General features: G+C 35.0%; 3 protein-coding genes and 1 long non-coding RNA gene across 4 annotated transcripts; 3 read left to right on the forward strand and 1 right to left on the reverse strand.

The window, feature by feature from the left end:
- Window positions 1–3,263: 3,263 nt before the first annotated feature.
- On the forward strand, window positions 3,264–4,232 carry LOC125495069 (uncharacterized). The gene is made up of 2 exons (XR_007271747.2): window positions 3,264–3,419; window positions 3,917–4,232. It is a non-coding gene; the product is annotated as an uncharacterized LOC125495069 (long non-coding RNA).
- Window positions 4,233–11,469: 7,237 nt separating this feature from the next.
- LOC104887541 (putative disease resistance protein At3g14460) lies at window positions 11,470–16,383 on the forward strand. Its single transcript, XM_019248026.3, has 2 exons — window positions 11,470–11,904; window positions 12,831–16,383. The coding sequence occupies exon 2, from the start codon at window positions 12,882–12,884 to the stop codon at window positions 16,179–16,181; it is 3,300 nt and encodes a 1,099-aa protein (XP_019103571.2). The 5' UTR covers window positions 11,470–11,904; window positions 12,831–12,881; the 3' UTR covers window positions 16,182–16,383.
- Window positions 16,384–19,850: 3,467 nt separating this feature from the next.
- On the forward strand, window positions 19,851–22,118 carry LOC104887540 (hypothetical protein). Its single transcript, XM_010672194.4, has 2 exons — window positions 19,851–21,534; window positions 21,897–22,118. The coding sequence occupies exon 1, from the start codon at window positions 19,995–19,997 to the stop codon at window positions 21,480–21,482; it is 1,488 nt and encodes a 495-aa protein (XP_010670496.2). The 5' UTR covers window positions 19,851–19,994; the 3' UTR covers window positions 21,483–21,534; window positions 21,897–22,118.
- A 330-nt stretch (window positions 22,119–22,448) lies between these two features.
- Window positions 22,449–29,922, reverse strand: LOC104887539 (aspartyl protease AED3). Its single transcript, XM_010672193.4, has 3 exons — window positions 29,362–29,922; window positions 26,993–27,467; window positions 22,449–23,068 (listed from the first exon to the last, which is right to left on the reverse strand). Exons 1-3 carry the CDS (start codon window positions 29,833–29,835, stop codon window positions 22,713–22,715), a joined length of 1,305 nt encoding a protein of 434 aa, XP_010670495.2. The 5' UTR covers window positions 29,836–29,922; the 3' UTR covers window positions 22,449–22,712.
- Between the last annotated feature and the right edge of the window lie 28,184 nt (window positions 29,923–58,106).

Raw genomic sequence — 58,106 nt, forward strand, 5'->3', positions numbered from 1 at the left:
TCGTAACAAGGTTGGTCATTGGAAAAGTAGTTGCCCCAAGTATCTGAAGGATCAAAAGAAAGGAGTTTCTAGTTCAGATATGTATGTTATAGAAGTTAACTTAGCAACTTCTGCTTCTTGGGTATTTTATACCGCATGTGGTTCGCACATTCTTTCTAATATGCACGGCCTCAAAAGAAGTAGAACATTGGGAAAGGGGAGAACTAGATCAGATCTTCGCGTTGGCAATGGAGCAAGAGTTACTACATTGGCAGTGAGAGTACATATTATATCTTATCCTTTAAGATTAGTTTTAGAGCTTAATAATTGTTATTATGTTTCTACTATCACGAAGAACATTATTTCAATTCGATTCCTGTTTTGGATCCCGAAGGTTATTCATTTATAAAAGAGAATAATTGTTGTTCTGTATAATTGAATGATATGTACTATTTCTTCGCTAAGTTATCAAATGGTTTATATGTGCTTGATTTAAAAACCCATATCTATAACATAGACAATAAGAAATATAAAGCAAATAAATGATTCAAACCCTACATACCTATGGCACCGTCGATTAGGCCACATAAGCTCAAAGCATATTGAGAAGCTTCATAAAGATGGAATTCTCAAATCATATGATTTCGAATCATTTGGTACTTGTGAGTTTTGCTTGATGGGGAAAATGACAAAGTCTCCTTTCACAGGTTCAAGTGAAAGAGTCAATGACCTTTTAGCCCTCATACATACGGATGTGTGTGGACCTATGAGTAATTTGGCTAGGGGAGGATACTTTTACTTCATTACTTTTACTGATGATGTAAGCAGATTTGGATTTGTGTACCTCATGCGACATAAGTTAGAATCCTTTGAAAATTTAAGGAATTCCAGAATGAAGTACAAAACTAACTTGGGAAGAAAATTGAGGCACTGCGATCCGATCGTGGTGGTGAATATTTATCTCTAGAATTTGGTGATCATTTGAAGGATTGTATAGTCATATGAGATTTGATTGGTCTCCATGTGTAGTTTATTAATACCTCATTTGCATAATTTCTATAAATACATAACCAAAGCTATTAATGCACAAAATTATGCCTCGACAAGTGTGAAAATGCAAATTAATGTTGCGATTTGGAGAAAGTATACCCCCTAAAAAATGTTGCGACAAGTGTAGGATTTGATTGGTTTCCATGTGTAGGGGCAAGATCACATGAGAATGCTCCTTACATGAGAAATGAGAATGAATCTCAACCACACGATTGGATTAGAGTTACAACACTTGTTCATTAGAGTTATACCCCCTAAAAAATTTCAAGCCCAAAAAAAGAAACTTTTTTGAATTTATTTTTTCTAATATTCTTTTATTTTGGAGTTATAGTACTTCTTCATTAGAGTTACATCACTTATTCGTTAGAGTTATAACGCGTAAAATTCATTCTCATTTCTCATGTAAGTATGCGTTTTCATATGAACTCACTTCCATATACATACATATATATATATATATATATATATATATATATATGTATTTTTTTTATTCGTAAGGAGAAGTATAAGGAGAAGTGTCCTACTGGACCGCAACCTCGCACAGGTTAATCCGATCCAACTACGCAGGCATGTAGAATCAATCTTTTCAAAATGATTACATTTTCACAAAAAATGATTATAATCGAATAACTTACTAAAAAATTACTACATTATTCTCCCTATATTCATTGCAAACCGTATACAAATACTGGTTTAGGAAATAGATAGAGTAAGACATGTGCTTTCTCTTCTTCGCGTAAAAATTGATTCGGTTGGAGGTAGTGGTTATTTTTAGACACATCCTCCATTCGGAATTAATTGCATCATTTAATATATTAATTTTCATGTTTGCCAATTCATGATTTCAAACATTAGAATTTTAAAATTATCAATAAGTAAAAATTATAAAAAAAAAGATAATAAAAGAATATATATTAAAATGAATCTAACATGATCTCATATGACTATATTTTTCCTAAAATATAAATCACCAAAGACAATCAATTTTAAGAAATAACTTTTTTTTTGTTTTTTTTTTGATTGGGAAATTAAGTCAGCCCAAGGGCTAACCCCTACCCAGGCTACTAGCCTTGTAGGAACTACCAGCACATTGGCTGGTAAAGCATGCAAAGCATGCTAAGGAAATACCCCAACATAATGCTGGGGGTAAGGATCGAACCCCTGACCTCACAGATCAGAGGGGAGTGTTCTACCACATGAGCTAGCTCCTCATCCTTAATTTCAAGAAATAAATAGTAAACACTATAAGTATTTCTAAACAAATTAAAATATAAACTAATTGCATCTTGGACTAAAGATAGGACTAATTTTGTTTATGCTATCATCTCAAAAGTCATTATCATATAGACCAACTAGCTTTCATATGCACGCGATACGTGCGTTAATTTCAAAATTTGTTATTCTATTAGATACTCCATTCGTACTTTATTTATGATTAAACTTAAATGTGAAAAATTCAACAATTAGATGAATTTAGATATATTAATTCGCTAATGTAAAAAAATAAAAAGGTTGTGAGTGATTGTTAACATTAATTTTTTTGAATGAATATTGAACAGAATGAAACAAAAATAATGAGTCGGTTTAACTGAATTAAATAGTATCAAAGATAGTGAATGTTCAGACTTTTCATGTGCACGTTATGTATGCCATCTTTTTTTTATAAGGTATATAAATATTTTGTCCATTTAATTTTGATTGAAGTATTTGATGCATATACCATTTTAAAACTTATTTTAAATGCAAGTTGGAATGAGAATTTTTAAATGATTTGCTTTTGTAATTTTTTTCATTCCATTAATTAGATCATTAAGGGTATATTAGTCACTTCAAAAGAGGACACCACACCTCCTCCCTTGGTTTATATAATAGAGATTAGCACTCTACTAGCTAGATTGAAATATGAGCCTAGTCATCGCATACTCGCCAAGAAAAGCCAAATATCAGCAATTATTTCTATAGACTACAAATACAATAACTAGGGCTGGCAAAAGTCGACCCAACCTGATAACACGACCCGAACCCGACCCGAAATAAACGGGTTTGGGAAAAAAAATTCGACCCATTTAAGTAATTGGGTCGACCTGAACCCGACCTGAAATTAATTGGGTTAGGTTCGGGTTGAAAATCTCAACCCGAAAATAACCCACATAACCCGTTTAAAATTTGAGTTAATATACCGAATTTGGGCCAAGCCCAATGTAAAAACATAAAAGATAAAACCCTGTCATTTATGAGTTATGACTGCAGTATAAAAACAAAGGTTAAAAAGTAAAACCCTAACATTTCACAAAACCTAAACGGCACAAAGCCAAAAACCCTAACATTTCAATTTTCAACTCTCTCTTTCTCACTCTTTCATTCTTGCGTCGCCCTTAGTCCAAATTTTGGTGAGTTCATTTTGTTTCTTTCCACTTTATCTTTAATCCTTCAAATTTGTTTAGTTCTTCAAATATTATTTTTTGTTTAATCATCTTTTGTTCAGTGAGTTTGCTACATAAGTTTCATTTTGTTTAGTTCAAATCTTGGTGAGTTCACTTTGTTTTTGTCACTTTATCTTTAATCCTTCGAATTTGTTTCAGTTTGTTTAGTTTTTCGAATTTCATTTTCTCTTTAATCATTTTGTTTAGTTCTTCAGTTTGTTTAATCTTGTTTTCGCCTATGTTTTGTAATTTCTTTTCCCCTCTGTTTTGTATCGTCATTTTGTTATGTTCAGTTGTTAGTCTTACTGATGGAAATGTTTAGTTTGCTGTTTTTTTGAACTCGATATTTGCTGTTTTTTTCCCTCTTTTATAGTCGTTTTGTATCTTCATTTTTTTCTCTTGTTTTGTACTATAACAGTTTAGTTAAGTTGTTCTTATTTTTTGCTTCATATCTGTTAATGCAGATGGCTGACCTCCCTTCTAATCATGTTGATTTGGAGGCTTCATCAGAGGAAGAAGAGAACTCCCATGTCTAGCCAAGCTTGATGCTGATTTTATAATGATGTTTGATTGATTTTGTATTGTAGTTGGCAAACTTTTATATTTTAGTTGCAAATTAACTTCTAGCGTATTTAGTATATTTTGATGGAGTGTTGGTTTCTTTGTTTGAAATTTGAATGTTGGTACTTGACTATTTGTGTAGTTGGATACTTGGATTTAACTTTTAATTTTCTAACTTGAATGTTGGATGCAATTGGATGCCGATTTCTTTGTTATAAATTTGAATGTTGGATAGTTGGAAATTTGGAATAGATCGATGTGTGTTAGAAAAAAGTCTGTAAAAAATTAGGATTTTTTTGGGCAAAGTTGAAGTTATTCAGCAATCGGGTTAAACAGGTCGGGTTCGGGTCAACCCGATTAACTTTGGGTCGGGTTCAGGTTTAATTTTCTGACCTGTTTACCTAAATAGGTCGGGTTCGGGTTCATAGGTTCTGACCTGTTTACCTAAATAGGTCGACCTGAACCTGACCCGACCCGACCTGATTGCCAGCCCTAACAATAACCCAAAACTATATGTGTTTCCTAGAATTTTCCTGGAAATAAACTTGGTTATTGAGGGATTGTGAGTGGGTAGATAAAATACATTAAAAGGTTGACTATTGACTAACTCAAACCATGGGTTTTTGACATTTCTACTCAAATAATTCCAGTATATTTTCTTCAAGAAGAAAACTCTGGAATTCATTGAATTAATCTACTACAATTGAAAATAAAAGTGAGTCAATATTCAGTAATATGGGAATAATAGGAGAAACAATTCTATCAGCATTTCTACAAGTGCTGTTTGAGAAGTTATTTTCCCGAGGAGTAAATTTGTTTATGAGGTTAGTGAAAGGAGGAATCCAACAAAAAACCATCAAACAATGGGAGAAACAACTAAGAATTATAGAGGCAGTTTTAAGTGATGCTGAGCAAAAGCAAGTCCAAAGCAATGCTGTGAAGTCATGGATGCAGGACCTCCAAGATTTGGCGTATGACTTAGAAGATGTGTTGGATGCATTTGCAACTCAAGCTCAAATTTACGAATTGTCGATCATGAATGATAGTCATAGCTCCGAATATAAGGATAATGACACCAAGTTTATGGTATGTTACACTCTTCTATAAGTACTTCGTATAATGTTCTTTTAACTTCCTTGGATATAGTACAACTACAAGGCAAAATTTGGTTGACTTAGTGGGTAAATTACCACTACTAATAAAATTTAATATGAGCTAATCCAACTTAACATCAACAATTATATTTTAATGTTCTATTACAATTTAGAAGTGGTTAATCTACCCATTGGGTAGATGTAGTTATATCTGAGTCCAACTCAACATCATTAATTATATATTTGGTAGTTTATCTCTAGAGGATAGTCTTAGGCCCGGTATTGAGCAAGTCCAAACTGGAACTCAGCAAAGGGCCTCACAATTATTAGAGGTCAGTCCCAATTTTTAAAAAATAATCTTTAACGGGTGAGCTCAAAATATTTGGCACCACAGTACAATACGAAACAGACAACTTAACTTTTCTCCTCAAAATTAGAGGGCTCAGATTTCTCTCTCTCCTTACTTTTCTCCTTAACACTGGACTTTCTCCTAATTCTATATTTCAACTCGAATCACAACCAAGTAGTACGTTTTCAAAATTTGGAATTTTTTTTTTATTTTTTTTTTACCCGATTCTAGTTTCTAGTATGAAGCTACAAAATTCACATCACTGACATCTTCTCCAACGAGCTTGAAAATTGAATTCCTATAATAGCTATAAATTTACATGTGTCATCCTCTCTAAATTCACATCTACAAATTCAGAAATTCAAGTAATTGTATTTTGCTTAGTTTAATTTTTATTTTACTAGTTTGAGATTCTGACTTTTGCTTATTGATGTTGGTGTATATTAATTTCTGATTTTTGAGTATCACTATATTTTTGTATTAAATGGGGAAAAATATTGGTTACTAATTTTAACTTTTGTATTTGAAAAGAGAAGTAGCAAAGTAGCAATATAAAGTGAGAGAAGTTAATTGAGTCCAGATTCTACAAAAAAGAGTCGAAGGATTGTTTAGTTATTTTAATTATGCCTTCTCGATTTAGAAAATATGGTTCCGAACATGAAAAACGTTAAAAGAAAAAGAGAGTTGAAAAACAATTTGCTTTAAAATTTTTATAAATGTGAGCATATTTTTCAATGTCACATCCTCCATATCGTTCGGATAATCATAGTTTATCCACCGAGTAGATGGTATCAATCTCCTTTTAATTTTATTGATTCACGATTGTTCATTGATAAGTATATATGATAACTCAAACTCTAAAAGTTAAAATTTCTCTTATCAAACATACTATATCTATTTAATACTTCGAAGATTTGTAAAACTCTAGTGTTTTTAATATGGTTTTCTTGTCATAAAGTACAACATTTTACTATGGCCCTGTTTGACAATTAATGGATAGCTTTTGACTGTTAGCTAATTATATTAGCTGATATAAGCTGTTTGTATTCCCTTTGTTTCCTAAAGATCTTCCTTGTTACTGTTCCTACATATACCAAGGAGGATCCACTTGTGTGGGGTGTGGGGTGGGTAAAGTAGGAGAGAGAAAGGGGTTAAGATAAATAAACAAATAAAAATGGGTTAAAGTAGGAGAGAGAAAGGGAGAAAAATTGAATTAGTAATGTAATGGTGGACCATATGATAGGGACATGAGAGGGTAAAAAAGGGAAAACAAATTTCAAATAAGGAATAAAGTAAAAGAGGGAAGATCTTTTAGAAACGCACTTAAATGGAAAGAGGGAAGATATTTAGGAAACGGAGGGAGTATAAAGGTTTTTGATAAGTAGTTGATAGCTGATTAATACTTGATTGTGTAAAATGATCAATAAGGTCGTTGACATCATTTTCACTCTTATACTTGTTGTTGTTTATAAAATAAATATGTTTGGAGAATATCTATTATTGGGGATAAGACATACTAATAAATAATAATTTTAACCACATCCATCAAATTCAATATTAATCAATTATTTAAAAAAATTTAAATATCCAAATTTATGAATTGATAATGTGCAAATATTTTAATAAGAACATGAGCATAATCCATTTTGGTACCTTTTATAGATTATAAAAGAAATATGTTTGGTGAATACATATTTGGAATAAGACATACAAGAAAAAGAAGATCAGAGCACTAGTGGAAAAATGAAGAAGGGCTGCGCTGAAAAAGGCCTGTAGGGCTGCGCTTTTTGACAGCAGCCCTTTCAATAGCAGCCCTTCACATTTTTAGTAGGGCTGCGCTAGAAAAGCGCAACCCTTCACTGTGAAGGGTTGCGCTTTTTAGGTAAAAGCGCAGCCCTTCATAGCTAGAAGGGCTGCACTTTTTAGGTAAAAGCGCAGCCCTTCATGGCTAGAAGGGCTGCGCTTTTACCTAAAAAGCGCAACCCTTCCTACAAAAAAAAAAGGGTAATGTTATATGTAGCCCTTAGGGCTACATATAAGCATTAAATACATTTCTTTAAATGGAAACAATTTAAGAATTCAAGACACATTTTCACATCAATTGAGGTAATAAATGCTTGATTCAATATTTTATTTCCATTTTAAGCACTTTATACATAGCCCTAAGGGCTACATATATCATTTTCCAAAAAAAAATTCTTTTTTTTTGACATTTTTTACTCATAATCTCACATTTTCTGAAATTATACAGAAGAGAAGAGAAACGAAACGAAGATAAACCCAAAACAAAAAAAAAGAAAGAAACGAAAATGAAAAAAAGGAACAAAAACTAATATACAGAAGAGAAGAAATTATAGATCTGAAAATACAAGAACATTAATCAAAACGAATATGAAAATACAAGAACATTAATCAAAACAAAGAGAAGTATACAAGAACATTAAATCAAAACAAAAAAAGTATACAAGAACATTAATCAAAACAAAGAGAAGTATACAAGAACATTAATCAAAACAAAGAGAAGTATACAAGAACATTATAGATCTGAAAATACAAGAACTACCTCCAAACATTAACCTAATAATGTTTAAATACATAAAACAAAACCCTAATACATAATTAAGGAAAAAAAAATTTCGGAAATACTTAAAATGCCTATTTGGAGGCTTAAACGAACTTGGATGGCTTAAAAAGCCTAAACGTCACGGCATAGCGGTGAGTTTGACTCGTTGGCCCGTTCCACTTCCGAAAAGGTATCACGATAGGCAATCGGACTCCGTCGGCATGATTCGTGCAAATCATTTCAGGATTTTTGTCGCAATTTTTATGGGAGTTTTTGAGAGAGAAGAGAGGATGAGAGAGAAGGAGGAAAGGGAGGAGGGACGTGAGAGAAGGAGAAAAAGGGATGAGGGATGTGAGAGAGGAGAGAGAATGAGGGATAATATATTTGACGAATCCCGCTTAATATTTGAAGCCCGCGAACTTTTTTATTTCAATTTTTTTTAAAAAGGGACAAAAGCGCAGCCCTACATAGCAGAAGGGCTGCGCTTTTTTAAAAACTGCAGCCCTTCACTTAGTAGGGCTGCGCATTTGGGAAAAGCGCAACCCTTCTTACATACAGAAGGGCTGCACTTTTTCCAAAAGCGCAGCCCTACTAAGTGAAGGACTGCGCTTTTGAAAAAGCGCAGCCCTTCACTTAGTAGGGCTGCGCTTTTGGAAAAAGTGCAGCCCTTCCTGCGCAGCCCTTCCTGCGCAGCCCTTCCTTTTTTTTTCCCCTAGTGGAGATTGAACACTAAGACCAATGCAAGATTAACAAAAAAATTACAAGAATAAGAAAAATTAGAGAAATAAAAAAAACATAATCTCATGACATGTTTAGAGATACCTTACTTAGTAAGGGTAGCAATTCACTCATTCTCAAACCTCTAATATCAAAAAGCTCATCCCAGTAGCTTTTTATAAAAGAGCTTTTTGAGTTGAAAAAACTATTTCAAATCTTTATTTACCAAACACCCATATTAGAGGATTGACTACTTAAATCCTCTAATATGAGCTCAAACCTCTAATTTTACTCGAAACTGGTGCGCCTTTTCCTCTAGATCTTCCATCTCAGCGGTGACTGAATCCGTTGTTGACTTCTTTGCCAACTGTGTCCACAACCCCTGTTGCTTCAGTAAAGCCTGCATCTTAATGCGACAGACTGAAACTATTCCTCCCAGTGAATTTATCGATCTTCATATTCATCCCAGACATCTTCCCCACACAGATTGAACACAAAGCTCTGATACCAATTTGTTATGACAGACGTGAGAGAGAAACAAATAATGAATGCAAAACAATGAAAATCATATAGTAGATTTACGTGGTTCACCAATTTGGCTACGTCCATGGGCAAAAACCACCGAAAACCACCCCCAACATTCTGTCACCCCCGAAAACCACTCTCTCCACCCCTTCATCCCAGAAAACCACCAAACTCAGTCATCCCACCCCCCGAAAACCACCAATCCTAGCAACCGTAGCCTTGAAACCCACCACCCCTCACTATCTCACCCCCGAAATACAACAACCCCAACCACCCCACCCTCGAACTACACCAAACCCAGCCACCTCGCCCTCGAAGTACACCAAACCCAACCAACATGTTTGTATCAAAAGGAAAATGTTGGTTTTGTTTTTTGTTTTTCAAATTGAAATAAAAAATTAAAGAATCAACCAATAAGATAAATGACACGTGTCATAGTGACCTGCTACAACAAGTTACAACTGGTATTGACCTATCAGGAGAACTTTCGGCAAAAGTTTGTATTATTCTAGTTCAAAAATCCAATTTTTTATGGTAGTATTCTGTTTTAACATTTTCCTTATATGCATAATTGTAAATCAGGAAATAAATGATAAACTTTGAATATGTTTCTTTATGCTCCAAACTAGGAGCATATAAGTCTTTTCATAGGGATGGACAACATATATAAATCCTCTTGGCTTATATAATAAATATACAAGACTTTAGTCATATATCAAATTGATTTACAAAAACCCTAGCCGCTATCTACTCCTCTCCTCTTTTCACATAAAACCTCCTAGAGGGTTGCCATTGATGTTTTTGTCCATGGTAAGCCTTCTTTCTCTAGTTTATTTTTCTTAGTTTTCAACAAGTCCCATACGTGTGATAGGTTTAGTCTCCTTTATGAGTTTTGTACACCCCTCTCACGGTGGGGTATTTGTTCAAAACCTCTATGATCATGATTTGCCATATTAGAATTAAGTTTATTTCAATTGGATATTTTTCTTTTAGTTTATGACTTCCACTATAGATGAGGTTTGACTTCATATCAATTGAAGAATTTTAACTCCAAAAACAATATAAGGTTTTATCACCATATACCCCTAAGAAATTTTTTGGGACTGTATATCCTCGCAAGTTTCCAAATTCACCATATACCTTCCACTTTTCAAAAAAATATATCAATTTGCCCTTATGACTAATGGTGTTAGACTTTCGCTAGTCATTATGTCCTAATCCCCCTAACCCTAATAAACTAACATAAACATAAGCCAAATACTAACCTTAATTTAACCCCTTATCTAATACCATAACCCTAACCCTAACCGTAACCACCACCCCTACCTATCACTTACCCCTAGCCACCCACTGTCTCACCACGCATCCCCCCACACCCCTCCACTGCAGCCCCCTTCCCCTCCCTTTCCCCGCCAGTCACGCCGCCCCCTCCACTCTTCTTCCCCTGCAGTCGTGTATCCCCCCTCCCCTTCCCTCGCAGCCGTTGCGCAACAGTTGGGGAGGGGGTTCGTGACAGGCCGATAACAAGGGAGGGGAAGAGGGTCAACGGGGGAAGGGGGTCAGCGGGAGAAGAGGAGGGGGTGGTGGTGAGGTGATGGTGGTGAGGAGGTAGTGGTGGTGAGGGGGTGGTGGTGAGGGGGTGATGGGGTAGTGGGGGATAAGGGGTGGAGGAGGGGTGGTTAGGGTTAGGGTCCAAGTTAGTGTATTAGATTAGAGTTAGGGTTTGATTTAGGTTAGTTAACTAGGATTGTGGTAGGATTAGGGCCTAATGACTAACAAAAGTCTAACACCGTCAGTCAAAAAGGTAAGTGGATTTATTTTTTGAAATATAGAAGGTATATGGTGAATTTGGAAAATTGAAAGGGTATGTGTTGCAAAAAAAATTTGTCAAAGGTTTATGGTGAAAAAACTGAAAAATATATATTTTTTCTGTTATGTTTTAAATGAAACCTTTGATTTTTCACGCAAGCCAACGCACTTATTTAATAATTAGTATATTTAGTTGTGCACACGTAAAAAATATAAAAAAGTTATAATTTGATAGTATGCATCGAGACAAATCTCAACATCCCACTTGACTATATTTTTCTTAATAACGACAAATTGGAGTCAAAATTGATCAATGAATAGTGTTATTTCACCCCGTGTTTCATTTCAGCAGTGTTTCATTTGAAACAGAATGGAGTAAGTATTTGTATATCATTGGCGGAGCATAAACTGGCCACAATATACTACCTCTGTATCTATTACGTTATAACAATTTCTACTTTTAGGTGTTTTTATTAGTTGCAACATTTTCCTTTTTATGAAAGTTTTTAGGATAATTTGACTATATTACCCTTACTTCACCTACTTTTTTGAACCTGATCAGTACTAATAGCAGGGATAAGTGGGTCAATTATACTCTTTTTTCTCATCCCTTAAAGTTTGTGCAAAGAGGTGAATGTTGTAACTAAATAAAAACAGAGGTAGTATTTCTTACTTCAAAACCTCAAATTCCAGAAGAACGAAACAGAGAATCAATTCTTCCACTGTGTTTTCTCGTTAACTTGGTCTGCAAATGGATTACTTATATACTTGCGCGGGAAGCTTGAAATCTGCCCCTGCTCCTTGCTTTTGTGGGATTGTTTCTCATGATTCAAGGTTGTATTTTTTGGTTTTTTATTTCTTATAATTGATCTTCCATCTTATAGTGTTTTGATCTTGCATTTCACCTGTTCGATAAAATGTCGCAGATTGATAAACAGGGGAGCATTCCCGTGCACAATAGTACTATCTATAATATATTTGCAATTCAATGAGAAAGTTGGTTCAACCTTAATCATAGCTGTTATAAGGTTCAGGCATATTTTCGTGATTTCTTGTTAAATCATGGGTGTGTTTGGTTACACCGAAACATTTCCAAAGTAAAGTGGTTTTCCATGAAAACCATTTTCTAGAGGAAAACTCAATTCTAAATTGATTTTTCTTTGTTTGGTTGCAAGGTAAGTAACTTTTCTTTGAACCCATTTTCCTTTGTTTATGTTCAATTAGTAGATGTTGGTATGAGGTGTACGATGAGCATCCTACATCAGCTCCAAAACGCAAGGCGTTTATGTTGTGGTATTGTTTTTATAGAGTGGGCTAAAGTGCGGCTTCCTTGCCTCTCTAGGGAAAGTTATTTTCGATCCTTGAAAAATGAAGTTCAACCCATATTTTCCCTTGCTTGATCCGGTGCAAACCAAACAGAGGAAAGTGAGGAAAATAGTCTTCGTGCAAAACACTTTCCTCCCAACTAAAGACACCCTAGGATGCAACTTATTGGAACTTAGTGAGGCTTATAGATTACAAAGTGGTTAGAATTTTTTGGAACTTGTTAATATTGTGATAATTGTATTGAAGGATTGATTTTATTAGAGTACAGAATTGAGATTTACTTCTTGAACAATGAGCTTATTATTATTGACTATACAATTTGATGTGAACTTTCAAATAAATTGTGATGCTTTTACTTATTTATCTATCGAATTTCCATGGCGCCTTCCTACTATATAACCCTGGAGTAACACGTAGGAATCGTCTTCTAACAGGCGGAAAGCATTATTGTTGGTGGTTCAAAAGCTATAGAGCATTTATCTTTTATGTTTAACTCTGGCCAAGATTTTTCGGTGAGGATAGAAGAGATTAGTCAACAATTGGAAGAAATTTTAAGCCAAACTGAGGGCTTAGGGCTATCAGTTCATGTGATGCATCAGCAAATAGTACCCACAACAACAGCACCACGTTGGCAAAGCTGGCGAGAATCAACTTCTTTATTATGTGAGCCATTTGTATATGGACGGGAAGGTGACAAGAAGGAAATCATGCATCGGTTACTACATGACGAGAACTCAAGCTCTGGGAACTATATTGTGATTCCTATTGTTGGAAAAGGAGGCATTGGTAAGACGACTCTTGCTCAACTTATCTACAATGATGAAGAAGTGGACGTGTTTTCTTTGAAAGCATGGGTTTATGTATCTCAAATGTTTGATGCTAAAAGGATAACAACATCAATTCTGAATTCAATCACTGGTGAAGCCAATTCATTTTGTGATTTAAATCAAGCTCAAGTACGATTGCAGCAAGTGCTTAGAAACAAACGATTCTTGATTATACTTGATGACATGTGGAGTGTGATGTACAGTGATTGGGATGACCTACGCACTCCACTAAGAGCAGGGGCAAAAGGAAGCAGGGTTATAGTTACCACCAGAATTCAGAAAGTTGCGAGAATTATGAATCCACAAATGAATAATATGATTTTATTGGAGTGTCTTGCAGATGATGACTGTTGGCATCTAATTTTGCAACATGCCTTTGATGATGCCAATATTGCCGTAAGTCCAAATATTAGTCTAACGAGAGCTGAAATGGTAAGGGTGTGCAAAGGGCTACCCCTGGTAGCAAAAACTCTTGGAGGCCTTTTAAGGACCAAAGTGGAGGAGGAGAGCGAGTGGCAAGAGAGTCTCAACACTGATATTTTGAGCATGAGTAAGAGTAGAGTTTTACAGGTATTGGAGTTGAGTTATTATGACCTTCCATCACATTTGAAACGTTGTTTCTCTTACTGCGCTATATTTCCCAATGATCATGCTTTTACAGAGGAGGATGTCATTTTGTTATGGATGGCTGAAGGCTTCCTACCTGAAAATGTAGGGAACAAGCGAATTGAAGACATAGGCCATGAGTATTTCCATGAGCTAGTATCAAGATCATTTTTTGAACCCAGCACAAAAGGATCAAAATGGTTCAAAATGCACAACTTACAAAGTGATTTGGCCCGACAAGTTGTTGGTGATTTATGGTTGGTGATGAAGGAATGTTCAGTAAGGAAAGGTTATAGAGCTCGACATTTATCTTTCTCCAAACTAGATGAATGTGAAGATCTATTTCAGTTTAAGAACATAAGCCACTTTCGTACTTTTGCTCAATTTGACAAGCATCCCAGTTCCTCAAGCCGAGTACTTGAGCTTATAGGACATTTTCAGTACATAAGGGTGCTATTGCTACCGAGCCTGGGAATTACAAGTTTTCCAGAATCTATAGGTGACTTAAAGCTCTTACGGTATCTCAATCTCTCATACAATGATTTTGATGAATTGCCGAATTCAGTAAGCAACCTTGTTAATCTCCAAACTTTGTTGCTGAAGGGTTGCGTTAAACTTCAGAAATTATCGACGAATATGAGGTGTCTAATCAACCTTCGCCATCTTGATATTGATGGTACCTCTCTGAATCAGATGCCATTGGGGTTAGGGAATCTGACAAACCTGCAAACGTTACACAGATTTGTCTTAGGAGCTAATGCACCCATAATAAAAGAGTTGAAGAACTTGAAGCAGCTTCGAGGAAAGTTAACCATAGCTGGCTTAGAGAATTTGGTGAACTCCAACGATGCAGGAGAAGCAAGGTTGAATGAGAAATCGTGTCTTCATGAGTTGGAGATGGTATGGGAATGGGGAACCTTCACTAATGGGATTGATGACAACACTAAGATAGATGTGTTAGATCAGCTACACCCTCACAGATCCACAAAAGTGTTAACTCTAAGAAACTACAAGGGATTGACATTCCCAAGTTGGTTGAGTGACCCTTCTTTCACTAAGATGGTTGTCATAAGGCTAATAGGTTGTGAGAGATGTGAATCATTACCATCACTAGGGAAGCTTCCTTCACTGAAGGAACTTGTGGTTCAAGAAATGCGCGGTCTTAAATCAGTAGATGATGACTTTTACGGTGTTGGTTGTTCAAACCCTTTTCCGGCATTGAAAACTCTGAAATTCAAGTCTATGTTTTCTTGGGAAAGTTGGTTAATTTCATCAGCTGATACTAAGGGTTTTTCTAACCTTCAAGAGCTTTCAATCAAGGATTCTCCCCTCCTACAACATTTATCTTTACCTTCATGTCTCCCTTTGTTAGAGACACTTGAGATACAACATTGTAAGAAGCTAGATGCCTCACTTCCAACCCTCCCTCATCTCCAGAAGTTGGTATTAGAAGATTGTTCATCCCTTTTCATGGTTGATCAGCTATCTACGACTCTTCGACAACTGGCTATTTCCAATTGCCGGAAACTACAGTTGGTGGAATTCAGCAGACGATGCTTCTCTCTTGATGAAAATATATCTCTAGAGGTTGTAGAAGTTGTCAATTGCCAATCTCTGTTAAATTTTTTCAGTAGAGATGGTATTGAAGCTTATAATTCTTCTCCAACTTTAGGATTGATAGATAGAGGAGAGCTTTCATTGTTTAGAGAAGGTTTAAGTACATCCAAACTTGGTTATCTCACCAAATTAACAATAAGTGGGTGTCCTTATCTCGTCTCATTCCCAAAAGATGTTCTTCTTCCTGGCCTACGAAATCTTTTGATTTCAGTTTGTGAAAACCTGGAGAATCTCCCAAATCAAATGCATAGCTTCACCTCTCTCCAAGACTTTATTCTCACAAATTGCCCAAAAGTCCGCTGCTTCCCAGAAGGCGGTCTACCCATAAACTTGATATCAGTCTACTTCTATGGACTTAACATTCAGCAACCATTTAAAGAGTGGAAGTTGCACAACCTTAATTCTCTTCAAAAGCTATCTGTTTCTGATGTAGGATACTCTTCAAATTCAATCCACTCCTTCCCAGATGATGATGATCATTGTCTTCCATCGTCGTTGAATGGGTTAGCCATCAGCGGTTTCCTGAACTTGAAATCAATATCTTTCCTGGGTATTCCGAATCTCACTTCTCTTTCTATCAGGAGATGTCCGAAGCTTAAATATTTCGTCGATGAATGTCTACCTTCTGGACTTAGAGATTTAGTGGTTGTTCAGTGTCCTTTGCTGAAGCATCAAATGGAAAAGGATCCTCTTCGTCGCAAATTATCATGTATTACTCATCTCCATATATGCTAGTGTTGCAGTTGATGTAATGCTAAGTGTTAGATCATCATAAATCCCAACTATGTACTGAATTTTCTTTTATGGTGTTATACAGTGTTGTTCTTTATTATTTTCCCACTTGTTGAAGTCTTTTGTTTATCTTCATTATGTAAAATGTATGTAAATACAGGAGTTCAGCAATGCACATTGAGTCTGGTTTTTCTTTTCCTACATACTTGTATAGCTAATTCGAGTAATTATGTTTTAATTTTGAAACTGATGGAATAAGTTCTGGTAAAGATGCGTATAATTTATTTGATGCTTAAATTATTTCCCAATAAAGCATATGAGGAGGGAAAGACTAGAGCTCTTTGTAAAGAAACCAGATTCAGCAGCAGGGGAATATGTTTCTTCCATTCTTTGTCAACTTAAACTAGTGGATGACAGTTATTATGCTTGTAAAATTGATAAATGTATATACACAAGACAAAGACTTGAAAAGGAGATGCTAGAAACTTAGCAAAAGCATTGATTTATTGGCTACTGCATCGAGGATATGTAAGGAGATATGGACATAGGTGCTTTACCATGAAAAGGGAAAAACAACTAACAAGTTAGATGAGTATTGATAAAACAATCTCTGAAATTGGTGAAGCTTGCCCGATCTTACTTAAGATACATGAAGTGTAAGGGTGCATTCCCTTCATCCGAGTTCTCCAAAATTAACTTAACTGAATTTATTGTAATTTAATAAAGTTATTTTTTATAAGATGTTAGAACTCATCTGAACTTAACATAACTTATCTAGGCTCATTTAATTAAACTTATTTATACTTACTGAACTTGAAACTTAACTTTTTAAAGGTGAAGACTGAAGAGACATACTCTGAAACTGTTAACTTTCTCGTGCCCTTAACATAGGGCATGTCTCATGGATCTTGAGATTAACTTACTCTCTACAAACAAGATATAAGATTGTGTAATTTACCTTTTATCCATACTAATAGATGATAGAAATGGAAAAGAAAGCCCATTATTTGATTTTCATATAGTGTTAAGTAAAGGCAAAGCTAGAATTCAAAAGTTAATGAACCAAGAATATTTAAAGCAAATTCATAAAAACACTTATTTTTGATTATCCCATTTTACTACTCAAGTAAGAACAAGCATGCAATATTTTAGCTAGTTTAATAAAATATATCTTAAAAATCTACAAGGGCCACTTTAAAATTATATATGGACCGCAAGGATGGAGCCGCAGGGGCCAACCCCCTTGTAGCTTCACCGTGGGTGTTAGACATTTACTTAAGTATAAAATCCAACTTGGTGCCCATCTCTAATAGATGGGTAGCATTAACCAATGTATATTGTTGAACTATGGCTTAAATTAATTATTTGGCACTAGCATTAACCAAGCCCTGGTGGGGGCGTGGGGGCAATGCCCCGAAAACTTTCGGTATAGGTTATCGATTATATTGAGTTTGTTTTAGTTCGGGTTTAGGCACATCTGTTTAGGTTAATTAGTACGGTACTATATAAGTCCTATAATTAACTTATGCCATCATATTTTGTATTATGTATTATGTACTCTCTCCTAAACCTAATAAAATCACATCTCGTTGCTGTGTGAACATAGCTAACATATTGTTAGTGAACTACGTTAAATCATTGTGTAAATTATTCATTAATTAATTGTTTGTTCCTTTAATTGCATATTTCACAACATACATCCCCAAAAATATTAATTGTTTGTTCCCTGCTAGACCATCTGCTATAGGCCCTAAAGCTCTTGTTTCATATCTTCTCTTGATGATCCATTTTGTGACTGTATATTACTCTGTTTCAAGTTGTTTAAGTTGTGTTATTTGCTAGTTTTTGGGTTGTATGATGTATTTTGGGCCTTCAAGTCGTTACTAATATAATTTTCCTCCTTTGCGTTAAAAAAAGAGTTTAGCTTGCTAATCTTCAAAAACGATCTTTCTCATGTTTGGGTGATCGTTTTATGATGCGTTTGTATAAGCATTGTTTTAGACGAGATTTAATGTTAAATCTTAAACATTATTCTTACAAGACTTTATCAACGAATTAAATTGGTTGATACCCGCAAAATTTTGTCGAAGATGCTCGGAGAGCAATTTAAGTATAGTGGAATTTAAACTTTTTGGTTATAGTTTTAGCCAAAAAAAAATTAAAAATACGGAATCCACCCAAGCAACACTCGCCACCACACCACAAAAGCAAAATTCTTAAAAATCATGATACCTATAAAATGTTGATATGGTACGTACTACGATCATATAACACTAATTAAAGAAGTATGATTCTGATATCACTAGTTATGGAATAGTAAATCCCATTCCCACTAGTCGTTCAAATGACTGGAAATAGTCCATAATGGAATAACATTTTTATGGGCATAAAATAGTGCTTACTTGCCTGGTGAGAGCTCATCCGAAGTAAGTGCTTCTATAAGTCTATCGTCTACGATTCATATTCCTTTTATCTTCTACGACTCATATTCCTTTCACTCTAGGAATACTAGCTACTAAAATATATATAAATTTTTATTCTTGCTGGATATGATCCTATAAATTTATTTTTTGGATATGAGAGGTGATCTAATATGTATTACTAATCTTATGAAATTATTGCATTTAATTTGAAATGGCCCAAAATGAAAATTGTTGCATTTAAAACAAAACAGAGGAACTACCATTTTCTTTTGGCCTGAAAATAAATGGATTTGAACACAGATAAGAAGGCGATATGGACACAAGGAAATGCTATCTTAAATAAACGAAGCACACATGACCCAATAAATATAACTTTTTATTGTTATAATACTAGAAGGTAAACTAAATATTGACACTTATATTTCTCTTATCTTCAAAATTTTTATTGTGTCCCTAAATCTGTTTGAAAATTAAATAATGTTTGTTGAGAAAAGTGGGTGTTCTAGATAAGTTATTGGTTTAATAAAATGAGTAGTACCTTGATTTTAATAGTATTAATTATATATATACCATATCTGTTATCGAAAAGTAGTTTATAGTCCTAAGTGATGGCTCGGATTATTAACATTTTCATATTAAAAAACATCTATACAAATATATTAAAAGACGTGCGAAAACAAGAAACTGTGCCACGTGGCGCTCTCTCTAGGGAGTTTTAGTTCATGTAATCCATGTACAATAAAAAAATTAAGAAATTGTAGACTATAAGGTTTGATCCTGAGACCTCAAGTATATATACTAAAGTTTTAACCACTAGGCTAAATTGTATTTAGTATTATTATCATAAAGTATTATATTAATCAATGAAATTTTTTCTTACCCGAGGCATAGCCCGGGCCTAATAACTAGTTAAAATATGGATCATGTTCCTTTTTTTTTAATATGCATAATGATAACATGGTATGAAGCAACTACATAGAGAGTGCCACATGACATGTAAACTTGCTTAAGAATCCTTTTTAATATATTAGTATAGTTGTACGTAGTTAATAAAATAAAGCAAATGTGTTTCTGATTCCTTCCGTTGATAGATTATATATTCCAAACTATAAAAGCTAAAGGCATGGAATATATGCCTATGCAATTGCACGTTGTAAAATTAGAATTATATAATCTTTTCAGTACCATAAAGATTTTGATAATGAAAATAATACAAGTGGAGCAAGAATACATTCTAATTTCCATTTCATCTTTGTGCCAATATATTAAAATTATTTCTTCTTGCACCCTATATAACCATATTTAAACGTTCAATGCTATACCAATCCATTCCAACCCAAATTTCAAACCAACCAAAAATTGAACTATATATCATCACATTAAAAATTAGCTAATGTCATCCATGAAATTATACAAGCCCACTTATTCTTATGGTGCCCATCAGAAAAGCTTCTCTGAGTATGAGCACCAAGAGAGTAAGAACCAATCCAACTATGCCAACTACAATTGGGAGAACAGTTCTAACCAATCGAGGTACGACAGCTCGTCCCGAGAACTTTTATTGGGCCAATCTGTCGATGACTTTGATGCATATGAGTCCAGTAATGCTAGGGCCAATAAGTCCACCAATCACTATGCCCATGCCCAACGGGCCCTTCCAAGCCCATCAATTCATGTTCAACAGGGCCATCATTCCATGCAAAAAATGAAAAGGCAGGAGAGTAGTATGGGCCAAGATTGGACCAACAATTCCCCTAAGTGCTCCAGCCCAACCTCAGGTGAGCACTCAAGCCATACAATGCATAACAAGAATAATCATATGATGGGAGAAATGGAGAATGGTTGGGCCAATAAGCCCAATAAGTACTCTAGCTCAGGCCAAGCATACAATATGGGTCAATCCAAGTACAACGAACGAGGGCAAAAGGCTTACAATTACGACGAAGCCGGTCTCGAAGGTGGTTACGCTAGTAAGCCCACCTTGCTAACTAGTCCAAAGTACATCAGCCCAGTTAAAACTCATCAACCAGGCCTCATTACACAAAATGAGGATCACGGTTGGGCTAACTCAAACTCTAAATTTTCAAGCCCAGCCCAAGTTCAAACTCAACACTCGGGCCTTGCAATGCACGAAGAAGATCATATGATGGGAAAACCAAATATTGGTTGGGCTAATTCGCCCACTAAATTCTCTGGCCCAACTCAAACTCGTCAATCGAGCCTTGCAAAAGGCCCTATGATGGAGAAACATTATCAAGCAGACATGTCAATGCATAACGAGGGCCAGATGATGGGGAAAACGGATCAAGGTTGGGCCAGTGCACGAAGCAAGTTCTTGAGTCCAGCCCAAACTCATCACGGGATGCATAGAGAGGACCACATGGTGGCAAACAAGAGTAGTGGTTGGGCTAATTCACCCGCCAAATACTCCGGCCCAAATCGAGAACACGGGCAACATGGATGGGCAACAAAGTCCAACAACGGATTTGGGCCAAACCAGCTTGGTCACTCAGCCCATAAATCATATGATGACGATTATGATCAGTGTGTGGATGAGGATGTCTATGAGATTATGGATGAAATATTGACCAAGTACCCAGCCCATAATGTTAGTGGTGGACATGGAAGTAATTGGGCCGCAAACAATACATATGCAAGCCAGAACCAGGTTGCAGGCTATGGTAAACAACAAGGATATAGTGGCTCGGCCCATTATGGAAGTGCAGCCCAATCCATGGCGAGTTCTAATTCTAAGTTTGCCGTCAAAAAAGAGATGAACGCATCACACTCTTCCAGTTTCAAGAAAGAAGAATATTCAGCTAGTTCAAGTGCTAACAAGTTTGAGGCTAATAGCATGATGAATAGAGGAGGCTATTGTTGATGATATCTAAGGTGATAAAGCAGTGATCCGATTACTAATGATATTATAAGAGGTAAAAATGCTAGATCAATATCTTGAAACACTTTTTTTTTTTAATCTTTGTGTTGATTTAGTAATTGGTCTATGTCGCACGTGTGTATGAATGTATGATGCACGTATTATTACATACACTTGGGTGTACCTGTGTGTAAGAGGGATATGTTGTTTTTACATGTTTTATGAGAACCTTTAAAACGAATGATAACATAATTCGGTAGTTATTTTATTTACTTTGTTTGCTTGCTTGTGAACTTTGCAACTATAGAAGTCGCCAACATAGAGCTTTTGACATTACAAAATTCGCTAGTTATTTTTTTGATTATGCATAGAAAAAAACCATGTTCAATATTTAATTTTGTCCGAAACATGTTGCAGGTTTACCATGTGAGAGATCAGCTTGATTTGGACACAAGTATAATGTAGGGATAAGTGAAAATAAAGTCGTAAGCAGGCTTTGTCATTTGCCTAGCTATGAAACTTCATGTATTCTTTAAAGCTTTACCAGTTACCATATAAGTATATGTATTATGTATAGTAATCTATCATACGTACACCTTTCAAGCAGTTAAATTTATGAAATAAACTGATGGTTTCTTATATCCTAGCTATATTGTAAGAAATTAGTACAATATTAGATTCACTTTAAAAATAGAGAGAGTATTATACCAAAATTTGAATTTAAAATCCTGAATCCACCCCTACTAAACAAGCATATATTAAAATGACGAAAAACTAAGGGCATGTTCTTTTCGGCATAAAACGGCTGAGCTGAACTGAATTGAACTGAACTGAAATAAACAGAAATGAATAGTGATATGTGAAAATACTAAAAATATTGTCAAGAATTGAGCTGAACTGAACTGAATTGAATTGAGCTGAGCTAATTAAAGACACCACTGTAGTTGGCACAATGCCTAGACAAATTAATGAAAACTTTGCTAAAAGATCAGAATTAAGTAGTCATTAAAACAAATCCCCAATTCTTTTTTTTTTTTTTGGCATTTTTCAGCTTAGTTTGTCACAGATTCATAATATTAATAGCCCTATTTTTCGAACTAGACCTTTTCTTCTTTGGCCAAACCCACGATAATAATTAAGGAAACTACAAAATAATCTCCTTAGTGAATTCATAAGGTCTAGTAAACAACAACACTACAATAGCAACCCTCATGATCAAGCACAAAAATACACTTAAGTACATGTCTCACGTGAAATACCAAGCCTATTGTTAGGGAGATCAAAGACAACTCTATGGTTTTGTTGCTGCATGTTGGCTATGACATTGAGGGCGGAGTTGACGTTTTCGGGGGCGGCGGCGATAGCGAGGCATGATATGCTGGTGGAGGTACTGCGGAGGAGGAAGTTGTCCTGGTCCAATGTTAGTTTCATGTCTTGGAACAAGAATGTTATGGATGGTACTGTTATTGGAACACTGTAACATGTCTCAAAGCCACCTAGGGACGTCACGTTTGCCTTCCCCATTCGCCGCCTGAACTCATCTCGCACTGCGATGTAGGCTGGTGTTGCTAGTCGGGTGTACACCGTACCTGAATAATTGCGCGCATGGAAATATATGAGTACTAAGAACTTGATCAAAGGTTGTTGATAGGATATTAGAATTGTTTTTTTTATTTTCATATGAGGCACGAAAGCAATTCAAAGTACAAATGGGGGATTAGAACCTGTAACATATCGTTCACAACACCTCAATCTTAACCACTAGGTCAAGACATTCTTAGTATAGGATATTAGAATTGTTGGTAACTAAAGTATGCATCATTTAGTAAGAGTGTGATCTCTTCATAATTAAGAATCATTGTTAAACTTGAATTAAACTTAATTATCAGACCTTACTGAAACTGAGAAGTTCTTTAAACTTATTTGATCTTATTATTAAATCTCACATTATATACTACTTGTATATGGTTTCGGATTTATTAGACTTGTAACTTATTTTAGTTAAGGCAAAAGAATGCACCTTAAGTAATTAATATAATAGTCTTTCCATTTTAAAATATTTTTCCTACTTTGACTTATTTTATCTCCCATAAAATATTAAATAGGAAGAACTAATTAACAGAAATAAGGGAAGGAGTGCCCTTAAATTTTGTGAATATATTGTGCACATTAATTTGCGAGTGAAATACATTTAAAAAAGGTTGGTTTCTAGCTAGGATGAGTTGGGCATAAAGCTCTTATCTTTAGCACACAAAATTAGAAGCAACTAGATTTTTATACTTTGAACACTTTTTGGGTTTGTTTGTTTATCTAGCGAATATACTTCCTCCGTTTTTTTATAAATGCTACATTTCTCTTAAATGAAAATGTCATAATAGATGCTACATATCATAAATGAATTCCTTCTCACCATAAAAATCTTAAAATAATATTAAAAAGTTGGTGGTCCCCCACCTTCTCTTTTAAAATACTCATACTTTTTCCTTAACAAATGGTTTTTTATTCAAAAAGTGGTGGTCCCCTACTTTCTCTCTCTACCTTTCTTAAAAAAACCCCAGTTTCTCTATGTAGCAAGAATAAAAACACGGAGGAAGTATGTATTAGTACATTTTTGTAGGCATTTTTCTTATACAATTACAGTTCTTCATTATTACTACTCCCTCCATTTTTTTTTAATGGTAAGCTTTGAGTATTGACAGTATTTACAAATTTATATTTGATTATTATTTGTCATTAATGAGTAAAAATAAAATTAGTCATGTTAAATCTTGTTCGATTTTTCTCGATATATATATTTGGAATACCAAGTTTTATAATTTTTACAAATTTAAATTTAAAAATATTAATATTTAAATATTTACATTAACAAACTTGAAAAGATAAAGTATAACTATTAAAATAAATAACACGATATAAAATAAGAGAAAATCTAAATAAAATAAAGAATCTCTTACCCTCAGTAAAAAAGAAAGAGGAAAAGGCAATATGGGCATGATAAGTGGTGTTGACAAAATGCTGTACTAGCTTTAGTTGGTCCTACAACATTTTGGCTGGTAGTAGCTTAATAGCTTTGGCCTTTGGGGGGATGATCACTATAATACACTACGCACTAAAATTGAGAAGAAAAGACCTAAAATTTGGGCCAGGGGAACAGTGAATCAGTGGTGCCTTCACGGGTGTGCTTCTGCTTGGCTCTTTACAGATGGTGTCAGGAATAATGATACTAATATTTCGATGAAACAAATCCCAATATATAGCACCATGAATTAGGATCTGGTCTCTCCAACTTATTTTCAGTTCAGCACAATTTAATTCAATTCAGTTCCTAAATAATAATCATTATTATTAATTAGTTATAATTTAATTCAGTTTAGTTTAGTTTAATTTGATTCAATTTAGTTAAGTTGTTTTATGCCCAAGAAAACAGATCCTTATTCACATTTTCTGTAAGAGCATCTACAATGGTAAGCTACAATCACTTGTAGTTTTATGTGCCACATAAGATTTCCAAACTACAACATTTTCAAGCTACAACCTCTCCCAATGAAAAGCTACAACCATTTGTAATTTTTGTAGATCCCACATGTTATTTACTTATGAAAATTAGAAAGTGAGATAGGAAGGTATAAGTAGGGCCCACAAAAAATTAAATAAAGCTAGTACTTGCTTTGTGGAGCTACTTGATTTTGCCGAGCTACAGCCTCTTTTTTACTCCAATAATAAAGCAAGTAGCTCTAATTTTTAACAAATTGCAAGCAAAGGCCTAAAGTCACCCATTGGAGTTGCTCTAACAATCCACACACCTCTTCTAACTGTCTCAAATTTGCACGTTAGATAAAATTTGGTTTATCATTGAGTAAATTACTCACTATTACTAGAATTTAATATAAGGTAAAATTTAATTCAACAATTATTATAATATTTTTTTTGTTTGACCAGCTAGTAACTTTAAGGACAACTTTTTTAAGCTAATATTACTTTCTATAATACAAAACAATTATGAAAAATTACTATTGAAGGAAAAAAACTCTTAAAAATGGCATCAATTTTTAGTTTTTCGGACAAAAAGTCAAGAAACCAGACATTAATCTCATTTTCCGTCGATTCTTGTCCGTGGTCACATCACTTAAATTGTCTTAAAATGTTCTCTCTCAAAAAACAACAAGAAAAGAGTACTAGTTGAGACAAAAAAAAAAATCAATTAGAAAAAAATTTATGGATCACTAGGCAGTAGGCCCAGCCCAGATGTCCAAAACAGAGCCTTACTTTCAAAGGCAGCTCAAATTGGAAAAAAAAAAGAACTTGAAGGCTGAAGATAATAATAAAAAAATATCTGAAAATTTCTTGAACTCAACTCCTCTTAAAATACATTAAAAGATTTTAAAGAGAAAAGCGTAATTTAATTCATGTTTGTTATATAATTTACTTGTATATTTTGATCAATTTTTTTATATAGTGGCTTATTTTATCATAGGACTTATATATTGTTCGATCCAGACTATAGTGCACATTGATATTATACTAGTATTGTGGGCAAAAATTAATAAAAGAAATGGTTTAATTTTAATACTTCCTCCGTTTCAAAATAGATGGTACATTGTTGACTAAAACGCTTGTCGAGGCACTACTTTGACTACTAATATCTTTAATTATGTATTAGAGTAAAGTATAAAATTTGATTTTCTGAAAATATACATTAAGACAAATCCAACAACATATTACATTATAACATTTGATTTTACCTAATAGTAAATAATGCATGGTCAAACCTCATTCATGAATAGTGGAAAAGTCAACAATGTAGCATCTATTTTGAAACGGAGGAAGTATAAAAGTAGACCTAGTCACTAAATGAATTAAACTAGTCATCGAAAGAAATTAACCTAATTACTATTGAGCTAATTCTCTTTTTAATATTAGATTTACTGTTGCCTAATCTTAATTTTAAAGTAGACAGTCTCTTATACAGTTATATAACAATCGTATACGAAATATTCCGCTTTCGAAAAATAATGCAAGCGGTACTGTTAAGTGGTGCCTACCAACATCAGATGAGAGGAGACCACTCTACATTATGAAAATTTGTAGGACATAAACAAGAGTAATTGTATTGTAGGCCAGTAGGCAGTTTCTATCAAAAATATATACTTTTTCAGTGTTCTTTGCTTTTTATATTAATTAAATTTATTTAGGGATTTGATTGTTGATACTTTGTTCTCCACGATGATGATTTTTTATAGGATCATCAGGAATCGTTTCAATCTCTTTTGCTTATAAAAAAAAAACCGATATGAATGAGTAAAATTACAATAAAATGGTTCTATATTTTTCCTTTTTAATCACTGAGGGCATAATGATCATTAAAAGAGGTGGATATTATAGTAATAAAAGTTAATATTAGTACAAAAAAAACTTAATGATCATTATTATATATGAATAGTGAAAAAATTTAAGTGTTGCAACTAATAAAAAACGAAGGTAGTATATAATAAAAAACCATATTGGGTACGTACCAGTGTCAATAACAGTACCAGCACCGTTGTTAGGATTGAAGGCCAAGGCATCAGCAGGAATATTTACTGTTTTACTCCCCACTTTAATCCCAATCAAATTAACATAGTATAGAGAAGGCCTCTTTGGGTTGGTAAGCAATGGTGTGTAATGCATCTTTTTGGGCTGGGCTACTGGGCCGAGTTTCATGGACCCTGAGAAATTGGATGACCTGAAACTGGGCAAGCAGTAGGAAAAGGTGGACCTGTATAGGCTTGGGGTCTGAGAAAGGAGTGATAATGGGCCTCGGCCAAGACCCAATAGTCCTTGTGGTGGGATTGATCCCCCGGTAGTCTTCTGGATGCATCCAAAGACGTAGCCTGGGATGGGGTCTCGGGATAGGGCTACGGTGTCTTGCGAGAGGGTGGCCGCTAAGGTGGAGCCACCGTAGGTTTGGTTGAAGGTGCACACGTTTTGGAAACAACTAGGGCTTGTTACCTGAAAAGGAGGAAATGTAGGCTTAATAATCGCATAATGCACATTAGGCATAAAAATGTACAAAGGACCTAGTACATGATATGTTTTTTTTTTAATTCATATGAGCCACGAAGACAGTACAAAGTACAAAGAAGGGGAGGGAAGATTCGAACCTGTGACTTATCGTTCACATCACCTCAATTTTAACCACTAGGCTAAAAAATATGGTACATGATATGTTAGCTACATTACTCTGATACTTAGTTCAAATGTTACTCTATTTCGTTATGTATGGGTTTGTGTTTGTGTTTGGCCCAATAATCTTTATCAACTATTAAGCAAGGGTTGGCCTAGTGATAAAATTTGGCTTCATGACGTCAAGGTCATGGGATCAAGTTTCACTAGGGGCACTTTGAGGGAGATGTTTTCCTTACCATCCCCCTTGTTTCAAGGAGTAAGACCTGCAAAACTGGTTGGTTGTATCTGTGCTTAGTGCCAATTTAGTAGGTCTCTTCATCTTACCAACATAGAAAAAAAATATCTTTATCCACTAAAGCCATTTAATTAGTCAAGTTTAAAATGGGATCTAATCATCCAACGTGACATTCTCCATATGGAAATGTATAACCATAGTTCTGAAAAGAATAGATAGTATGTAGTTTAATGTAGTGGATCGGAAATATCTTAATTCAATTATCCAAATTGTCATCAAGTACCTTAGCAACTAGCTAGTGAAAGGTCCTATTGTTTTGGTCCCGTGAATAAAAAAATATTATTCACGTGATGGCTTTTAGTCTTCTACTACATACCTCACTTAAATAATGAGTCAAATTTGATTTACGGATATTTAACACTATATTTAATGTACTCCTTAAATACTAGCTAAAACCATAATATAAGACAGATGTTGTTTTTGTTCCTTTTCTCTTGCCTTTTGGCCTTATCTGCAGCTCCATTATTTTTTTACCTCTTCTTTTTCTGCTTTTTCAGGGTGAGATATGTTTAGGCTAAAATGACATACAAAATCATTTAACCCTGAAAGTTTTAGAGAAAGTATTTGCCCATATCCGATATGGGATTACTTTTTTCATATCGGATACTTGATATGATTAGATGTAGTCCAGATATGATTTAATAGCTAGCTGATATAATATAAGATTTCAACTAACAAGCTCCCAAAAAAAAAAATTGAAAAACAAAAAAATTATAATTTTTTAACATTACTTTTGTCATAAAAATTACATAAATGCCATGATAGTGACCCATATCGGATATGGACATATCATTGCTTGAAAGTTTTATGCCACTCACTATCTTATTATGTAGAATCAGTAGAAAGTTTCACCTTTTCATAGTACAAGTTTCACCATCTAAGAACCAATTTATGACTTCTTCACGGCACAAGTTTTAATCATGCGATAATAGATTCACATTCTGTACATTTTTGTTTCATATACACTTTCTATAACACTTGGGAACAACAATAAATATGAAATATCCACTTCACAGATAAGATAAGCTTCTCGAAATGCCAAATATTATCCATCACATGAAAACAATAGTACTTTTCGTGAAACTTTTACCAATTAAGTTACTTCCTCCATTTTAAATTACTCGTTACATTTGAAAATTTCACTATTTATCAATGATGTTTGACCATACATTATTTATTATTAGATAAAATCAAATGTTATAATGTAATATATATGTTGTTGGATTCGTCTATTTTCAAAAAATCAAAATTTATACTTTACTCTAACATATAATTAAAGATATTAATAGTCAGTAGTGCATCGATAAGCATGAAAGTCGATCAAAATGTAACGAGTAATTTGAAACGGAGGAAGTAGTTGACATCCGTCAGCAGTATGAAAAAATAAGAAAAAACTCGAAAAAAGAAAGAAAAGAAAAGTACCTGCTGACACTGAGGGGTGCCACAAGCAATGCCCTTAAAAGAAGTGGATCTTTCAGAGCCAAAAAGGGCAGAGCCACATCCAACACAGCCCTTACATGGCAACCAAGAAACATCATTACTTGTATCCAAAGCCATCAAAAAACTCTGAGGAGGAGTTCCAACGTTAACCCTAACAATGTAGGTCGGGCTTTGGATCAGCTGCCGGGCCCAAGCCACAGGAGCAATAGATTTCCGGGCCACGAGGCTAGTCAAGTATTGCAACCGGGCCTGATCCTCAGTCAGCATTTGCATAACACTCTCTTCCCATGACATTTTCTTGGGCTTGAAGGGTGAGCATGGGCTGGATACATGGAACACTCTTAAGGTTGAGCTATCTTTTTCTGGGAGGTTGCAGTTATGGTTGGGCTGGCCCAGCCCATGTTGAGTGAGGGAGAGGAGTTGAAGGAGGAGGACAAAGAGAAAGGGTTTCATCATGGCTTAGTTAGCTAGCTCTAATATGTGTTTTTATGTAGCTAGCTAAGTTTTATTTTGTTTGATATGAGATGATGAAAATAGAGGTAATGAGTAATGAGTATATATAGTGATGTTATGTGGAATGGGAGGAGAGAGAGAGGGAAGAGTAGTGTGTGAAGTGGGTACTAGATAGTGTCATTAGTGTGTGTGTGATAACAGACTGTATTCCATTTTCTGTGACCCGCACTTCGGCCCATCCTCTCCTTACTTTCGTTATGATTGTTTTAAAGAGTTGTGTAATATTATACTTTCTCTGTTCTAATTTGATTTTTTTTAGTTAAAAACAACGATTTCTTCATTAGATATTTCGAGTTTTCAAAAAATTCATTAAGTATTCTTTTATTTTCAAAATTCACCAAGTACTCCTATAATTCATAATAGTACACCCAAATATCCTTACTGACTAACGGCGGTTAGCTCTATTAATCTAAACCGTAATTAACTCCTAATCAACCTAACTAAACCCTAAAACCTAACTCCTAACTAACACTAACCTCTAACTTATAACCTAACCCTAACCCCCCCCTCTTACCACCCCAGTAGCCCCCTCCCCCCACCCCACCAACACCTCCCCCCTCTCCCACCCCTTGTAGCCCATGTCGCGAGCCTAGAGCCCGACCCATCCCCCACCTTGTCGAATTCCCCAATGCTCCAACCTTCATTTGAACCAGAAATGAAAATCTGAGAAGAGGAGAGCTAGAATAGGAGAGAATTCGACGGGGGTGGAGGAGGGGGAATTCGACGGGGGTGGGGGATGGGGGAATTCGACGGGGTGCGGGGAGGGGGGATTCGACAGGATGGGATTCTGGGCTCGCGACGGGGTGGGGGAGCAGTGGGGTTCTGGGCTCGCGACGGGGGTGCAGGGGTGGGGGTGGAGGAGGGGGTTCTGTGGTGGGAGGTTGTAAGGGTGGTGGGAGGATGGGGGAGGGGTGGTAGGAAGGTCAAGGTTAGGGTTTAGGTTTAGGATTAGGGTTAGAGTTTAGATTTAGTGTTAGGGGTAAGGGTTAGGATTTGGGATTAATTCGGGTACGTGTAAAAAAGAAAATTAGGATTGATGAATGTCGGCGGTTAACAACGTTAATCATTAAGGATATTTGAGTGCATTGACATAAAACTGAGGGGTACCTTGTGAATTTTGAAAACATGGGTGGTACTTAGTCAATTTTTTGAAAATTCAGGGGTATTTGGTGAAAAACTTATAAAATAATAAAAGACAATTGAGCTAATACTAATTACATACTTCTTCTATTTTCATTAAAATAACTTAGTTTGACTTTGAAACTATTCACATATATGACTTTGATTTTCTTTTATGATTTGTATATAGTCATGCTGGATATTGTTACACTCGCTCTTCTCAATGTATATATTTGAAATCTTAACTTTTTGTAATTTTTTCTTATTGACAATGATAAGTCATTTTTATATATAGTTTTTAGGTGCATTTAGGTTGCATTCTAGAGTATTTAGTTTCATATTTAGTTTCATTATTGCATTATATTCTTAAGTTTTGCATTTCTATTCCATTTCGGTATGTTTTCTTGTTTTTGATGAATTTCAGGCATTGAGAACGTATTTGGATTATGATTAGCTAAACTTGAGGATTATGAGCACTTGGAAAGGAGTTACAATGCATAAGGATCATATGGATATGTCATAGTACGAGTTTGAGCAAAAACGAAGCGGAAAAATCATTAGAAGAAATGTGAAAAAGGAGTCACAATGTCACATCTACTCTTCTGATCATAACTTTTGATGTGCTTATTTAAATCGAGTAATTCCAGCATATTTGGAAACTATACTTGAAGAGCTTTCCAACAATAGGTGGCACGCCTCGAGGAGACTTCTATTCAAGAAGTTATGCCTTTTTGAAGTTGGACTGTTTCTGCTGGAATCTGTCACGCGTACGCGCGGATCACTAATCTGCCTTTTAATGATTTAATTAAGACTTTCCTTATCTTGTAAATTACTTTTCTAGTCATATTAGGTGAATATTATTTAGATAGGTTTTCATTCTTTTTCTCTCTCCTCCCTCTCACGTTATTTTTTAGGTTTTAGGTTTTAGTTTTTTCTCCTCTCTTTCTCTCTAGTTTTGAGTGTAAACCCTAGTTTTTATTCTTTTTCATTAATTCATGAGTTTCATTAGTTTCTTTCCTTGATTTCTTTGAGTATGCTTTTCTTAGTAGATTTAGATTTCATTATTTATTTCATGATAGAGTAGTTTCTTTTATCTATGGTTAAGTTGAACCCTAGTATGATTTAATTCATGATTGTTTCTTTAAGTTCTCATATTAATTGTTAATTGTTCTTGCTTAATTGATTGTGCATATTCCAATACTAGATTAGGGATAACTAGTATTGTTCTAATTCCATTGTCTTGATCACAACGGGAGTTGGATTTTGACGGATTTGAGTATTTCAATTAAGGACATGAAGTTCTCCACGGGAGTAGGTAGAATGGATTGTTAGGAAGTTAAAGTGTTGCGCTCAATGTCTTTAATTTGCATGATTCCACGGGAGTAGGCTTGAATGCATATTAGAGAAGCCATAAATACTCGGGAGAGGTCTATGGTACTTTATAGGGTGGACTTTTCCTTGTGAACATTTAATTGATTAGTTCGGGGTAGGAATTATTTTGTATTACTTCGTGCTAGTGGGGATATTTAACTGTAGAGTCTTTTTTTTATATATTGATTAGTATAGTTGATTCGACGATCATTGATATTAATCTCTTTTAGTCTTACCATTATTTAAGGGCTAATCACAGAACAACTTTCTCTATGTGGGATCGACTCTGACTTACCCTACTACATAGTTAGGAAGATTAGTTAGGTTATTTATTTTTGTTAGGTGCGCGACACGCCTATCAGACAATTAAATATGTTAAGGTTCAAATTAGTACATCGATAAGAGTGTCTAAAGAAATGAGTCAATCAATAAAAAACTGATGAAATATAAAGAAAAGGTGGCATCCAAAACTGTAAGTAGCAATACTACTTAAATGCTACATATGTAGGCAATATTAATATGTTGCTAGATAGAAACTTATGTACAAGTACATGATAAAGAAAATGCACACTTCTCATCTACTTTTTTCTATATCTATCTGGTAACTTAATTGAAATATATCTTCTCTAGTTAAGAGAAAAATCTAATATTACGTTACCAGAGTAACTATGTATAGATACAAAATTATGAGCCATTCCAATTACTTTTTGTATGGTATGTATCCTTCAGGCCCGTCTCGAACTATATAGAGGCCCTGTGCGATCTCATATTTGAAGAATTCAATAATGTAGTAGCTCATCCATACTTCATATAATCATATTATGAAAAAAAAATAGTCCAAATAAGTAGATAAATTTTTTTCTTTTTACTACTTGAACTTTCTCTATCTTGGGGCCCTCACAATTAAGGGGCCCTGTTCCATGAAACATGTTGAACATGTTAAAAGCCGCCCCTGGTATCCTTATAACACAAGCAGGGTTAAACTTTTGCAAAGCTTCCTACGATGCGCAAGAATTTTAAGGCTTTATAAATATCGTATCTTAGTGTTAGAATCAATCATGTTTCTATATCTAATATCTCGGTGTTGTATCCGGTCAGATTTTATTTATCATTATCGAAATAGAATTTTTTTGGGTGCAAGTTATATAGGATGTTAATCATCATACAAAAAGATCTTGTAGTGTCCATCTATAGAAAGTTTAGGTACAACATATCTGTAAGTATGTGGGATGTCATTGAGAACCATTGGATGCCATCTGAGGAATTGATAAAATCTAGGCAAGTTCAGGTTGGCTTATACTAAACTATGCTTTATTATCTTTTCCTAACAAATAAATTAAGAGCCTAAAAACATCTTTGTAAATATACAGTAGAACTCTTGCAGCAAAAGCATATTTAGGGTGTATTATCATTATATTTTAATCTTATATGATCCAAAAGTGCAAGAAGTTACCATATTCATAAGCTGACAATCGTGTCATGTGATCTTGGTAAAAAAAAACTGGAAAATGACCTATTTCCTGTCGTACTAAACAACCAGATATTCGCATCTCGTGATACTCAGGCATTTAGACTAATTGGACGGTACGAATATAAGATGTTTCATCAATACCAAGTTCCAATATTATGGTGTACTATTTGAGTTGTATTAATAATTTAGTAGTATTAGTTTCAGTCTTTCTCATTCAAATACTCATCAGGAAAAACTTTGTCTACCCAGTGGGTCAACAACCTATTACTACTAGAAATAAATAAATAGTGGAATCCAACTCATCAATTTTAATAGTTTTTTAATGTTTTATTTCTAGTGGGTTAATTACCCACCGAGTAGATGTAGCATTGCCCGACTATTCAATTTTGCATAAACAAATGGCTAATTACTCTACTTGTATACATAAACCTACAAGAAAGTTCAGAATCAAGGAAAATTCAAAGTGTAAGTTGGGGCGATAGAAATCGAACCCCCGCCTCATATATGGTTCATTGGAATTAATTCGACTGGTAACATAAACTAATTTCTTTTAATTCTTTCTATGTATTTGTTGAATGTTATGTTCTACCTTAAGTTAAATTATAAAAGAAAGATAATAGCTAAAATTATTAAGGTGAGAATTTTCGTCATATGATTATCATTTCGGATACAGATTATCAATATATAATAATATACATACCATGAACTGGTATTATCTATATAATACTATAAAGCAATAAGGATTTGCTTATGTGTCAAGAGCAAATTGAATTGCTGATGTGTCAATTTTTTATAATATCTTTTACAATTTTTTGCCACGTGTATTTGTCTCTAAATATTTCTGTTATGCATTACTTTTTTTAGGCATATAATTGGAAAGCTATTTAAGATAGTTCTTTGTTATGGAATGTAAATCAACTAAATTTTAGGAATCGATTACTATTAATTAGTAATTACTTATGCATCATGAAACTGCCAAAAAAAAAATCTCCTAAATCCGATATTTTAGGCATTAATTACGATTTTTTATAAACTAATTAAAAATTCATATCCCCTAAATTCGGTATTTGAGTTACTAATCATATATTTTGGCACTAATTAAGAAATAAATTTAGAGTAAGAAGCTGATGTTTTAGGTACTACTTAAGGTATTACAACTATTTAAATAAACATGTTGTACTCTCTTCTTAAACCCAAATTAAAACAAAAGTCTTAACAGATTATAAATTAAACTTAAAGTTTACCAAGGGACGTATTAATCATACAATAAGTTGTATTATAGGTTTTTTTTTTAAAGTTCAAATTATAAGATCATTGACCACATATCCATACCATCAAAACTATAAGTTTATTGCAAACTATAAAATCGTGGGCCGTCATATTACAAAGACTACGGTGTATCCCATAAAACGATGATAATTATTAGTGAGTTACAATGTGATTAGCAATACAAAACACGATCCACGGTAAAATCAATAATAATTGATATTAGCACCTCATGTATATAATACAAAAAAATAAACATCTTATATATTAACACTTAGTTTGCATAAAAGAATAAACATCTTATGTACTAACACTTAGCTTGCACAAAAGAATAAACATCTTATGTACTAATACTTGCACAAAAGTCTATAAACATCTTATGTACTAACACCTAATATTAAACTATCAACTAAAAAACGGATTAGCCAATATATAAATAGATAAGAAAAGATAACAAAGTCTCAACAAAAGTAAACTTCCACTTGGCTCATGAGGTTTGTAAAATTAAAGGAGGGTAGCCTAATTGTAACAACAAGCATGAGATGTCTTAAAGTTTAGTATAATAACAATGTGACCCCTTTCATTGTACAAAATATCACATCGTTGTATTTAAAGCCCACTAGGAATATGCTATCTTAACTGGTAAATGTATGGCATCTCTATGTAAGGTTAAAGATTAAAATTACATATAGAACTTATGTGAAATTTATTGTCCATAGTTTTAGTGTAGTTATACTTTTGTGAAGTTTATAAGTCATATACTTCCTCTGTTTCAAATTACTCGCTACACTTTGAAAATTCCACTATTCATGAATGAGGTTTGACCATGAATTATTTACTATTAGATAAAATCAAATGTTATAATGTAATATGTTGTTGGATTTGTCTCAATGTATATTTTCAAAAAATCAAAATTTTATACTTTACTCTAATACATAATTAAAGATATTAGTAGTTAAAGTAGTACATCGACAAGCGTGAAAGTCAAAGTGTAGCGAGTAATTTGAAACGGAGGAAGTATATTTGTTCAATTTATTCACAACAACCGAATCACAACTAAAAAATAATATTACCATACATATGAAATTTGAGAGCTCACAATTTCTAGGTGTTCATCTCAAAGAAAAGATATAATGTCATATAATATATTTCCATATATAAATTGATTTTTATTTCTATATATTACCGTTCATTTGGAACAAGTATTATTGACCTGGGTCAGTGAGCTAATCACAAACTCACAATAGAAATGAAAAAAGGTGAATTGTGCATGTAACAAATAATTGACAATATAATTTATTCTATATTTTACTTTCCAAAATAAATAAAAAAATGGGTCAAATAGTATGAAACTTACAAGCTTTAAATTCTAAGAGAGGTGCATAGAATCTTATTTCTATCTAAAAGCCGAATATAATCTTAACAAAATCTAAGTTTGCTAATAAAGTTCCAAACTGTAAAAAACCCTTGCTTAGAACTCTCAGTTTTCACTGTCATAAAAATTCTGTCTTTTTCCATCTCAATTTGAACATCTAGAAAGTGAATCATCATCTTCATATAAAAACTTATGTAGATAACATCTTAATCTCACACATCCAACGTTAATGGATAAAAACACAATCAAATTCATTTTTTCTCCATTTTCGAAAATATCAAGTGTGTTCAATGAATCTTTGGTCAAAATTTTTGGATAACTTTTTTTCGAATAAATCTGGAATTGAACGGAAAATTTTTTCTTTAATAACATAAGATTCAATTGATCAAATGTAGCAATTTTTCGAATAAATCTCCATTTTATTTAAATATGATAATGCCCAAATTCAGGAGAAAGGTTCAATTAAATATAACAATTTTAGCTATGTTTTAAATCTCCATTTTTGGTTTGTAATTTGCCCGGGTTCAGTTAGCCATATCAAGAGTTACCAGCATTAGGGTTTGAAATCTTATTTGTGATAAAGATCACGGGATCTCAAGACAATAAAAGAGTGGGGGTGAGAGGGACTGTAGAAAGTAGGGACGACAGAAAGTAGGAAAAGAACTGGTTGCATGATTGAATCCAAATAATGGAGCGAATTGTGATTTTATTTGGTCCTCAATGTGAAGCAATGGGTAGAGCAAATACTTTTTCAGTCAATGTCGTACGATAATATTAATTACATCAGTCATTGAACGCACAGGTTATAAGTCAATTTTAAAATATTCCTCATAAACGATATGATTATAAAAAGTTTAAATCACGATCTAATATTCACCCCATGATTTTGGGAGAAACATCATAAAGTCATAAAATTTATAAGTAAAAAAATTATGTGCATTTTGCACGGGTCAAAACCTAATTGTTCACTATATATCTATAGTGGCAAGTTGTAAAACTCTTGGCAAATTATAGGGGTCTTTGGCTAATGGCTAGTTGCATACATTGGACAAGAAGGTTCTCCATAAGGTCTATTATTGTTTCAATGCTATTTTATAACCAAATTTTCACCCCAAAACTTGTGAGTAATTCATTCTTTCACCAAATACTTCAAACTTTTCAAAATTCACCATACTTTTTAATTTCCTTAAAATTCACCATACGCTCTTAATGACTAACAAATATAAAAAAAAAAAAAAACATAGTCATTAACTCATAATTATGATATTAAGTCTTCATTAATCCTTACTTGAGTCATTTACTTTACTAGGCCATAGTGGCAGAGCCACATTGGGGTCACGTGACCCCGCAAATAAAAAAAAATTAAAGATTTTTCGGGAAAAAAAAAGAAAATAGTGAAGCGCAGCAGTGCAGCATTAAATGGCTAAAATGTCAGTTTCTGCTTCTTTTTGGCCCACTTTCATATATTAATTATTGTGGTCCCCAAATTCCCAACTCTCAATTCTTATCAAAATTTAAATTAAATTAAAAATTAAAAACCATTTAATTTTGAAAACTATCAATTTCTCTCTCCTTCCTTTCCCAATTCTCACGCTTAATTTTGTTTTTACCTCACTCTCACTATCTCACTGAGTCGCTGCCCATTCCCAGACGCCCAGACTTCGCCGTCGTCCGCCGTCCGCCGCACTGCACCACACCGGCACCACAGCCTCCTCCGACCTCCGACCAGCCCGCAGCCGGTAGCCATCGCCCATCAGGTACGTATTATTGTAAAACTATTTACAGAATTAAATTTTAATTCTTTTACGTTATTTATTTTCTAATTCCTAAATTGTATATTTAAAATCTTATTTGGTTGATACTTGATATTAATTGTAATATTTGCATATATGTGTCATGTGTGAATTTTCGAATTTGTAAGGTGTGATAAGTGATTGATGCATTTAGTTAGTTTGTTGTTTATTCTTTTTGTGAATGTTGAAATTATGAGATGTAAATTTGTATAAATTAGGTACTTAGGTAGTGTTAGTTAATTTATATAAATTTTCTATGATGATTTAGTTTATTTATGATGGTAATTTATTGATTGATTTTCATATAGTTTAATAGTTAGTTCATGTGTTAATTTGTATTAAATAATGAATATAGTTTAATAGTTAGTTCATGTGTTAATAGTGATGGTAATTTTTTGTTTATGTAATTTTTTGTTAGTTTGGAATGTATGACAATGAATATTAGACAATGTGTCTTTGTGTTGTAAAATTTTCAATATTGAATATCCTTTGTCTTTTTTGTGACATCTCGATATTGAAATCCTGGCTCCGCCACTGCTAGGCCACCATTAAAAATACCACCTATGGCTAAAAAAGAGGAAAGAGACTTAGGTTATGTTTAGTTCACCTGAAATTTTGATCTGAACTTATCTGATCTGATCTGATCTGAACTTATTTTTTCTTGATCTGATCTGATTTGATTTGATCTGATTAGATTTGAATTTTTTTTTGCTTATTTCAGATCTAATCAGATCAGATCAGATCTGAAAAAATAAATTCAGATAAGATCAATTCAGATCAAATCATACTTATATTCAAAAACTCATTATTACTATTAATACTATTATTTACTAGTACATTTGTTCAAAAAGATTATTATTATTGATGTTGTACTTATTAATTATTAATATTGGTAATTATTATTAATCTCGTTGTTATCATTATAAATGTCATTGTTATATCATTATTTTAAATTATTTTGTTGTTATTATATAATAGATGATTAAAAGCCACGTGTTAGGAACATAAGATTGGCGCAAAAACAAGAAATATATAAAATATGATAACTCAAATTCATGACAATGAAACTACTAAGTTCGGATTATATTTCAAAATAAGCTAAGTGCAAGATACAAATTATAAATTTAGATCTGGTATACCTCTTCCTACCGAATTCCATATCTCTCTAGCTATTTGAAGTTGCACGCTATCCACTTCTTTCTTGCGGAAGTCATAGTTGTTTGTATATCTTATTTTATTTTATATGAAAAAAAAGAGTTGAGTCTGCCGACTTCTCAAGTGTGAAACATTCTTTTTTAAAGGGAAAGTGTGAAATATTTTATAAGTGCTCTTATAAATTAATGACCTGGGTCATATAATTATTTTTAGTAATAATAATTATTATTATGATTATAATTATTATTGTTATTATTATAATAATAATTATTATTAATAATAAAAGTTGTGTAAAAGTTGTGATAGAAATAAAATGATAATAATAGTAGTACTATAAATAAGATCTTATAATGTACTCCCTCTGTTTTTTTTATCTTTCTCACTTTCCTGTGCACATCTCCCAATGCGCATCTTTGAACTTAAATATCTTTCATTATATATTAGTAAAAATTATAACAATTGAATATTAATAATGTACTAATTGAGACGAATCAAACAAGATCCCACATGACTATATTTTTTCTTATAAATTGAAAAAAATTGAGAAGATTCTCTCTAAGTATGAATATTGTCAAGATTCTAAGTGAGAACAATAAAAAAAAACAGAGGGAGTATTGCATAATAATGAATTACAGAGTAATAATATAATAGTAATAATATATTTTATAAAAGATAAGATCTTGTAAATCAGATCAAATCAGATTAGACCAGAAAAAATCAGATCAAATAAGATCACATAAGTTTAGATCTGAAAATTTCAGGTGAACTAAAACATAGCCTTGTAAAGAAAGAGAGAAGAGGGTAGAAAAATGAATTTTAGAAAGACAAAGAGAGAACCCCCAAATATCCCCCTAGAAAACCCTAAAATTCGAAAAAAATTCAAATGTTTGTACGAAATTGCTTCATCTTCCTCGGTTTAGATGGTGATTAGTCAGTATTACTCTACTTTTTGGTTTCTAGGCATTTATGAGGGCTCTGAGTCTTTAAAGTTGAGATTTTTATACATAAACTACGGAGACTAGTGTAAGGTTATGTTCAGTTCACCTTATTTTTGGTTATTTCAGATCTAATTAGATCAGATCAGAAAAAATAAGTTCAGTTCTAATCAGATCAGATAAGATCGGATCATATCATGCTTATATTTAAAAATCATTATTACTATTAAATATCTTTCATTACATATTAGTAAAAAAATATAATAATTGAATATTAATAAAGTACTCATTGAGATGAATCAAACAAGACCCCACATGACTATATTTTTTCTTATATATTGAGAAAAATCTAAAAGATAAGATCTTGTAATCAGATCCGATCTGATCAGAAAAAATAAGTTCAAATCAGATTAGATCAGATTAGATAAGTTCAGATTATAAAATTTCAGGTGAAGTAAACATAGCCTAAGAGTGTAATTAATCTCCTAGGTAGCATGCGGACTAGCCAATTTTTTCTAGCAAATTGGATTAAGTTATTATGGTTTCTAGGATTTAAGTTTAAATTTAGTGATAAAATTAGGGGTATTTGTTGCAGAGTAATTAATTTTCTATGGTTATGTACTTTAATTGAAGGTTTTTTCCTTCGTTATGTTGTCTGGTTATACAATTGTCTTCGAGTGTGCAGAGCCGGTATTGTGAAGGGTTTGTTGTCCTTTTGGATATTATGAGAAATTATGCATTAAATGTGATTGAATGTATATGTTCTCTTCCAGTTATTGATGTCAAAAGGGTTTGGTTCTTTGGTGAAGCTTGATCAAAATTCCTTTCTTAGAAATAAGATATGTTTTGCTTGTGCTTGCATTTGTGCTAATATTACTGCTCCCCTCCTTGAGTATGCTGAAATTGTTAGAGTTGGTGGTAAAGTGTGTGGTCATGCTGTGAGATGGTATGAGGAATTTTCCTCAGGTTATTAGATGTTTGTCCTTTGTTGTGCTCTGCTAAAAAAAATTTCATATGAAGTTGTTGAAACTCGAAGCAAAAATTAATATCTAAATGTCTTATGAAAGCTAAGAGGCAAGAAAATGATATCCCCATGGTTGTGGAGGCCAATGTGGTGCATGTCAAGCCTAATGTTTTCTGTGAGAAAAGCTGATGGTGTTGGTTTGAAAAGCGATGATAATCAACTTGTTTTTAAAGATGTTAAAACTGTTGCCAAAGGTAATGAGTTGGTTAATTCTTCTCCTCCGTTGAAAAAACAAAGTCTTGATCCAATCCTATTGTGTTAGGAATAGGTAAATTTGTGTTACTCACTTCTTCTCCCCATGTAAAATTTGTTTGAGGCTCTGATGATGAGGATTTTAATGATCTTATGCCTCAAGATGTTACCCCTCCCTTGATTAGTTTAGTCCTTGGGATTGGTTGTTGTTGGTAAGATGAGGGAGGGAACTGAGGTCCCTGGTGGTGTCACTCCTTGTGACTTGTGAGCAGGCTCTTTTTTATGTCCATGTACCTTTGCAGGTCAGATATCCTAGTGAGCTTTTTGCTAAGAACTAGTTCTTGCCCTTATTGCATGATGGTCAGTTTTTGATGATGGTGATCCTATTATCAATTCTTATGATGAAGAAACTGAAACTGTTTACTTAATGAGGTTGAGGATGTATTGCAATCCCTGATACATCTTTTCATTCTTTATAAGAAAATTGAGGCTATGGGGGTGGACATGCAGGATCAGATGGCTATCTTACCTCACTCCAACTCTGGTAATAGGAGGAAGAGCAACAAAGAGGATAAGGGACACTCCTCAACCTTGAAGAGAAACATGCTGTAAAAGCTAAGTTTTTTTTTTTTTTTTGCCATAACCACCTATTGTGATACATGTCAATTGGTTTTTGGAATGTTTGTGGAAGCCAAAAAAAATATCTTTTTGCTAAAATAGAAAGTTTTGTAACACAAGTCACATTTTATGAAACAAAATCCTCTATTATTCCTTCTAATGCTAGTATTAGAAGGTGTGCATTTAAGGTGTTTATGGTTGATGTGGAAAACATGTTTAAGTAATCCTTTTAGTATCTCTATAATTTCCAAGAGCACTAAGTTTATCATTTGTTATATAACTATCTTATCTTTAGACTTCTCTTTTTGTATCATATATATTTCTTTATGCGCCTCCTGCTATGGAAGGGAAGCAAGTCTTTTGACACGAAATTTTTGCATATGTTGCTAGCTTATCTTGCCCTTATATTTTAGTTGGTGATTATAATGAAATCAACTATTCTTCAAACAAACTGGGTAGAGTACCTGTTGGTGCTTCTAGATTTGATCGAATGAATTTTATTAAACATAATCTTGAATGTAGTGAGCTTCATTTTTCTGGTCAAGTTTACACATGGAGAAAAAACGTAATATGGAGGATAATATTTTTTAAGGGCTGGATAGATGGATATATATTTTTTTGATAGGAAAAACAGATTAAGTTTATTCAATCAACTCCAAATTATTTGTTACATAAGTCATGATCTACTCCGAACCTTCCTCGATCCACACTCTAACCTCCCAAGTTTCGACTAACTTTGGCTAAATTGTGAGCAACTTGGTTCCCACTTCTGCAAACATGAGAGAAAGAAATGATATTACAATGTTTTCCTAACTCCAAAATATCAAAAACAATGTTGCCAAAGCTCGAATTCTCCCATCTTCCCTGTTTCAAATGAGCAACCAATTTTAAGCAATCACTTTCTAGCTCGATGTTCCTTAAACCCGCATCTAAAGCCACATTCAATGAATGCCTAGCAGCCATTGCTTCCGCTTCATCCACATCATAACACCCCTCCATCATCACACAGTGGCCACCATAATGTCCCGAACGTCATCCCTCATGATGCCCCCAAACCACACCTTTCCTTCCTTAAAAACGGTTGTGTATGAGTTTACCTTGAAACCCCTACTTCCGACCTCACCCAAGCTTTCCTTCGTTGATATCTGTCCTGGCTAGGTTCCACACCATTCACCATGCTTTCCTTGTATTCATGAACAAGCTTCCTTTAAAAATAATAAATCTGGTGGAAGACTGGGTTGCCATTAAACTTGATATAGAAAAAGCGTGTGATTGGTTAGAATGGAGCTTCATTTTTGTCATGCTTGAACAATTAAGATTAGATAAGAAGTAGGTCAATTGGATCAAATTATGTATTTCTTCGATCTTCTTTTCTGTTTTAGTTAATGGTATTCTAGGAGAAAGATTTTTTTTTCCTTCTCAGGGTATTAGCCAGGAGGACCTATTATCTTCGTCTGTTTATATTTTATGTGCTGAACTTCTCGATCGCTCAAGATTTTATGCTCATTCTATGAGTGGAGAAAAACTTTAGGGAGTTAAAATTTGGAGGTCGGGTATTAAAGCTCGTTTATGATGTTTGCAGATGATATTATGTCTTATGCTAAAGCGACAGATTAAAGTTGTGTAGTTATGAAATCTATATTGGATAAGTATTGTTCTATGTCAAGCTAGCTTTTGAATTTTCATAAGTCTTCGTTTCAATGTACTAAGAATATTCCTTTTGGAGGTTGTGTCTAATTTTAGTACGATTTTACAAATGAATATCTCTTTTTCTTTGGGGAATTATTTAGGATGCCCTATTATTGATTCTAGGATAAGTTGTTCAGTCTTCTCACTCTCAGCTCACAAAGCCAAAAACTAACTATAAGTGCAACAAAGCTCAAAATGGTATAAAAAGTTTAATATTATTACAAATATGTCAACAAAAAGCAAGAGGGGACCATAATTTTTTTGTTTCATCACTTGAATTACTCTACTTTATTGTGGTCCCAACTTTCTCTCTCTATATATATTCCTTGGTATTCCTTCACTCTCTCTATGTTGCATTTAGAGGTGGGCATGGGTCGGGCCTGTTCACAGGCTCGACCCGCAGGCTTGGGTAAATGGTGGGCCGAGCCAGGCTAAGGCCCATGAGTGGCGGGCCGGGGTTGAAATTTTAAAAATTTGTCCACGTCTCGACCCAGGCCCACAGGCTTGGCCCATGTTTTATGTTATTTTTTTGTATTTTTGACAGTTTTAGGCTAAAAAACAAAGGAAAGGAGCGTTTAGCCCGCGGGCTGGCCCACGCGGGCTCGTGTCGGTGCGGACCGGAAATAAAATTTCTTGACCGTGACAGGCCCGCGGCCCCCGTAGCGAACAACGGGCCGGGCCGGGCACAAATCGCGCGCGGCCCGACCCATGCCCACCTCTAGTTGCACTTATTAAGAAACGGATGATGTATTTGTCGCAGGCTGCCAGATCAGTGTTGATCTAGGCTATTTGTCTACTAAAGCAATTTTCAAATGCAAAGTTTTTATCACCTTCTTCTATTCATTCTAATTCAGAAAATATAGGATTTTTTTTTGGAATAATTTGATTGGATGGGATAGAAGTTGTATTCCTAAAAGTATGGTGTTTAGGTTTCAGAAAGGCTAGTGTTAATAATACATCTTTGCAAATGAAATTATTAAGAAAAATTCCAACTAATTTGTGGGTGGATCTTATTACTAAAAAGTATTTGAGGGGGTGCTCTATTTTTGAGTTAGTTTATTCCTTCGACTAATTGTTCTTGGCAATGAAAAAAATTAATGTCTATTCGAGATATTTTCAAGAAAGGTCTCCGTTAAATTGTTAACTATGGTAGTAAGATCTCGTTTTGGGATGATAATTGGTTGTTCCCTTATCCTATTTTCTCTATTTGTCAACTGGTGGTTGGAATGGAAGATATTAGGGTGAATAGTGTTATACATGGTCATAGACAGTGGGATAAGGCTTTGTTCGCGCGCGGACATTGTTCCAGACTTTGTTTGTCAGGCTATTTTTAGTATCTTTCTTCCGAATGTGCTGCTGATTTTCTTTTGTGGGGTTTGACTCTGGATGTTGTCTATTCTATTAGAACTAGTGCCTCGCTAATGCAGAGTTTAGCTTTTGATTCTCCGCCTCTTAAACTTTTCATTTAAATTTGGATTTGGAATCTTTCTATTCCCCCTAAAATTTAAAACATTTTTAAAAAGTTTATCAAGATGGGTTAACTACTAAAGTTTGGCCCCAGAAGTGTTAGGTTTTCCTTCCTTAAGAATATTATTTTTGTAATTTTCACTCCGAAGATTCCAATTTATCTTTTTTTAGTGTCCTTTTATTGTTGATGTAGTTGTAGTGCTTCATGGGATCTCGGGTTGTCATTTTCTTATGTTGGGCCCTTATTAAGATATGAAAATTTAAATAGAAACCGATATATATCTGCTTAAGTTTTGTGTTAATTGATGGTTTATTTGGTTCCAACGAAACAAAATTATTTTTTAGGAGGTTGTTTGTGATGGTTCTTATGCTAAGGGGAAGAAGGTTAGTTCTATTCCTATTAATGTTGCGTGGACCTAATCTGATTCATGGTTCAAACTCAATTTTGAGGGTTGAAAATGGATGAATGGTCGATCATCTTTTGGGTTCACCATCCGCAACCATTTGGGTGAGTTGTGTCTTGCTGGAGCTGTGGCGATGTCTTCAAATTGCTCTATTCTTAAGGCGGAAGCTTGGGGGCTCAGAGAACGTGTGTGGGCTGCTTGTCTTCTTAGTATTGATTATCTTGTTATTGAAGGGAATAATTTGGTTGTTATTGATCTATTCAGTATTGTTGGAAGCTTAGCTCATTGATCATGGATTTGGCGGATGAGCTAAAGAAGTTTTAAGCGGTTTCTATTAATCATTGCTATCAAGAAGCTAATCAACCAACAAATTTTATTGCTCATAGGAGCCATGATGCTTCTTAGTTATTGTACTGGTTTTCTTCTTCTGATATAATGTTTTCTACCATTATCCTAGAGGATGTTGTAGGTTGGTCCTATCCTAGGGGATCAAGCCTAATTTGTTTCTCCTTAACAAAAAAAATATAGGAAGAGAGCGAAAAGGGGTCATAGAAGATTGTTTTGTAGTTGTCATTTAAGATACATGAATCATTTAGAGGATAATCAAGGTTTGGTAACGGAAATATAGGGGGTTAAGGGCTAAAAAACATAATCGTCATTAGTTATTATTAAGGGTGTATGTTTAAAAAAATTGTGAGGTATATGGTGAATTTTGAAAGGTTGGAGTAGGGATGCTAATCGAGTTGAGCAGATTACGAGAAGCTTGAACTCGACTTGGTCAAAGCTCGACTTGAGTTAGCTTGAGCTCGCTCGATTGAACTCGAAACTCGATAACCTTGTACATAATTCAATTGTTTTCAATTCATTTCTCTTTGAAATAAAGAAATATATTAACAATCACTAAAAATAAATTAATCTAGTATATAAAGAAAATTTTATAAAGAAAAGAAGATATGTGCACTAACCAATTAATCTACAATCTCATATTGGTCTTAGTGGAAAAAAAGAATTATTTCAAGTCACCCTCATGATGTTTGTTATCTGATGTCTCATGTACAACATTTATGATGTGTGAATCTCTGAATCTTTTTGTAAGTATTATTTTTAAAGACGTTGAAAATTACCGTCTCATTCCAAGATATGATTGGAAGCCCCTTCATTCGTCTCATGATGAGCCATTCTTCGTGTCTAAGATGCTTAGATTTTTTTTCACATGGATATTTCTAGTTCATTGTCCTTGTGATCCTCTCTTTTATTACACAAATTATATACTAAGATGTCTGCGCAATAATGAATTTTTTCAATTTAATATTGTAAAGCAGGTTGCAAACAATCTAGATAAGCCATTGGTCAAATTAATATACAAATCTTGGTAAAATTTATTTTTTAAAAAAACTCAGACATCCTATAATTAAAAATAATAAAAGTACTTGTAAACTTTTATAAATTAGTGTACAAAAGACTTATTCTTCTATTATTTTTAACTTAATTTAGAGTTCATATTAAATGCGTATTTTAACACATTTAGATTCCCAATATAAAGGTGTATTCAACCTTTAAATGGGTAATTTTTTTGTTCTATTATTAAAGAGAATACAAAATTGCTCCTTTATATGTATATATATACTACATTACTACTAAGACGTGTGTTGAAGTGTTTGAGGTCGTTACATGTCTTTGAATTTATACATTAGTATGGCAGCATATAATTCAATTGATTTCGTGAAAAAAAAAAAACGAATCATATGTAATGAACCGGAGCATGATCCGGGCCAACAACTAGTTGGAGTGTTAAAATGATTTGTGATGAGAGGCACTTTGATCACTTTGAGCTGTCGGTGGAGCATGTCTTACAAAAGAAATGTTAGCTAGCTTGGTCCCTTTGGCCACCATGGTGTGAGAGATCATGTGACATTGTGCTCCTTATAATGGATACCCCTTTCTAATATGCTTTATCCTTCCACTTTACAATTATTCCTTACTGGTAGGCCATCATTCTATTAAGTAATACTCCTATGATAGTGTTATTACAGTTTACACTATAGGTTTTTCCACCTTCGTTTGCAACTTGCTAGGTCGTCTAAATCTAATTAGTATTCTACTTTTCTTAAGCCTCCTTTTTCATAAAACGTAAAATGACTGATCGAACATACGCGGGGAGCAGTACGTGTGCTCAGCACTTCTATTTTCAGTTGTTTCCAAATCAGGGTTCATCCTCAATTCCTCACTAGTAATAAGCATTGTGATTTTCTGTTGATATTGCGTTACACTACATTACCGCACACGGCACACATGACTGTTTGGACCATTTCTTTTTTTTTTTTTTTTTTTTTTTTTTTTTTTTTGGACATCGGGAAAACGTACAAGAACATAAACAAAACAAAGTTAAACAACTACAGGGTGGCCATTGGTATATGTCCTAGGCGTACATGATTGGCCAGATCATGTGCCCTCTGCACCTGTTGCCGATTAGCTTTTATAATCCGACACCATTGGAGTTGTTGTCCCAGGAGTCGAATGTCGTTGAGAGTCCAGGCAATTGAAATAGGTTGGGTGGCTTTATGAAGTAAACTCCGAACCAGGACTTCGGAGTCCGTGTAGATCAAGATTTGACAATAACCACGGGCTTGAGCCCAAAGCAAGGCCTCCAGACAAGCCCGTGCTTCAGCCACCAGGGCTGACTCAGCATAAATGCATCTACCTTCTCCCCCTCCCTGGCATTAGTACTGACGTTATCAATAACCCAGGCAATACCGGCCAAAGGAGAAGACTTCTTCCAGGAGCCATCTACTTGTATCTGTAACTGTGGTACCCCGCAGAAGGATATCCCAAAATGTGCGAAAAGAAATCCTGGAGGACCTGGTTCCTCATGCAAGAACCTAAGCTGAGGAAGAGGAGTAGCCAGAAAGGTATAGTGTTGCTGGATACCTTTGTCCTGAAGTGCACGGATTAAGGCGATCAGGTTATTGTGCCTTTGAAAACTTTTTGATTTCGACCCTGCCAAATAGCCATAAAATAGCCAAAACAAAGGAAGACGATGGCCATTGTATCCATCCTGCTGGTAGAAATAGTGTATCCATGCAATGAGCCATCTTTAAAGCTCACAAGGGGAGTTCATTGGAAATAATACTCAGTTGGCTAGTTTGCCATGCTAACGTGGCAAGATGACAAAAGCGGAAAAGGTGTTGGCATGTTCTGGTTCCAAATTACAGTTGGACAACCATCTGAACTAGCCAGACCACGGTACGAAAGGTTAGCTGTTGTTGCTAATCCGTTATGGAACATTTCCAGAGGAAAAGTTTCCATTTTGGCATGATGCGCAATCCCCATAAAATCGAAAGAACTCCGAATTGAGAGGGGGTTCATGCTGTAGATATCGGTATTCGAGAGAGGAAATAGTACCAGATTTGGTAGTATATTGGCCCGAAGTAGTAAAGGCCAAATAGAAAGGTCTCTTGGTTTGTGAGTCGTGGACTTCAAGAGCACGTATATCACGAACTGTGCTGGAATGAAAAAGTGAATGAAGCCGGAACATTCCATCCTTGTTGGTGGGCAACAAGAGGGAAGCAATGGAGACAGTAGCAGCAGTGTGAAGAGAGACATTATCCCGAAAGAGGGGAATCCTCCATGAACCCACGCTCTTGCCAGCAGTAATCTGGACTTGGATCCAATTTTCCAAACATAATTTGTCAAGAGCACCTTCTCAGCTTGAATTAAACCGGCACACCCCAAGAACATTGACTCCGCATAGGACGCATGTAGCTATGATGAACCAGGCGCAAAGTTTGATCAGCAAAACTTTACTGATGAGGCCATTGGAATTCCTATGAATACGCCATACTTTCTTAATCAGAAGGAACGATTGTGCACCGCAATACTACGTAATGCCGAGTCCCAGCACCTTTTTGCAAATGCAAGAGCTCCTTGCTTTTCCAAGCAATTCCTTTACCTGAGCAATTGACCAGAAGAATCGTGCTAGCATCGCATCCAACTTATTGTGATTGTTGTGGGAATTAAGAAGACGGAAGGATGTGAGCTATGGAAGCAATGAGAACTGAATTAATGAGAATCAATTTCCCAGCTTGCGAAATTGGTGAATGATTCCAGTGTTATACGCTGAGAAATTTTATCAAGTAAAAAGGTGAAGTGCTGAGTTTTCTTCCCTTGGATATCCACGGAGTACCAAGATATGTGCCCAGAGACTCTTGGCATTCAATTGCAAGATACGTTTGTATTCCTACCCATGTCTCGGAAACATTTGGGCTAAATTTAACAAATGACTTTTGAAACTGAGCATTTGACCAGAAATATGGCAGAATCGAGCAAGAGATTGGACAGTTGTACAAGAAGTAGTCGACGCTTTAAAGAAAAGAAGAGCATCGTCAGCAAAAAACAGATGGGATATAGCAGGAGCGTACCTGTGAGCTCGAATTCCATCGAATAGTCGAATATCCGTAGCCATATTATCATGCGAGAAAAGATATCCATACAGAACAAGAACAGATAGGGGGATAGTGGGTCACCCTGACGGACACCACAATGGGAAGGAAAGGACTCTGTAACCTGTCCATTAACCAGGATGCGATATGTCACTGTAGATATACATTGACTAATCAACTGTATCCACTGTGCAGGGAATCCATAGGCCTGAAGAACCTTTAAGAGAAACCTCCAGTTAACCCGGTCATATGCCTTATTCATGTCAATTTTGAGAGCCGCTAGATGAACATTACCGCTTCGATGTTTATTAAGAACATGGGTTAACTCATGACTGATCAAATGTTGTCATCCATATGCCTTCCGGTATGAAGGCACTCTGATATTCCGTGATAAGATCAGAGAGCCAGTGGCCGTAAGCGATTGACAAGGCATTTCGAAACACATTTGTAAATGGTATTACATAAACTAATTGGCCGAAATTGTGTCACATCCTCAGGATTCTGTCCTTTAGGCAACAAAACAATCAGCGTCTGGTTCCATTCATGAAGTATGAAGCCTGTTGTGAAAGAAGTGATTAACAGCTTGAAACACCTCTTTCCGAGGGCAACCCAGTGATGTTTGAAAAACTCGGCCGTTGAGCCATCCATCCCAGGAGATTTGCCCTGACCAATACCAAACATGGCCTCATGCACTTCATCCTTAGAGAAGGGTCGAATGAGCTGTTGTTGTTGAGAAAGAGAAAGATGAGGTAAATTTAAGTCGCGAAGTACTAAATCAATGGCCTCATCTTGGACCTGGTCAGAGGCAGTAGACACCTGAGACGGCCCATATGCACCTTGAAATGATGTAAAATAGTATTCACTATGGTAGGACCATCCTCGTCCATTGGTCATCTGCTATCCGTAGTAGGTAGATATATGCTGCTCGTTGTTTTTGTCGCATCTTATTATAGAAAAACTTGTTGGGAGGTCTCCATTTGAACGAATTCTTTAGATCGTTGCGACCAATAAGAGTGTGCAAAGCAGACTTATCCAACTCCTGTGTCGTTGAGCATGAAGGCGTTACCTTGAGGAAGAGAAGGAAATATCAGTCGCATTGGCCTTAACTTTGTAGAAAGTTCTTGCCAATCAATCCCCCATACAACTTTATGATCCAAACACCATCGCCTGATCTGAGTGCGAAAGATGGATAGATGTTTCGTAACCGGTACATTGTTGACCCAGTATGGAATGCGCCATACAGACGAAATAATTGAGGTAAATCAGGTGTATGAGGCACCAATTTTCAAACTGATATGGCCACGATGAACTGGGTGGTGGCTCTGTCTGGTAAAAGATAGCTGCATGATCAGAATGTAGAATAGGGAAAGTTTTTAACATAACCAAGTGGATATCTGTCATTCCAATTTGGGGACGCATAACTCGATCGAGACGTTCCATGATTAAATCCACACCATCCCTGTTATTTGTCCAAGTGAACGAGGCCAATAAAGGGAATATCTTGTAGTTGTAGAGTATGCTTCCAATTGGTAATTTCTTCCCATCCCCTAATCATAGTAGCCCCACCAACTTATCCCCATAATGGTCAAGTTGATTTATATCACCAATAATGACAAAGTCAGGATATGTCTAACAAGTGTACAGTTGATCCCATAATAAAGACGATATTCTTGCGCACGATTCTCCGTACAAAACAAAACGTACCATATCATTCCATTATTTGCTGATATCTTACAAAACAGGAAATTACACATGGATTAATACGTTAACAGCAAAAGGTGCCCAAGAAACCACAACCAACCCACCACTAGACCCTATGCATCTACCCCAACTACAATATGTGGATTAGTAGTTCGTAGCACGACTGTACATGTGCAACTGAACATTTTGTTTCTTGCAAAAACAAAAACATGGGCTTAACCGTGGCAACCAACCAGCGTATGTACGGAATTATCGGGGCATCGCTGTTATTCAAACCCCGACAATTTAACGAAAGGATATTCATGGAAGTAGAGGTGACTGGTCTGGGTCAGTCACTACCCTAGTTGAGGCATCGGAACCCTGAACCAATAAAGAGAAATGTACATCCATGTGATCTTCATTGGAGCCGACACCATTACCACGCTGGCGTTTGAAAATCCATTTCCCAGCCGGCATAGGTGCTGAAGTAGTAGCATGACGTTTCTTTGACAAAGGAGACATAATCTCTACACCAGGTTCCACTCCCCAAGCTCGAGCCATAGAAACATCAGTAATAGCTTTAGTGCAAACCGCTCCATGTAAGAAACCTAAATTAAATCCTCCTTTAGCTTCCCATCGGTCCAAACGTTGACGCTTCCCATCTTTAGACCGGTATCGCACCTCCAAAGGTAATCCTGCGACATCAGTAACAGATTGACTATGCTGCAAAGGTGCAACGCTGCGCTTATTGCCTGCGAAAAACCAAGTACTAGTTCCAGGTTCATCGGGATCCGGAGGACGAACCGTAGTCCCACCTTGTTGGACTAGTGCCTCAAGAGTCCCCAGATTACTAAGAGAATCCCGACAAGGAGAATGAGGAACAGGCCCTGATGTAGCCTCGTTTGTAGGCCCATAACACTCGTCCTGCTCCATTGTGATGCAAATTGATTTCGGGGGCCGCGTAGTAATCCCCAGATGACGATAAAAAGGTCGATGTCGATGTGCTTGTGCTTCGGCCTGAGGTGAAGTAGATGATAGAGGAGAGGTTGCTGTAGCTACGGCCTGTCCATTGTGATTGCATTGGGGTACGAAATCCCCTATTTGGCCATATGTAATATCATCCGTAGCAAAGCGGGACCTAGGAGGGGTTAGCACCTCGTGGCCGCTGATAGCGGGGGATAAAATCTGAGTGACACTAGCAGGAGTGCCCCGAGTGTATGACATGGGAGGATTTGTGTGAAAATCAGATTCATGAGGTGAAGGATTATTGGGTTGGGATGGCAAATTTGGTGGCTCGAGCGATGGTTCCGAGCTTGCCACCTCCATCGGTTCCTCGTCCGAACTTGAATCCACTATCTGAACGTCAACATGGCGTTCATGAAATATATAGGGATCATGACCAAGAACCACACGAATTAAATCCACACGAGCATTTCGATAAATAAACCGATCTGGTAACCCTCGAATAATATTCGTGTAAAGAGGAGCATCCATAGGACCAAACATGATGTTCATACCATCATGTTCGAACTCCGAAAAACGACGATGAATAAGATGGTGTGCATCGTATGCAGACATTGGACAGCGTCCAGTGTGATGTCCTACACACCCACATTGTTTGCAGAACTTAAAAACTCCTTCATATCGAAAATAGACCCACACAACTTGACCATCTCCCAATGGCAAGAAACATCCTGGTATGAGGGGTTTTGATAAATCCACAACTAAGCGGGCCCGGAGAAAAGCCTCCTGTGGGAGACCCGGCCCTGTTTCCTCCACTAAATCGACCAACCCGACGTGAGATAAGATGCGTGCAGTCCATGCATTTTCCAAGAATTGCCAAGGTAAATTATGGATACGTACCCATAGTGTAGCCAAACTAAAGTTAATAGTGGAAGGGACTTGGTTACCGGAACTAGCACGAAATGTAATAATTTTACCATCTATTACAGTGGTGTGTTGTCGGAGAAGCGCCGCGCTGTCGCGCGGGTCTTGACACTCGAAGATGAAATAAACCCCAGTGCGAAGTACGCGAATAGAGCCGCGAGTAATCCACTGGGTATTGACAACATTAGTGACCAGGCTTGTAGTTGGAGGTATAAGATCAAAAAAGCGACCTACAATGGAGTGACTCCACTCAATATTAGGAAGAGGAGGGAGATTCGAAGGTGGTTGGCTAACAAGGATACCCATTCGCTTATGGATAGAGCGAATAGGGAGTCTCTCACTATTACTAGTTTGAGGTTCTGAGAAGCTCATAACTCACAAATATATAGGTTTTGGAAGGTGGAATTTCTTATAGTAGAATTTTGTTACGGTAAAGGATTGTTGGAACTAAGCGAAGGATTGTTGGAACTAAGCGAAGGATTTTCCACAAGAAATTACAGCGACAGTGTATTTAAAGCAGAATGAAAAAGGTTGAAGAGTATGAATTTACCGGTGGAATATGAATTTACCGATTGAAGCAGCCAACAAACGTTTGGCATGTGAAGGGACAGCTGTCTGGAGCAAATGTGTTGTAAAGACCAGAGCGTGGCAGGTGTTATTTGTCAAGGAAAACATTCGGTGAAGGAAGGTAAACCACAGGTGACAAGTGGGACTCACACTTTGAGTGAGATAACTCTCGAATATTTTAGAGAGAAGTCAAAGGATTTTTCTTGAGAGAGAAAGTATGTCTCAATGTTTCTTGTTTGGACCATTTCGATGGGGTCATTTGGTGACATTTCGTATGTTGTGCATTCAAGAGTTATTCTATATTGAAAGAGAGGGGAAACAGGTTCATGAAAAATTTATTGTCAAATTTTGAATGGTGTAGCTCTTTTTTATATTATTAGAAAAGATAATTGGTTTGAAAGCCAACCCCTGTTAGACTATTAGCCTACAAAACACATTTTCTCAAAGACTAGAATTCGGGATGGTAGTCCACTGAGCTACCACCTCTCGCTCATAGACTCATAGTGCACCTCTTAATGAATTTTCAAACGTCAATAACTTCAACTCATGTCATATAGTATTTGTTTTGGCTTTTGGTTTGAATTAAGTTCATCAAGTTTGGGTTTATTTCACTCGAAAAAAAGTTTGGGTTCGTTCCAAGTCTTGAGTCTTGAGTCTTGTTAAGTCATGCATATATGGCCAAGGTCAACATACTTAATTACTATTATCAAATTAGTTTGCTTATTGATTATTTTTCATTTTTCCTTAAACCTCATTTTAAGGTTGTTTTGAAATATATTTGATACCTATAGTATCTTCTGCATAGGAGCTTGGCGATAAAATTAAAGGATAATGTTAAATAATGAATTTAGAAGAAACATAATATTCGGACTATAGATCTCGTGAGCTTTGCATCCCAAGATGTCCAAATGTAACATTATTGTGCCAACGATATATTATATATATCTGATCAAGTTATATATATACAAGTAAAACTAAATTCATTTAGAATTATTTATATATCACAAGTATGGTAGAACTCCCTAAGAAATTGTTTTTCAACATGTAGTCTTTTATTCTTAAATCATAAAAGTGATTGAAGATATTTGTTTGATCATGCAAAGGAAAACTTCCCACTTGTAGAATGTAGTAATGCTTGTTGCTTGCTCTTTATCTTATATGAGAAAAGTTTAGCTTAAGTATGTGACAAGTTTTCGTCCATTTTGTGTAGAAAATAACTTTGATAAAGTGCAACATTTTTATACTTTTGTCAACCAAATAATTTTATAATGTTTTACTTCACCATAAACTTTTACTTTTCATGTCACTCAAACAATTAGTAAACACAGCATTATTCTCCACAATGGTTCCATGGAGTGGCTATTACACATCTTATATCTGAGATACACTAGTTTATAGAATACTCAGAAGAGAATAAGATCAAGTAATTATAAATACAACTGATCTCACCTAGAGACGCATCGTATCTACATGTAATTATGCATTATAGTAATTTCATTCTCGGTGAGTAAAATATTGTAGATTCGTTTACCACTAATCACACTTTTAGGAAGCAGGCAAAATCAAAGAAAAGAAAAAGGTGAAGGAGATTAGTGGTACTGATTACTGAAGAGAGCAGATCTACTTTTATAGCCTTGAATAGTTGAATCTCTAATTCCTTTCCTGTCAGGGTATGTTTATTTGAAGAGAGTAGATCAGATAAGTTTAGATTAGAAAATTTCGGGTGAATTAAACGTAGCCTTAATTTGCCTTTCCTTTTTTTTTGACAACATGCTTTCTACTTTGTACTCCCTTTGTTTCATTTTAATCTATACACTTACACTTTTTACGCATCTCAATGCAAAACTTTGAGAACATATATCTTTAGTTTTGTATTTATAAAAATTTATAAAAAGTACATATTAATAAAATATATGTTAAGATGAATCTAACAAGATGCTACATGACTATATTTTCATCCGCGTATAAATCACAAATGACAGTCAAAGTAAAATTTGTGAATAGTGTAAAATATCAAAGTATAAGAATTAAAAATGAAATAGAGGGAGTATCATTTATATTGAAAAGAAATATAGTGAATTAAACTCCATCCCACAGCTTTTAGTATAAGGAAAATTAGGGTCATAAATTCTAATTCTCCCATTATATGGTGTTTCTTTTTAAGTCTTAACTCGAGCTAATAAAGTAGTACTCCCTTAGTCTTTCTATGATTTTTTTATCTATTTATTTTTGTGTAATTTGTATTGCACATTGTTAACTGTTAACTAGTATTTGGGCCCAAATATTGCCCCAAGTTGGTATTGTGTTTCCGACTTGATATGCATTTTTTCCATTCCCACTAAAATATATTAAGGAAAACTCAACATTTAAAAGGTACAAATATAATAATGTGGACACTTAAAGCATGATTAAAAGTGGGTTGAGATGGTAATTATGTGATATATAATAGCAAGAGGTCATGTGTTCAAATCTTGTTGCAGACTAATTTTAATTAGATATTAGTAAAATTTATAAGAATTTAATATTTTACAACTACACATTGAGACGAATTCAACAATATCATTAGATTATCATAGTTTTCCAACTTGAATATTAATATTTCAAATGAGCAAGAATAAATAACACATGAAATATAATTCAATCTATTCTATTATTCCTTTGTTTTTTTTCTCTTGCGCTTTTTTCTTTACATACAAATAATTAAAGACGAATTTATGCAGGACACAGACAAAAGAAGAGAAGCTGATTTTATAATTTGATACTACTACATAATGGTGTTGTAGCTGGAGTTCATAGTTAAAAGCAGAAAGAAACAAAAATGAAAAAACCACTATTTGTAGTCAAACCTCTTCCTTGTTTGTTTCTCTTATATAGCTCTATATATGTCCACTAGTCATTGACCATAACCTTAAGGCAGCAGCGAAAGCACGCTAGCACGTGAAATCGTCGGCAAACTACACAAGTATTTGTTTTTTCCAATTCTATTGAATTTGACGAGGCATTATGTATGAGGATGGCCAATTGCGCGCGTAATGGGGTGCGTACGATTGTTAGTTTGTTGCGATGCGAACCCATTGCGAGGCATTTGTTTAGGAGCCGAGTTCTTTAGCTGCGCCAGAAGCCTTTAGGCCGAGGGCACGTCTGCCTAGGAATCACGCATTTGAACGCAAGTTGTGCCCAAGCCTTTAAACCGAGGGGATGTTTGCCTGGGCGTCACACATTTGAGCTGTTTTTAACTTAATTCACAACAATTACATATATCTTACTATCATGCATTCTTCATACTACATCAATAGAGTGCATATTCTTGACTTCAACATTGGATCAATGAAGAGTGAAAGTAGCTAAGCCCTTCATCTAAAGCAACCCTTCATCACCCCCATCTCCTCCCTCTCCTCCAAGGATGAACTTCATAGCCCCTTTCTTCGAACCAGTCCTATTTTCTCGCCCAGTAAGGGCGCTTCTCCCGGAGCTTAACCCGGGTTACGTGGATTATCTGCTCCCAAATTCATTGATGGAACCAACATAGTACCATTCGAATCTTACCCTACAGGAGGTCAAGGCCTTAATTCTCAACCGGACAATCCGCCTGGAAGAGAGCAATGTCATGATGATCATGTATGCAAACTCCGAGTTTCGTCCTGCTCACCTGCCACAAATCAGAGACGCCGCTCATCTTCCCCAGGAGATGAGAATTTTTCTAGAATGGTTCATGAAGAAAGAGGTAGAAGTAGAATCAGAGGAAAGGGACATAATGCAAAA

The sequence above is a fragment of the Beta vulgaris genome, chromosome 2, assembly GCF_026745355.1.
Source record: "Beta vulgaris subsp. vulgaris cultivar EL10 chromosome 2, EL10.2, whole genome shotgun sequence".
Taxonomy (NCBI): domain Eukaryota; kingdom Viridiplantae; phylum Streptophyta; class Magnoliopsida; order Caryophyllales; family Amaranthaceae; genus Beta; species Beta vulgaris.

What these genes read in the sequence shown, in the direction of transcription:
- LOC104887541 (XM_019248026.3), top strand. Translation starts at nt 12,882, where the DNA reads ATGTTTAACTCTGGCCAAGATTTTTCGGTGAGGATAGAAGAGATTAGT.
- LOC104887540 (XM_010672194.4), top strand. Translation starts at nt 19,995, where the DNA reads ATGTCATCCATGAAATTATACAAGCCCACTTATTCTTATGGTGCCCAT.
- LOC104887539 (XM_010672193.4), bottom strand. Translation starts at nt 29,835, where the DNA reads ATGATGAAACCCTTTCTCTTTGTCCTCCTCCTTCAACTCCTCTCCCTC. An exon ending in GCACCCCTCAGTGTCAGCAG is followed by an intron (nt 27,468 to 29,361) that starts GTACTTTTCTTT and finishes CCTCCTTTTCAG; the next exon opens with GTAACAAGCCCTAGTTGTTT. An exon ending in TGGTACTGTTATTGACACTG is followed by an intron (nt 23,069 to 26,992) that starts GTACGTACCCAA and finishes GCAATTATTCAG; the next exon opens with GTACGGTGTACACCCGACTA.